General features: G+C 44.4%; 1 protein-coding gene across 2 annotated transcripts; it reads right to left on the bottom strand.

Moving 5' to 3' along the window:
- Positions 1-35,095: 35,095 nt before the first annotated feature.
- On the bottom strand, positions 35,096-69,724 carry ets1 (v-ets avian erythroblastosis virus E26 oncogene homolog 1). Of its 2 annotated transcripts, XM_080772569.1 has the most exons (8): positions 69,413-69,724; positions 53,021-53,140; positions 51,659-51,859; positions 51,016-51,093; positions 48,826-49,074; positions 46,164-46,433; positions 40,018-40,136; positions 35,096-38,553 (listed from the first exon to the last, which is right to left on the bottom strand). In XM_080772569.1, exons 1-8 carry the CDS (start codon positions 69,477-69,479, stop codon positions 38,338-38,340), a joined length of 1,320 nt encoding a protein of 439 aa, XP_080628695.1. In that variant the 5' UTR covers positions 69,480-69,724; the 3' UTR covers positions 35,096-38,337. The 2 variants fall into 2 exon arrangements, with proteins under 2 accessions (XP_080628695.1, XP_080628696.1); XM_080772570.1 differs by lacking the exon at positions 51,016-51,093.
- Between the last annotated feature and the right edge of the window lie 2,365 nt (positions 69,725-72,089).

The raw sequence follows: 72,089 nt of genomic DNA, 5'->3' as shown, positions 1-72,089 counted from the left end.
TTGCCAACTATGGTCAACAGTGTTTAGATGAGCTACTGACAAGTTGACACTGCCATTCGGACGTAAGAATGGACGATATACATGAATGACTGACCATTGATACATTTCTCGCTCCCCGTCGCCCCAGCCACAGTTCAAAACTATAGCAGGAAATTATGTACGGAATGGTGACCCGGACCCGGGAGGCGAAAACATTGTGGAAAAAAGGGCGTCCCATGAGAGTCTGGCCGACAATGGATCAAAATGAGAGCACAGACAATGGAACATGGGTTTACTGACAACATTCACAGCCTCGACCAGATGCATGCAGTCTCTCTCTGTGTGTGTGTGTGTGTGTGTGTGTGTGTGTGTGTGTGTGTGTGTGTGTGTGTGTGTGTGTGTGAGAAAAAAGAGAAATACAGTACATGTGGTTTGATTATTTGGACCTCTGAGCTGTCGGAGCCAAGGCTACGGGCCCACCTGGATGTTAAAAAAGCCCCCCATCAGACAGATATGGGAGGTTGAACTCTAACTCTGGCCCTCTTATCTCATTCCGACATCTGTTTGCACAGGGTCACCCCACCGCCACCCCCCCAGATGTTTCCTGCTTGGCCCTGCGTAGATGGACCCAGAGCCTATACACACCCACGGCTCATCGCTGGTGCACACGAGGACCTGTGGGTCCCATCAAACGTGTTTACCTTAAAGGTCTCACGCTGATAGCAACTTGGCAACCCTGGATAAACAGTACAATTCCGAATGTCATCATCTGCCATGTCGGACTGAGGAGAGTTGTTTTCTGATACAGGACAAGCATTTAGACAAGGAGCAATTTTTTTAAAATTTTAGGGCAACTTTCTTATTTAAAGTGCATTATTGCGAATGCGAACTATGAGACCCTGCAGATCATGTCTGTCTGTCTGTCTGTCTGTCTGTGTGTCTGTCTGTCTGTCCCGCTGTAACACCACCCGCCCACCACAAGAGGGCGCAGCTGTATCGCACGCATGCTCGCACGCACACACACACACACACACACAGTAGAAAACAGACTGCCACAACAGCTGCGTTCGCTTCCCGCGTTCACGCGTCTTACTTGTGTAATCATTAATTTGTATGTGTTGTATATTGAGGCTTCGCTTAAAACACGTTCCCTCCCGTTACTCTAGGCGGGATCGTGAGGCCAGAGCCAGTGAAATGCGTGAAAAAAACAAAGAAGAAGAAGAGCCCCCTAGCCCCTCCCTGCAGGCCAACCAGGAAGTGTAGCCCTCCATAGCTGTAGTGTAGCCTCGCTCTAGGCTGTGGACGACGGTCGCCCAGGGGATTAATGTTTTATAAACTCCCAAACATCGCACTTTGTCCCATTTTGAGCAGACTAATAACCTGTGTGTGCGGCCGCGTGCACGGACGATTCGGATGTAGACTACCATATCAGTACCAAAAAAAATAATTAGGATTAAAAAATGAGGATTAATGCTAATTAATCAAATCTCGTAAACCTCGTGGATGGCATAGATTAAATATCTATTCACGAGATTATCTTGTTTTTGGCACAGATTGGGTATGAAATAAGGTCAAGTGAATGTGATCATCGTTCAGCTGCATGAGGTCCGGCTTCGTGAGCCTACGTGACTCCATACACTGCTCGTTGCTCTGAATAATAGCCTTTGTGTTTCATACAATCGACACAGTTTGGCCAGAGGCCACATTCACCTTTCCACTACTAAGTACTCCCCCAGACTGAAATGTGTACGATATATAACTCAATCATATCTTGTTATCCGAAAAGAAAATCAACATTATCATCCTCGTGGGTCGGGGTATATTAGGATTCTAGACACGTATGCACACGGTGAGGCCCCCGTGAGGATGAGTCATTGTGGCATCATGTCTTTTGATCTTTTAAAGTGAGGCGAGGTGTGGGTTTATAGAGATCAACTCTGACTGTGGACAGAAACCCATTTGTGTACCGTGTTGTAAGACAAGTATAACGATAGTAATATGATTATAAGGCTCTCAGTGTTTCTTATATAGGGGAATAATCTTTAACCATAAATGCACCAAGTCTCTGTATATATGTCTACGTCTGCACGTTAACTCCAGAACCGTTCGCCCCAGTATAGTGCCCGCAACGGGCACCGCTGTAGAGGCTCCAACGGGCACCGCTCTAGTGTAATCAAATTACAGGAAGTAAAGATTTACCTACAATTAGACAGAATTGTTAAATTAGCCCGCATAGTCATTGGGTCCAGTCATTATTGGGTCCCAAAATTACAGCAATATTACACCAGCTTGAATCACACTACACACATGCTGTAGTTGCGAACGCAGTGAGCACTTACTATGAGACCTAGCAGATCATGTCTGTCTGTCTGTCTGTCTGTCTCGCTTTTGTGCCCATATATGGAGCTGAGTGATTTGTGTCACCATGACTCAGCCATAACCATATAAGGAGTCCCCAAAGCAGCTATACGTCCAAAACCCAAATATGTACGAGCTGCGTTTGCTTCCCGCGTTTGCGTGTCTTACTCGTGTATTGTATGCAGCAAAGAAGCAAAAAGAAAAATTACTACCATGAGCCCACACACACACACACACACACACACACACACACTTGCTAATGCTGCACAAATAAGCATTCGGTCACGCACCAAGTTATTTGTACTGCTATAAGGGTGATTTAGCATAGATATAATTTGCACTGAAACGGGATACTCCACACACAAACAACCTCATAGCACAGTGTGGTTGCATTGTCCCACGCACACAACCAAACCAAACACAACCACACGTCACCCTGTGAGACTTTCCCATTGCTAATTACTCTGGCCCACAGCATGTTTGTTTGCCCCGTTGCCTGCATGTTAAACAGCATGCACTTGCTCGCATGTTCCCCCTTTTTCACATCTGGCAAAATCCACAGCACAGAGAGGTGGCTGTCACGCTATATGTAGGACGGCCCTGCGACGGCACGGCAAGGTCTGAACACAAGAATCCATTAACATGCGTGACATCATGATGAGGTGATGATCGTCTGAAGCAGGTGTGTAACAACAGTAACAATAATAGTAACTGCAATCGAAAAATCGTTTTTTATTTATTTATTTTTTAAGTATATCGAAATGGATCAACTCAACATACAAAGTCAAACGTGTACCTTGACTTTGTATCGTGTCGTTTTGAAATGCAAATAATCTATTGTATCAATACTAAAGTACTTGTGAGTGAGTTGTATTTAGCAATTTTAGGAAGAAAAATAAAAAGAGGCGTTTAATTACTTTTCCAGTTATATAGCTACACTTGGTCAATCGATAAATGTGTGTATTCTTTGTATGTATCAAGGTGCGGGTTTGTCCATACGTGTTCAAATATAATGTCTATGTATTTGCCAGAGAATCACTGCGTTTACTTTATCTCCATAATAATAAATGTTTCCCTTATAAAAAACCTGCTCTAGTACGTTTCACACAGATTTCATGTTTTTGCTAAATAGTTACTGTATCGATTTGAACTCAATGTCTGCCAAGGACTTAATCAACTGCTTTTTTTATCAAATCATTTAATCGTATCATATCGTCAGAATTAACCAATATCATCATATGTATCGTATCGTCAACCATGTATCGCGATACGTATCGTATTGCTGTGAAAATGTATCGTTAACACCCCTAGTCTGACGTCTTGCAGACAAGAGAGACGAGGCGGTTAAGTCGCTCGCTTCACCCGCGAGCACGAGGCAACAGAAAAGCCAAGGCTCCAACCATGTAGCCTGGCTAATAAGCCAGACCAACGGCTGATTCTGCCTGGCTTATTGGCCAGGCTACCAACCATATATACTCTCAAACAGAGGAGGGTGCATGCATGATGTTTGTTCTCCCTCTGTTGATCACGAATGCTGAGAAAAATGTCGATATAAAAAAGGAGAATGGCTGTGATACCCGGAACATAGACAACACGCTCTAAATGGCAGCTTCTATATCCTCTCCCATGGTGTAACAATGACTGCTAGTTTTTGGGCTTCAAATTCATTCGTTTTGTGTTTTTCACCTGACAGCATTTCTAAGAAAGGGCTTCAATGTGCAGTGATGCAAACAGCCTGCATCCTGCGTCCTTAGACTCACTAAATTTAAGTTAATGTATACTTAAAATACATATATTCCTCAGCCTATAGTAGGAAAGTCTGTGAAAGATTTCACGTATTTGCACGCTGCAAATGTGCTATAACAGGCCATTGTGAAAAGGGTGGGAACGCTACAGAATCTGGAGGCGTAATATAACAAAATGCACACGGACGGACGGAGTGCAAAACATACTCTCTCCCCATGCCTTACAACAGTGGTCTTTGAGGGTGGTTCCATGATGGTTCCCAGCTAAATCTTTAACTCTAACAAGTACTGTACTTTTGGACAGACATAGCAGAATAGAGAACGCAATGACTTACTTGACTTAATCCTCTTTACCCCGTCGAGGGGCATAGGGCGTCCACCAGAGCGCTCCATCTCACTCTCTTCTGGGCCTGCGCTTTTGCTTCCTGCCAGCTCATTCCAATGTCCTTTAGGTCCTGGAGAGTGGAACGTCTCCAGGTGTTTCTTGGCCTAGAGAACGCAATAGATATATGGAAATGGTACAGTCAACAATAACATGCATAAGGTCATTTCAACAACAATGGAGGAATGGAGGGCTATATGGAAATGGTACAACAACAACAACATGCATCAGGTGATGCATGGTATGGTAATTGGCTATCCATGGCTATCCAGAATGGAATTTCCAGAACAATGGAGGATGGGGATGAGCCCCCATGCATCAGTTGACCAACAACAACAACCAACAACAAACTGGTTCTAAATGTTCCAATATGAGAAATAAGGTAATAATAAACACGGAGTGCAGGTTCTAAATGTTCTAATATAAAGAAATAAACACGGTGGCGAGATATCCACACTTCCGGGGCGAGATATCCATGGCTTTGGGGGGAGACCGTTCTTCACTTTTCGCGGGGGCGCGTTGGAATAGTACTGCAATAGTGTACTCGGTGCTGTTCTCGAACGTTGTTGAAGTATAGGACTCATAAAATGTCCCTGGGAGCCCATCTAAAAGACCACCCTAGGCGGGTCCCGAGACCCATTACATTGAAAACGTATTTGCATCACTGAACGTGGGTAACATGATCATGAACATGAGTAGAATAGAAGTAAAGACACTTGCCCTGATCTGGAACTACATACTGTAGTAGTTTTGCTGATCTGGCATTAGGTCATTTCTCCCACTCACCTTTAGCTATCATCTTCATCTCAATGAATAAAAGACTAAACTAAAAAGGAAAGGAAATACAGTATATCTGCCGATCAAATGTCCGACCTCTATCCCATTCTGACCTGAGATCAGATTCATACGAGGTTTCCACTGGACACACACTGGTCTGATGAACCCATTCTGACCTGAGATCAGATTCTAAAAATGTCAGTCGCTCTTCGATTTTTCAAAAATAGCAGACCTACAAGCTCGTAGCGCGCCACTCGGTGGCGCGCTATGAGCTTGTAGATCTGCTATTTTTCAATAGCTAAAGCATAACATGATGCTAACACCAAAACGGGTTCCCGGTCAGAATGGGCTATACCCAACATCCTATACTGCTGATATGCGGACAATTACACTTCAACTACGCTACTGGTTTTTTGCGAAGAAGGTTTCAATAAAAAAAAATATATATGAGGAAATTGGTTGCACGTGTCAGTCACAGTCCCTCCGTGGCCACTCACTCTCTGTAGTATTATTTAAACGGCAAAGGAAATCGTAAGCCCATATTTTGAAGCTTTACATATAAATCTGCGATGAATTTCTGAGTTATTTCGAGCAGAGCATATCTATTCCTGGCGAGTTACTGTACCTACGCCGTTGGCACTGCTGCGCATGCAGGGGCTTTCAGGCAAACGGGATCTATTTAACCCATTTTGGACTGAAAAATGGTCTTCTAAATCCTAACCTTTTTCTGAAAAAACCCATGTTTCTATGTCAGTGGGGCTCAACCTTTTTCATGTCAAGGACCCCCAGAATTATCTGTATTGGGCCACGGACCCCCCCATCTCAAAATATATAGTTCCAGGGACCCCCCCCCCCCCCAGAAGCCAATATTTTAGTTCAAAATGTTTCGCTCTGAAATATATATTCAAAGATTTGTGACACATTTTCACGATAAAAAAGAAATAGCAGACCTACAAGCTCGTAGCGCGCTATGAGCTTGTATAGATCTTCTATTTTTCCCAATAGCTAAATTATAACATGTTTAAAAAAAACACCAAAACGGGTTCCCGCCGGCTAAAATGGGTTAATATCCTCTCCTACGTTTCATTTGAATTATAAAGATCAGAGAATATTTATAGCCTGTGCTGCCAAGCCGTGTGATTCTTTCCAGACCTTTTGGCAAAACGCTTCAGTACAGGGAGTACCCCGCAGATGGTTCTCTTATTCACCTTATCTGTCTTTTTCCCTCTTTCCTTGGCTCTACCCCCCCCCCCCCCACCCCCGTTTTTTCTTTCATAAAACACTAAAGCTGATTTTTTGATTTTTTTTTCCCCATTTTTTTTTTTTTTGTAGAATGAAAGAGGAAATCCATCAGATGTGTGCAATACTTGGCTCTACCTCTGGGCTCATAAATCCAAGTAAGCAGGAAGTGCGGGCCTAATAAGGTGTATCCTGCAGGTTTCCTGTTAGGTTAACCGTTATAGGCCTGGGGGGTGCTCTTATACCGTGGCCCATTAGATCGTAACCCCCGCGACCCCTTCTGCTATACTCACGTGGGCCCTGACATCTTCCGTTTTAACCTCGATTAGAATTATTGTGTCACACCACGGTGCATGTGTGTGTGTGTGTGTGTGGCACGCTGAAAATATCAGACCTATACAAGCTCGACGCAGCGCGTCGCGGATTGTCGCCGTGCTGCTGCGAGCTTGTAGGTCTGCTATTTTCAGCACGCCACAAATTCCACTGTGTGTCATGCAGAGGAGCTTTTGTCCTTTTTTGGGTCTGCAGTTTAATGTCAAGATGTAAATTCACCACTCAACAGGTCAGTGGTTTCTGTCAAACTGCTGCTGTCAGGTGGTTCCGTCGTACACAGCAGAACCCCGAGAGCTCATTTAATTATGAAAAGTGGGGAAAATTGACGATTATCACAAGCTTTTGCTGCGCAGTGTTTCAGTCGCCACCAGAGAGCCACGGTGTCACCGTGAGAAACATGGCATTTGTTGAATAATGATTGGATTTCCAACTGTGCACTCCAACACGCAGATACAGATGCATATACAGGAGTCAGGACCCCCATGTGTCCCATCCCTCACACACAAATATGCACGCACGTCTGTGTGAGCACGCACGCACACACACACACACACACACACACACACACACACACACACACACACACAGGTTCTGTGTTCCCACCAGACTAGGGTGGAGCAGAGAAAGACAGAGAAGAGAGGAGAGGAGAGGAGATCAGGTGCCCCATCTGGATCCAATCCCACCTGGGCACCAGATAAAAATAGAGGCAGGGAGGGTGTCACGACGAGGCCATAGCTAAGTCACACCAGGCCCACTTCAGCCCCACGCTGGTGCAGGATGGAACGGAGAGAGACGGGGGGGGGGCGTTATTTGGGGATTGCTGCATGCGGCCTGCCGCCTGAAGATATCACGTTTAACCTAAACATATGCTTGCTCTTTTTATTCATCGTCTCCACACCAGCCAAAGGCATATGGGGAGAGTATGTTTTGCACCCCGTCCGTGTGTGTGTGTGTGTGTGTGTGTGTGTGTGTGTGTGTGTGTGTGTGTGTGTGTGTGACTGTGTGTGTCCCTCTGTGTGTCCGTCTGTCCGTATTGGGTTGTGCTTGAAATGTACTGTAATTCTGTAAACTGTTAATAAGTACTTCAATCAATCAATCAAAAACCGTCCGTCCATCTGCGTATAAGCACCGTTGGCCCGGTCGATAGCAAACTGCACACACACACTCCCTGGATGCCAACGACGAACCTCTGCCCCAATTCCTCCACAACGGCCTGTTATAGCGCCACCATGAGGCAGATTTTCTTTATATTACTCGTACACATTTTATCCATGCATCACGCATCATAAATTCTGAACAGAACCAGTATCTTTTACTCTTCAATTACAGTACTTTTCTAACAAACAGAAAGCAATTGATAAAATATTAAATATTAAATAAACTGTTAACTGGTTAATAATGTGTACCGTCACTTTAAAAGCGTAATATTGTTTCCTTCTAGATGTGCGCCGATCAGGTTCTTTTGGGACCGATCCCGATCACCGATATTTTCTCTCATAATCAGCCGATACCGATCTTGTACGCAAGGGGGAAATTTGAATATTTACAAAATGATTATGTCAAAACCAACGTCAAAACTGTTCCTGTGTGTGTGGGGACGAAGGGAGAATGTTTGACAATGATGCATAACTATTATATTATACTGTCTATACTGTATATCTGGTTGACTTTCATACCACTTAAATAGTATGAAAGATCGGTTTCCTCCAGATCAAGTAAATTGCCGATCACCGATCGACTCATTTGGAGTGAAAATTGGAATTGGATCGGTCACCGTTCGGTGATTCGATCGACCGGAAGCACCTACAATTCCTTCCTTCACCACTCCCTCTGTCTTCCTCTGGCCTGTCTATGCCGTGGAGAATGGAATGCAGGTGGTCAGTAGTCGTGTATAATATGGCTGGATTTATACTCCATGGCTGATCTACAAGCTCACAGTGCAGTTTTATAGTGCCTTACATAGATTGTGCATTATATTCACACAGCGATGGCTGAAGGAAACCATGCGAGGCACCAACCTGCACATCAGGAGCTCATCAGTGGCTCAGAGTCTTCGACACTTTGACACCAACTCAGGGGGAGCCCAGGATCGAACTGGGAACCCATCCGGCTGCTCTACCGGCCACTCTACCCCATGAGCCACTGCCTGCCGCCCCCATTATAAATCCAGGCATTATGTCTATTTGTGTCCACACTCATCCTCAGCTGTGCCAGCTGATGGAGGAGAGGTGTCTGCTGTGGTTTTTATGACCGTAGCGGGGACGGCTGGGGGAGTGCACAACTTTGAACCGCAGGGGTCAGTACCCCATCCCGCCTGTGCGCTCCTCTCATAGATAAGATGTGCAGATTAGGACATGTTGAAAGGATATGTTTCCAATTTGACTCTTACCACCATCCCCCCCCCCCCCCCCCTTCCCCTCTCTCCTCATGCGCATCTCTTTCCCCTCGCCTCTCCCCTCCCCTCTCCCTCTCCGTCTGTCTGTCTGCCTCTGTGTCTGCCTGGCGCATGTGCCAGACACCTGATTAATTCTCCAGAGGGGAGCCAGGGAGCAAGTTGGAGGAGGGGGGGGGGGGGGCTTGGGGTGGTGGGGTGGGGCCGCGCAGCGGACGAGATGGTAGGATCGATAAATCATGTCCTTATTCGTCCACAGGTAAATCAAAAAACATGGCCATGGTTAAAAATACATGGATCTGCCTCCTTGACGCCCCGCAGATGCTCCGCATTAGTGTCTTCCTGGCCTCGGAGTAGCACAGTAATTTATAAACGGCATGTACATGCAAGACCCCAGGGACATGCTCTTATCTTGGGTTCTCCCTCTCTCTCTCTCTCTGTGTGTGTGCGCATGCATGCGCTTGCGTGCATTTGTGTGTGCACGTGCGTGAACAGGCTAGCATTTGGGTATATGGTGTGCAAATATCATCTATAGTTTGACTGAATACTTTGATAAAAAATATGAAATTCTCAGTCACAATGTAACACAATTAAAGATGTCCATGCAGGCACACATTACCAGACGAGTCAACTTTAAGATAATTAATCTAGCACCTAGGCTAAAGTATTCAATAAGGCTTAGTCGGCATTCTTTCGCAGCAGTTATAGCAAAAATGTACTGCATAGGTATACGTACGTATAGGCCTATACGTAAATGGTCCATTTAAAACAGTAGCTTTTTCCAGAGCACTATCATCATTATATTCACACACTGACAGAGGAGGAAACCACGCATGCAAGGCACCAACCTGCTCATCGGAAAGCAGTTAAGACTGAGGTTAACTTAATTCAGTGACTTGCTCAAGAACAATTCCACATTAACCCAGGTGGGAGCCCGGGATCCAACGAGGAATCTTTAAGTTTCCGAAACGGCCAATCTACCTCCTGAGCCACTTCTGCCCATGGAAACAAAGAGGTATACAGACTTTTCAGCCAAAGGCCTTCCTCAAGTGTATAGTCCATACAGTGGAAATCAAGTATTTTGTTTTGCATACCTCTTTATTTCTTAGTACTCTTAGTACTAGTTCTTGAGGAGGAGAGTTAAACAGCACTTGATACAGCGAGAGAGTTTGTGTGTGTGTGTGTGTGAGAGAGAGAGAGAGAAAGAGAGAAAAAGAGAGAGAGAGAGAAAGAGATAGAGAGAGAGAGGTGAGGGTTTAGAGGGAGAGAGATCACTGACCTCCATCTAGGCTTGGGGAGTATAGTTTTTAGACCCCAGTGAGCATGAGGGATTCTGTGCTTCACACCTCCTTCTCCTCCTCATCATCGTCCTAAAAAAAAAAACACAGAAAAATCCTCAATGTTAATTTAACTCGAGACTAGTGCAAACTTTGGTGAATTAACACTCACAGTCTTACATGAATGACCTTTAGAATGATCATTTTTACACTCTTTTTTTATCCACAAAACAAACTACAGTACTTTATCTCAGTCCCGATCTGGACTAAACTGTACATTTTTTGTACCCGTGACGGTTTCCTTTCAACACCAAAGCACTTCAGTGCAGTCTCGATATTAATTGCTCTTTTGTAAACAATAGTCTCGTGCAGTCAAGTAACGAATGCCTTTTCGTGCAGCCTTATATTCCTGTAAACCTTTTCCTAATTATTTTTAACGAGGTCTAGAATATGCAACAGTGTGAAAATTGTGTTATGTCAGTTCATTGAGAAAGCCCTAGAGTAGCGCGTATTGAATTTTCCTTTTTTTGCCAGGTGCTTGAAAAGCGCCTGGACTACATGTGGTACTACCTCTAGTAGCACTTTTTCATGATTGGCTGCCTCGTCGTCTCTAGGCTGCCTCTAAGCCAATGGGAGACTTACCCATAAAAGCCATAACCCCCACCCCCACAGCCCAAATCACATTATAATAATATGAGTCTAGTCCAACTGTTGTACAGTGACCCGACAGAGCTTCAGGCCTGTCTGACTTACTTTATGCTGAAAGTAATCACTAACAGTAAGTTAACCCATTCTGAACGGGAACCCGTTTTGGTGTTAGCATCATGTTATGCTTTAGCTATTGAAAAATAGCAGATCTACAAGCTCATAGCGCGCCACCGAGTGGCGCGCTACGAGCTTGTAGGTCTGCTATTTTTGAAAAATCGAAGAACGACTGACATTTTTAGAATCTGATCTCACGTCTGAATGGGGTTAATCAGACCAGTGTGTGTCCAGTGGAAACCTCGTATGAATCTGATCTCAGGTCAGAATGGGTTAAGTTAATGAATGCACTCACGGCCCAGCCTCGCCGGCGCGCCTTGAGGCTGGAGGAGCTCGCTGTCAGGGCGGCTGCCATCACTTCACTATACTGTTGTTGTTCTCACTGTTATAAACCACCTTCTACTTCTGGGAGGAAGGGAAGTCTGGGTTATACTTGGGACGCCGTGTTTACACAACCAATGTACCGTGCTATTGAACTTGAAGCATAATGAATATGCAGCCCTTTGTGAACGTTTTCTTCAATTGTGAAAAAGATAATTGTCTTTGAAAGACTATAAGCTGTGCATAGCGGCGTGGGATTCTTTTGCGTCGGTCAAATAGCATTTGACCCGTGCCTTCAAGTCCTTTGAAGTGTTTCATTCCAGAAATGATATATCTACAAAACTACTGTTACGGGATTACTATTAAAGTTCTAATCTTTAAAACATTTTATTGTTTCTGCGCTATTGATTTACTAAACCGGTGAATTCTAGAAACTACAAAAAACCTCCTTCGCCCCCCAAAGATGTAGCATGACATTTGAAAAAAACTGCATTCATGTTTGTATATGCCAACCCTTGGGGGACAAATGTGGTTTGGTTAAAAGAAAGCAGTTCTGTGTCGATTAGCGCTTTCTTTGTCCCGAACAAGAGTTGAGAAGAGCATTGTGAGAGCCACAGCCGCTGTTGTTGTTTCACTACACATTTTGGTGACAGAGCTTTGTCTTTGCGGGCGCAGCACAAAATGACTTCTGGGGTGGAGTTTTAGACGAAGGTGGTTTCCTGTATCTGCTCCAGATTGAGCGATGGAGACAATGAGAGAAATGAGAGAGAGCAAGAGAGAGATAACAAAGAGAGGTAGAGATAAAGAGAGGTAGAGAGAGTGAAAAAGAGGCAGTGAGATGGCAATCATATACTGTAACTAAATGGAAGGTGCAGGAGGCAGCTGGACAAATCAAGTCTCTGTCTTCCTTAAATTGTGTGTGTGTGTGTGTGTGTGTGTGTGTGTGTGTGTGTGTGTGTGTGTGTGTGTGTGTGTGTGTGTGTGTGGTGTGACCTTCACTGCTACCCAGCTACATCCGTCAGTGTTGGGTCCATATACACTCTTTGAGCTGAATTAACACTCTGGTTTTGACCCTGTTTACAACTACAGTGCTTTGCTAATGGTTGCCTGGTCAACGACCCTGTAAACAGAGCCCTCTATTCCCTCCCTGCACATCTTGCTCTCTCTCTCTCTCTCTCTCTCTCTCTCTCTCTCATCTTATCTGTGCCGTCTCTGCCACCCACTCACTCTCGTCTGCTAGAAGGACAGAGGCTGAACCAAGTGAACTGAAAAAGAAGACAGAGAATGCATTTGAGTTTTTTTTTTTAGTTTATAACGTCAAACCTTTTTACAATGTGTATGGGGCAAGGGGTGTCTACAAATGGATCTGTCTGGACCCCGTCAGGAGATTTCTGCATTCACAGTAGATTCATTATAGGGAACATGAATATGGCCTATTCTCATTCATACTGTACAAGTTATTTTCTGAGGGGTGTGGTGACCTGCCTTGTGCACTGTAATACCCCATAGTGTATTTAATTTGGATACAAATGTGCGTGTAAATTGTGGGAAAAGGGTGTGTACATTTGACTGCGTGTGGGTTGCATGACAAGAACTACTGGTATATGACGCAGGGTGCCGTTTTACCAACGTCGGTTTGCAGATGGACATGCTCATGTCTTTGCCCACCGTCGTGTCAGTCATGTATGTCATGCAGGCTTATCGAGTCGCATGACTCGATAACAGCAAATGGGTCTCATAAATGCTCACTTCTCCATTTCTCTCCCATATAAGCTCTCAAATTCAAGTTCACAGAGGGCGGGTTTGGTCCATCCCTGCACTGGGCTCTGTTTCATATCAAGCCCCTTATCTCCTGACACTAAGTCCCCTCTCGGTTTGACTCCGTTGTATACTGCTCACAGCTCTGGGCTCAAACCCAGCCACACATCTGCACCGTTTAGCCGGACTTATACTTAGTTGTGTGTCGGTGTCACCCACCCGGAAATAGCAGATCTAGTAGTCCACGACGAGCCGCTACTGTGCGTCGTGGGCTTGTAGATCTAGCTATTTCCGACACGTGGACAGTCCTCGAGTCTTTATCTCAATGTCTTTGTTGCACTCTCACTCTGCTCCCCTCTCTTCTTCTCATTCTGTATTGCTCTCTCTATCACTTTCTCTCTGTCAGTCTCTCTCTCTCTCTCTCTCTCTGTGTGTCTCTGCTGGGTTAGTAGCTGTGAAGGAGGGGGGGGGGGGGGGGGGGGGGGGGGGTGAGAACAGTGGGCCCTTGCTGTTCCCAGCCCCAGCCCAAGAGATTGCTTGCTGCTGCTCCGGATCATGGAGCCCACCTCTATATAACTTTGGCCAAACCTACCCCCGTCCCCCCCGTCCCCCCGTCCCCAGGCTGGTCTGTCCCCCACCATGTGAGAATTGCCTGGGAGGAGTTCCTCACAAGAGCACACATCGGTCCAGGCCGCCATCCTCGGTCTCACCCAAGGGGCCAGCTATGCACTCCAATGTTGAAGCGCTGGGCCCTAGTGGTAAGAGGAAGGACTGCAGGCGGACCCGTGGATTCTTGACGAGGAAACCCCGGTGCAACCGAGCGCCCAATGTTAAAGCCCAGCTGCACTTCCGCATTTGGACACCAAAATTTGGTGTCCAAATGCTGAATCAGCGAAAAAATGCGGAAATAGACGGTCCTTCCGGCAGCCTTCCGGGTGCTTCAAAACGCACTGAGCAACTTCCACTGACATGAATAGCGGAGGGGGCGGAGCTTCGCGCCAGTACAGTCTCTATTCTTTTAATACTCTATGGTCTCACCCCCCCGATACCTCTGCACCCCTACCCCCCACCACCCCCAGTTACGGAGTCACAGCCTCCACCGCCCCGGGGACAGGCGCTTTGCTTTGCTATAAAGCACATTTCAACCTTCCTCGCCTGTTTTTCTTGGCCGTGGTTGTTTTGCCCCGTTTCAGACCTAAACACGACGCGCCACACAAGCGGGGTGTCACCGGGGGTCGACCTGGGCCGGGCCCGCCGTGACCTCTCCGTTATACACTCGTCCAAAGGGATCTGTGTATAAACATCTGTTTGCGTGGTGCCAGAACGGTCACAGGAGGGGCCCCGTTGATTGACATCACTTCATGCGCGTTTGTTTTCCGAGGCCCCCCCCCACTCTCGGGGCTTTCTGCTTTTTGTCCTTCATTGTTTCTTCGTGTGTCTCTCGTGCCACTACAAGCAAAACTGCCGCTAATTACCACTTCTATCTCAATTGCTTTCACACTGTCAATGATTGTTGCTGATGGGAACAGAAAGTAAAAAACGCAATGGACATGATGTGAGTGCGTTGCATAGAGAGGTGCAGGCTGTGTGTGCTGCCTGGTGCACTGAGTCATCTTCACATGGTCCCACCACGTTACGCTGACACACAACAGCAGTGCCTGCCCTGCATAGTATCAGGCCATAGGACAGGACACACACGCATGCACGCACACACACACACACTCACAGACGCACTCACACGAATGCTGTGTGTATATACCCGATATCCACAAAGTGTCACACTTGGAGGAGGAGAGTTAAACAGCACTTGATACAGCGAGAGAGTTTGTGTGTGTGTGTGTGTGAGAGAGAGAGAAAGAGAGAAAAAGAGAGAGAGAGAGAGAGAGAGAGAGAGAGAGAGAGAGAGATAGAGAGAGAGGTGAGGGTTTAGAGGGAGAGAGATCACTGACCTCCATCTAGGCTTGGGGAGTATAGTTTTTAGACCCCAGTGTGAGCATGAGGGATTCTGTGCTTCACACCTCCTCCTCCTCCTCCTCCTCCTCCTCCTCCTCCTCCTCATCGTCCTAAAAAAAACCCACAGAAAAATCCTCAGTGTTAATTTAACTCGAGACTAGTGCAAACTTTGGTGAATTAACACTCACAGTCTTACATGAAGGCAACCATTCATTCATGAGCACACACGTCGTATCTGGCGGGTGGAAACCTCATAAGTCCGAAACTCATGTTACTTTTCAAAGGATTTCATTCACATCAAAAGTAGCGGGTCCACCATGTGGTACTCTTGATGCTCTCGTTTGCCTGTGTCTGTAGTCATGTGATCAAGTACATACATAGTACATGCATTTATGAAAAAACACAAAAAGTGAAAATATGGAGATAAGAGGTTTCTGCCGGACCACACGCACACGCGCACGCAGACGCACACATACACACACACACACACACACACACACACACACACACACACACACACACACACACACAAATTTCCCCCTGGACGCAGTGTGCAGCTGATGTGCGACACTGAGTCGATGTCCATATGTGAGAGATGAACTTCGTATGGGAAACTCTGTGACCTGAAGTGCGCTCGTCTCCTACGCAGCGTGTGAATGTCCCCTCTTCACCCCCCCCCCCCCCCCACCCCCCCCCCCCACACACACACACACACACACTCCTTCCCCACGCTTCCCCTTTTCTGTCACTGCCTGACGGTAAGTGTATTGTATTGTGTGTGTATTTCTCTCTCTCTCTCTCGTCAAATATAGCTTTCCCTGACTCAGTGGGGCGGTGTGCAGTTGGCATCGGACCACCCCACCCGGTGGTGGCTCTGCTTTCTGTTAGCTTGGGAGTCTCAGGGAGAGCCCCTGTTCAGCCTGCCCAGGACACACGCACGCACACACACACACACAGACACAGACACGCACGCCTGGGAAGACAGCCTGGAAAAGAAAGAGAGAGAGGGAGAAAAACAGGTTTTGCCTCAATGTTCTTATGTTCAACGTTTCTTATTGGAGTCTTTGTGTGATGTTAGCTGGATCTGCTGCCACAGCAGGTCACGACGAGTGTACACTCTGAATGAGTGTATGCGTGCGTGCGTGTGTGCCTGCGTGCGTGCGCGTGCGTGCGTGTGTGTGTGTGTGTGTGTGTGTGTGTGCCTGCGTGCGTGTGCCTGCGTGCGTGACGGCTGTGGTTTGTGGTCGATGTGAGAGAAAGTCTCTTGGCATGTCATCATGCGACTTGGTTCCTTCTTCTCACACGGTCAAAACCCGAGGATGTCCAGAGAAGTCATTTCTTTTCTTTTATTGTGGAAAAATATCACTGCTGCATCGGTCACAGTACACAGCACATGATTTCATAGCAACCGCAGTGTTTATCGAAGTGTAAACGTCAACACATTCGAGGTGCTATTGACTTTGGGTTTGTGTGTAAGCTGGTCAACATGCATTTTAAACAGGGGCAGAGAAAGTGATGATTTTGTAGAGCGGTGTATGATTAAGCGAAAAGGGATTCTGCTGACTAACGTGGCTCGATGTGGAGGTCAGAAGGGTCCTCTCATCGTGAATGTGTAAAATCTACTTTTCCAAAATTAGACTGTTGACCTTTGGCTCCCCGATGAAGACAGCACCGGGTTTCCAAACCGAAAAACCTTAACTGTCCATTGCTTATAGTTCACTCGCCCACTCATTCACAATTTATAAAAGATAAGCAGCAGAAGACATGAAACGTCAGGAATGTTAAAGTAAACAAGAATGTTGCCTCCAGAGTTGCACAAGCCACTGAGCAGAGAGTTCTTTGGACCTATACTGATCCAGGAATACATGTTTTACACTCTCAGGGTTGAAATAATACTCAGATTTTGTTTGTTTGTTTGTTTGTTTGTATGCTTGTTTGTTTTTGCAGTGGGCTCTATGGCCCTCATTTATCAACCGTGCGTACGCCAAAATATGGGTGCACGCCGAAATTGCCGACATTTTTGACATTTACCATTTCCGCCAAAGCTTGAAATTGAACGTGACAACGTTGAAAATCCACGGTTGCTCCTCACCTGGCGTACGCATTTTTTTCTGTCTTCGAGCTGCGGAGCAGCATTGTCTGAACTGCTGACACGCTGTCACAGGCATCTAAACATATGTTTTCTCTCCTAAAATGTTAATATAAAACGGTATGTGTATGTAAAAAAAAAGGGAGAGATTTCCAACTTTACAAGTAATTAAAATCGCGCAATTAAAAACAATATAACATGTTTACAATGTATTAGTTTGTGCTTAATCAAACAGTGATTTACTGGCCTTGTTATGCAAGCAACTTTTTGGAGCGCATGCGGTGATGCGGCTTATGATTGTGTTAGCTTATTTTATTAAAAAAAGGCATAAATGGACTGCACGCCTTTATTTCCAAGTGACAATGACAAGCATACAGCTGCCTATTTGTAGTAAGTACTAGCAGGCTATAGGCGTAAGGGACTTAATCATTCACCATTTAAATAAGTGCTTAGACAGGTTTTGACAGTTTTGACAGTTCAGATAAAAGCGAGATCATTTTCGGGGCTCGGGAGGACGGGACCGCGCGGCGTGCGTCGCCAACACATACCAGCACACATGCAAGCGGCAAGCCTTCATCCATATGTTTATGATTCGTTCATCAATGATCAAATCAGAAATCACATAAACGTTGATTATGACTGCCTTGACGACATGATAGCCTCTCTCATGCTGCATGTATGTCCATGCGGCATACATGCGGATTTGGGCTGTCTGTGCTGGAATATTTCCATGACGTTGGAAAGTAGCCTATAGTGCAATGCAGCTGCGGAGAGTCCCAACATGCATGGGTAGCCTATATACTGTAATCTACAGCAGGCCAACAGCACTTGTCTTTCTGGAGTTACGGTATATGCAATCTCCTCCTCGTTTAATAAACCTGACGTGTCACTGGAATGTCAAATGTGCCGTGCCAGCCCAGCGCAAGTGCATGGGAACCGCATCGGCGATAGGTATATGCTAACCCAGCCAGTCAGCCCACCACCACCAGTAGGCTACCATATATTTTGGCTGCACATTAATATAATTGACAGTTGACAGTCCTGCAGCCACTGCAGCGACTGCGAGGCAATCTAATTAGACTGTCGAACGTGCATGCAGTTGGTCACGGACGGACCACAGTGATAGAGAGAGACAGACAGACAGGACAGGAGGAGCACCTGCAAAACAGCAGCGTGTCACCGTTCGTGTGTGTGCCTATTTGTTATTTAATTATGGTTCAGGTTCAGGTTTTCGTTCACTAATATATCTTGTTGTATATTAAATTAAAAATACTTTAATAATTTAATATACAACTAACAACACACAGTGAAAGTTGCTTGCAAATTGCGATATGTGCGTGCGTGCGTGGCGTGCGGGGGTGAGGACCGTGAGGCGGGCAGCAATAAGGGAAGCGAGAGGAGAAACAGACAGGGTAGGCCTACAACTTTATTTAATTCATGCAGGTGTTCGTTTTTTATTTATTTAACAACACACCAGTTAGTTGGGCAGCTTGCAAGTTGCGTGTGCGTGCTGTGCGTCTGTGCGTGTGTATGAGAGAGTGAGGCGCAGCAAGGCACGGGAGAAACCTATTTTTTAATGTTGCCATGGTTTCAGTAAACGTATTGCCGTTTTCAGGTCGCAAAAACGAGGGCGAGGCTTGATTTCATAGGGCGTGCCAGATAGATTTCAGCCGTCACATTTATTAACGTGAGAACGAAATTAAGGAAGGATCAGCTGTTTGCGATCACTTTATAAATGCCGTGGCGACGTGGGTGTACTACGAAACCTGCACTCGAATCTGTGGCAGATTTTACACTCGATTGATAAATGAGGGCCTATGTCTGTCCATAAAGCTACAGCTGTGTGCCAGAGCTGAGAACTATAATTTCACAAGAATCCGAAGTTCTTTGTTTTAAGAATGTATGACGATGAGGAACCAGTCCGGGGTTTATTGTGTTACAAATGTTATTTCTTATACAGCAGGCTTATTGTTATACACTGTAGGTGTTGAAATATGGGTCTCAAATAGTACTGTTCAGAAACGTGCTTCTCAGTGGGGTCCATACAGGGATCCTTGAGGGGGGTTCCAAATGGACCCTCACAGGTCTGGAACTCTGAGAGGTTCCAAATGGACCCTCACAGGTCTGGAACTCTGAGAGGTTCCAAATGGACCCTCACAGGTCTGTAATTCTGAGAGTGTACAAACCAAATTAATTTGTTTCCATTTGTACTCTAACCACTGGTCTAGAAAATAAAGTCAATACAAATCCCCCTGTACATTTCAGAGAAAAGATTATACAAATAAAAATAAACAAACATTTATGTTGATATTGCGATTGTTGAAAATCCTTATTTTTCAATGGAGGTAAGTAGAGTATGTAGTCTAAATATCACTCAGGAGCAAGCATCTCCATAGAGTGCTATGAGCTAAGGTGTATAGGGCACATTCACTGCATAGGAATAAGTGCCAGGGGTACAGTGATCGGTTCCCAGTTCGAACCCGTACAATAAGTTTTCCCCAGACACTGGAACAACTGTCCTTATATTTCTGGCAAAGGGCAGCATTTAGCAGGCCAATACATAAGGATTGTAATATTCTGTTGTATGGTTTATGTTTGCATGGTTTATGGACAACAGGCAGACTGAGGACATTTACTATGTTATTCCAGCAAAAAAATTACTTCGTTCAAGTCACAGGCTACTTGTTTTTTCACACAAACCATGGGTGTCTCTGTCCTTTCCCACAACACTTTAACCTCTGAAATGCCAAAGGTTGTCACATGGATTACTTTACTCATGCTGGTCACTGGAGGAGAGGGCAAGGACTTAAGGACTTTCTCTCAGGGACAAAACATTTCAGAATTCTCTGTTTTTCCTATTTTCCCCATTTATTTATTTTCTTAAAAAAAAAAAAACACACTTAAAGGAGTTCCAAGGACTGTATATCAAGTCTTTCTTTTAAAGCTGCAATCCGGAACTTAACACACAACCAATGTGTAAGATTAGGTGTGGGCGATATGGTGATAAATATTGTCGAGACGATAAAATGTCTCATATTCAGAGATATCATATACTGTATATATATATATATATATATATATATATATATATCGTGTGAATTTGCCGTACTATACGTTAATTGTTGACTGTTTCGTTCGGCAAAAATAAGAAGTATTTTGGTCAAAATGGTCTGTTGCTCCTATTTCTTTTAGTATTTTTGAGTGGTGCAACCACACCCTTAAGGAGCTACGTATGTAGCTTGCAGATCTACAAGCTATTGAACTTGTAGATCGCCGTGAAAGAAAATGTGAAAAAAGAAATTTAATCTGTTTTAAATTCATGAAAAGTTTAGCTTTTTTGGGAACGTTTTTTGAAAATGTTTTGAAATTATAATATATTTTTTTTAAATGTAGGAAACATTAACTAAGGCCCATAACAATTTGTCCGCGACCAACAAATGGGTTTGGGAAACGGTGGGTTGGGAAAAGAACCAGTGATATGCAAAAAAAATAATAACAAAAGACAGCTCCAGAATAAAATAAATGAATAATAAAATGCATTCACGAGGTCACGCCCCCTGGTAAGCCCTACACCTTACATACCTGATGGTTCCGCTGAAGAGGACTGGCTCCTGCGGGATGATTGACAGCTTGCTGCGGAGGTCGGCCAGGCCGATGTCACAGTTGTTGATGCCGTCGATCTTTATGGAACCTCCGCAAGGCTCGACCAGACGAAACAGCACCACGCCCAGAGACGATTTACCTAGAGAGAGAGAGAGAGTGAGAGACATGGTTTATCAATCAAATCAAATCAAATCAAAATTTATTTATAGAGCACATTTTCAAAGACCAGGAGGCCAACCAAAGTGCTGTACAGGAAACATGACACAAGTAACATAGTAAAACAAAATCAAAGCAACACAAAAAGTACACAGGTTAATTAGGTCAAACATTGAAAGCCAGGTAGAAGAAATAGTAAAGACTTAAAGGCCTCTAAGGAGGGAGCAGTCTTAATATGAGGGGGTAGACAGTTCCAGAGTTTGGGGCCAGCCACCGAAAAGGCACGGTCACCTCTGGACCTGAGATTGGAATTGGGCAGTCAGGAGCCGCTGGTCAGCTGACCTCAGGGCCCTGGATGGGGTGTAAGGGACCATGAGTGACGATAAATACAGGGGAGCCAAACCGTTAAGAGATTTAAAAACAAATAATAAGATCTTAAAATCAATTCTAAATTTAACAGGAAGCCAGTGGAGGGAGGCAAGAACGGGAGTGATATGATCACGCTTCCTCGTACCAGTGAGTAGGCGCGCGGCGGCATTTTGGACAAGCTGCAGACGTCTGAGGGTGGACTGGTCCATGCCTACATATAGCGCATTGCAATAACCGAGCCGCGATGAGATAAAGGCAATGATCATTGATAAAGGCAATGATCAATGACCACTTGACCCATTTTTGAGGGGCGCTAGCCCCTCCTATATCCAGCTTTTGGTGTCTGTCCGCAAACTTTGTCCGACACAGACATTATATTCCCTTTCTACTTCCTATCTACTTGGTGCAAAACAGAGTGTGAACCTGAAAGAAATGTGTGAGGTAAGATAAACCATATGTGTTAATTGTCCGAAGTGTGTTACAGTAATTAGCATCACAACTATCTCATAGAGAGAGAGAGAGAGAGAGAGAGAGAGAGAGAGAGAGAGAGAGAGAGAGAGAGAGAGAGAGAGAGAGAGAGAGAGAGAGAGAGAGCATGCAGGAAATGTTCTGTCTGGGAATCAAACCGGGGACTTACAGTCACAGTCAGGTATTTAAGAAAATGTGGCAAACACCATAACCACTCAGCTACCAGGTCTCCCTTCCACAACCTCTTGAAGACATACTAAACAAGAACCCTATAGCTTCAGTTAACAGTAACTTCAACTCTGTGGTGACCTTCCCTTTGGTGCGTTGGGGGTACAGATTTATTAGGCTCGTCTGACCCAGGATTACCCAGGAAGGCCAGTCAGCACTACTGGGCTGTAAATCAGGCCTTACCCCGCCAGGAGCTGGACCAGAGAGCTGACTGTGTTCGGGATCAAAGGTCAGCGGGAAGTGAAGCTCGGCATCAGGCAGCCATGATCCTTATCTCTATCTGTTCTGGAGATTACGGCAACAATGGTTATCTGTAGTGTACAGGTAAAATACACCTGTTTTTCGAGGTTATTTGTTCAGGAACGTGGTCTCCGGAACATAATAACGTTCTGACATTAGCTTAGACTCTAAGGGCCGATTCATACTCCTATATTTTACTGCTGTTTCGGCGCTGTAGTGCCGAAATGATTTCGGCTCGTCAGAAATTTTCAGTAGCACCGAAGAGACGACTTTAGGACGGTACCCGCCCCCCCCCCCCCCGAACCTCAAATGACGTCACATTGTAGGCTCTACAGCGCCGAACCGACTTTTATTCGGCTCTAAAACAGGAGTATGAATCGGCCCTAAGCCTTGGAGAATCCTCACTGTACATGCTTTCGACAAACAGCGTTGAAAGATGTAATGAGAATGAATAGTAATGTTTGCAGTCACGAGTGGTATACCGGACGTTTATGTTAAAGTATGCTTTGTTTGAGTTTAGCCATGTCTCTGGCAAACCACTCTTCAAAGACTTGACGATGGGCAACTACGGTATTTTGTTCATTGAGTGCGTTATGCGAATGTCTTAACTGGTCTCGTAAAAGATAGAGCAGAGTAAAGAGACAGGACTTGTGGATCATGATGAGGGAGCTACATGAGTGTGAGACAGGAAACCGAGGGCAGAGACAGAGGGGAGACACGCCAGACATAGCCTGATTATCAGACTGTAGCTTTCTTGAAGCTTCAGTCTGACATAGTCTCCTTTCAAGGGGGAGGGGATTAGAATTTCCCCTCAACCAATAGCCATTGTTGTTGTTTTTCCCTCCTTCCTCATGTGTGTTTCGCTGTGTGACGACGCTGAAAATGGGCCTCGGCACTGATTGGTTGTTTGTTAGACCCACCCCCACCACCGATTCTCATTGGATAATACATTTTTGTACCGAAGAAATTATAGGTTCACAGTGCAACATGCAACAAGTGTGTGTGTGTGTGTGTGTGTGTGTGTGTGTGTGTGTGTGTGTGTGTGTGTGTGTGTGTGTATTTCTGCAGATCTTCAAGCTTATGCGAGCATTTGTTTTAGAATAGCTGAATTATAAAATATATGTAAGAGGTTAACAACTCTCAGGTATTTTAATGTGTTACTTCTGTAATCTGTATACATAATAGGGTTTAGCTAAAAATTAAGAAAAATAATCACACCCGTGTGAAGTGAGGGGCGCTCTTATCAGCATACACATTCATACATCATCTCATTTGCTACCAGTCACAATTTTCATCCTCACATTTCCGTCTTCACTTTTCTGTCCTCACTATTTATCCTCCATACATACTTTGCTCAGCCAATCAAATCATCGCTATGGGGTGCTCAGCCAATCAAATCACACACACTAACATTCAAAGCTGGGCATAGGAGGAGGGGCTTGCGCCCCGGCCCTCCTCCCAAAAAAAAGAGGCATTCTTGCTCTGCAGACGTTGCTGAATATATAAAGTTAGATTTTTTTTTTTTAGACCTGTTGATGGACAGTTTATTTTGGACAGTTCTGTTCATATTATGAGTCGTAAGATCTAACCTAACTTACCCCGCTGACCAACCTCATGCATCAAAGTTATTCCTCCCCAGATTGTTTAGCTGTGGGGGCTCCCAAGCCTCACACTGGAGCCAGAAACAACGCAAGTCAGCCTTGCTGATAATAGCTTTGCTGCTGCCAAGAATTGGAGCAGCAGCAAAGCTTACTTTGTGTGTTTTCGTTTGCCTACAGTGATTCGACGTGCTTATTTCTGAATATGTGCGGAAAGTACCTGCTATTATAAACTTGCTCAGCTCAGATATAGTTTGTTGACTTGTAAGTTGAAAGTCATGCGAGAGGAGCCATGCAATAGTGACCACACAGGAGCGAGAAACTGTGAATCAGGGATGGAGAGGGAAGGTTGAAATAAATCGAAGAAAGAAAGAAAGAAAGAAAGAGGGGTTTGAAACTATTGAAAGTAATACTTATAGTCCTGTTTTTTCTAGGAAATGGGTGCTGAAGGCAGTAGTTTCACAACCAGGCCTGTACTGTGTGAGAATGTGTTTGTGTGCGCGCTCATCTGCGTGCATGTGTGCACACTGCACACACACACACACACACACACGCATGTATGTTTGTTTTGTTTGTGTGTGCAAGGCATGCGTGCATGTGTGCTCAGTGCTCTACTAACTAACTTCATCAAAATCTTAATCACCTCCCTCCATCTCTGTTGCCCCACCCACGCTACTCCCATTCAGATCAGTCAAAAGGAAAGTCTGAATGAACAAATCAACCTTCAAATATTATTTTAATTGAAATGTGCTCATAAGATTTATAGGGGAAGGAAAGCAAAACATATACAGTATCTTTCACTCAAATGTATACGATTACATCCATAAAAGCCTGTAATTTAATGTCTTATAAAGCCAAACAAAACCCCAAAAGGTAGTGCCATCGGTTATGCATGATGAGACAAGGTATACTGTATTATATTCAATACTGAAGGTCCATTTAAGTCTTCACTTTAAGGAGTTGAAAGGTCAGTTACAAGAGAAAAGCTATAAGGAAAATGGTAAGGCTGGAGGCTTGTGAGGAGTAGTGTGTGTGTGTGTGTGTGTGTGTGTGTGTGTGTGTGTGTGTGTGTGTGTGTGTGTGTTTGCGCGTGCGTGCGTGCGTGTAAACCCCAGACAGAGGGGAGAAGGGGGTCTGTTTGCTAACATTGATTGGAAGCAGATGTTAGTGAGAGCCAAGACAGAGAAGAAAATGTTTCGGAAAATTCTCAGGCTTCAGCCTTCCCTTTCTGGGCCCTGGCCCTGGCAGCCAATCGTCGCACAGCACACACTGGTCTGAGGGGCGACCGGGCCCTTCCCATTGGCTGAAGATTCAAACGTGGGCGTCGGGAGCAGATGTCCTGGGAAAGTTGCTGAATCCCATTCGACTCACAGTAAAAGAGAAGTGAAAACATTTGCTCGTACAACTGGACAGTGACCAAAACCTGTTTGAATCCAGCTGCACTGACACTGACGCTCACACACACACACACACTCTCTCTCTCTCTCTCTCTCTCTTATTGTCTTTCTTACTCCATTTGTAGTAGATCGTTCACAAAGAACTGCTCCTGGGTCATACAAGTGTATCGTTTCCTTGCAGGAAAATTGCCGTTATATTTGTGGCCATCCTCCTGCTCTCTCCTCTGAAGACATTTGAATTGAATGCAGAGCTGAGAGTGCATCCACATCTCCCCACCTGTCACCCCTCTCTCTCATCCACCTCCCCTAAACCCTTTTACACCCACCTAACCTTCTCTTTCCCCTTTTTTTTTTACAATCTCCTTTTCCTCTCACCTCTCAATCCTCCACCGTCACCCCGCACAGCACCTCTTCTGGCTCCATTGTCACCTGCCATTCTGATCCAGCCACACTCTAGTTCACAGACATCTTCACCCCCTAAGACAATGCCTCCCATCTCTCTCCTTCAGTGTATTGCCTATTTTGCTGTGGCGCTGCAGCACAAATCAATCATCTTTCCTAATGTAAACTCCACATTAACATGAGAGGGCAACCCCCCGCTTCACACCACTCCACCCACTTCCGTCCCTGAATGAATGCCAGGTCAAACGCTACCTGGGTTCCAAGGCGAGGAGCGGCCCGGCCCTCAAGCAGCCCACTCTCATTTCAGGTGGGATAGCAGGGTGACGCCGTCAGGTCCACGAGTGGCTCTGGAAGTCAATGGCGTATTAACTGGGGAGGCGACAACTCCAATAAAAATGCAAATTACAGTCAATGCGGGGGTCTGGCCCAGGTCTGCCCTTCATAAGCCTGGATAATATAGTCACCACGCCTGCCTAGACATGAGGGTCAACACATCTCAGACAGCTACAACAATACAGTGGATGAGAAAAAGAGAAGGTAGAAAGGGTATGACTGAGTGATGAGACTGTGTGGACAGGTTTTAGATACTTCCTTGCTGTGTCAATCAGGTTTGCTTGATTTGGTCCGTGTTCAATTGCCTTTGTGCAGTGCTAGGCTTGTTGTTTTTTTGAAGCAATCATAATACAACATTATAATCAGCGATTCAAGGATTACACAAGTCCAAAGACTTATTTCCACTGGGGTCCTCTCACACTGAACAATACTTTAAAATACATCACAAATACATAACAGTACACATTACATACACAACACAACAAGTACATCCCTATCCATCCCTCTAAGATGACCCTTTATAGGGGAACCTTTTCCAGTAGCCATTTTTTTGTCTTCTGTTTAAATGTCCTCAAATTGGAGGTCAGTTTAACACTGGATTCCAGGCTATTCCACTGTGTGGCTCCTATATAAATGAATGAGCCTTTGCCCACTTTACTTTTAAAAGCAGGGAGCACCACATCTGCAATACTGGCTCTGGTGAAATGGTTGTGGACCTCGTTTACCTGCCTGAAACATGTTCTTAAAACTTCTGGGACCTCTCCGTATTACATTTTATGGACCATGTTTAGTCTAGCCATTGTAACCTTTGATTCTACTGGGAGCCAGTTCAGCTCTCTGAACTGGTTCCTTCCTATATGGGTTCTGGGTTCCATCCCTAGTATAACCCTGATCAGTCTATTTTGAGCTGACTGTAGCTTTGTTTTAAAAGACTTAATCAAGCCCTCGAACCACGATGTACACGCAAAATCAAAGTGGCACAGGATAAGGGAGTTGGCCACCACTCATTTTGTCTCCCTATCCATGCATCTTGCTGTTCGAGCTAGAAACTTAGTCAGTCCGGAGACCTTGTTTAGGATTTTGCTGTTATGTGTCAAATGCATGTTTAAGTATGCGAGTGCCCTTTAACAGAATTGAAAATGCTCATCATTTGGTCGTTACCCAGACAGATTTTGAAAAGCTTAACAACTTGAAAGGACTTTTAGCTGTTGGACAGATTGACGGTCGTGAAACTTTGCACACACATTCTGTGCGTGCCCGTTCTGCTCAGCGCCACCATGAGGCCGACTTTTGCTAAATTAAAAACTATACAGCTATATTCACGTTTTGGCCTATTACTCTTGAACCGTAGATCATACAATGCTATTATTCATAGCTGCTAATGCCATTATTAATAGCATAATAATAACTACAAAAATAAGGGCTGGTAACAATTTAGCTGTTGCCAATTATGATATTACTCGCATCATGACAATAACACTAACAATACCAATAGCATTATTATACACGCATCAGAACACCCCGCCATGTCTCATGTCAAACAACTATTGCCACACAATTCTGTATTTATGTTGGCAATGTTGAAGATGATGATGATCAAACACATCACTGTCCTTTGTTTCACATCTGCCCTGGTGTTTCTCCCATTCTGCAGGCTCTACTGGCCAAATCTGTGCAACAGCTTCTTTTACTACACATTCACTGTTAACATTATCATTCTTTCCTATACAAATTCACTCAGACTGCATTAAAAATACACCGAGAACTACATTTGGAAATGTTGTGACTTTGTCTACCGCGAAAGTGTAGTATTTTACAAATAATATTCCAAAACTCACACAAAAGGTACACATTATCTCTGGGGTCATGTGATCAAGATGCACCATACATTTTGCCAAGTGGCTATGACTGCCTTTCAAGGTTTGTGGGCCTTGGGTAGGCAACCCGGCCTGGCGGACCTGTGGAGTACACATTTTTTGTCAGGTGAAACCTGACCTATGTCTTACTCAAATTCAACGACGACTTTGGCTCCTAGTCGGGACCGACCTAGTCCTGATTGGCTGCCACACACTCTGCTGTCACATGACCAGGAAACAGGAGGCAGGTGACGGAAATCTTTAGAGACACAAAGTAATGTCATGATTGAGGCCGGCCGCTTGAGAGGAGCGTTCGTTACTAAATAAAGAAACCAGCGCTTCTTTCACCTGACAAATATCACTATGTGATCATTTCTTATTTTTGTTATTATTGCTGTTGTATTTTTCAGGTTTTAGGACTACAAACTGTAGCACTCTAGAAAAGGAACTACATTTCTTCCCAACTGACCGTGTCTGTCTGTCTGTCTGTCTGTCTGTGTCTCTCTGTCTGTCTGTGTCTCTCTGTCTCTCTGTCTCTGTAGGATCCATGAGAAGGGTCAGATGTGAGACGACGCTGTGGGGATGCGACCCTGTGTTTATATTACTCCCCGGACAGCACTAGTGCCTCCAGCTCATACTGACCCAAGCAGACGCAGCCGTGAAGAACAATAGCCGCCCAGAATAGATCCCCCATCCAGCCATAGCCAGTCGTCTCACTACACCAGTAGGAGCACCAGTTGGGGACACGATGAGGGATGATCTGTTGACCGTCATATTTCATGATTTCCCTGCGTAATGGAATCACTGAGATGCGCTCTCATGCGTCACTGGGATTCTCTCTTGATCTCGAGGATGAGTTGAGAAGAAGCAGCGACCAGAGTGTGCACACTGTGCAGTGGAAATAATAATAAAAAAATATGTTTATGTTTATGTCATTTGTGAAATGGGAGTTTATCTTCCTTTAAGAAGCCGATATAAATCTTGAAGACATAAATTCAATAGTACTGAGAATGGCTTGAGAGTTGAGACTGACTAAATTACATGAAGATGGGGGTGTTTACAAGACAACACAGATTTATAGTACTGTATTAATAGTAAAGGCACTTTATGTACTTTTTGTAATTGGTTGTCTGTTATAAAAACTAATAAGATACAGATCGGGAGGAAAAGTGTGGCCCAAATGTGGAGCTCAGACTTCAAATGTTGGCAAGGTTTTCAGCCTGATCACAGCCATATTGTCTTCCATTATAAAAAATAATAATAATAAAAAAGTAAATTTGTATTGACTGGCCCTGGCCTGAACAGTAAAGCTGCTCTATGCACAGGGTAACTGTCCTCCTCTATCCCGGAGTTGAACCCTGTTTGCTGATATCTTTGCCATTGAGCTAATTGAGCCTGCCTGACAGATCCTGTGGCTAGTGACCTTTGACATCTATCTATAAATGCACCAAGTCTCTGTACGAGTGTACAGTGTGAGTGTGAGTGTGAGTGTGAGTGTGAGTGTGAGTGTGAGCGTGTGCGTGTACGGTACGTCTGTAATGCACTCGAAAACCGTTCGCCCCAGGGCCACAGACTTAATTTGACACACGCGTTCCACACCACCACAGGGAGTGCAGTACCCGGTGTCGAGTCCGTTGGATCGCCTGTTGTCCAGAACCAGCACAAAAGCCCCTGCCTAGGCTCTGGACTGATCACACCTGATCACCCCTAGATCTCCATATATGGAGCTGGCCTGTTGTGACATCACAATGATGTCCTGACATCTATTCTGCATATAGACTCCATATTTGGGCATGCCTGACAAAGAACTGCATATATGGGCATAATATCTGGGTGGGGCATTCATTTCCAACTTGCATCGTTCCAAGTAGTACAGTGCCCCAACGGCCACCGCTCTAGTGATCGAAACTACAGTCTGCCATCTGTCTGTACTACTGCAACTACTACAGTAGCATAGTGATGGTCACAGTGACCAGCAAATTCTAAACCTTGAGTCAAAGTAGATGTTGATGCAAAGTGTGTAGAATTTCGATGGCATTGCATTCACAAGGTGGAGATGTACAGGCAGACAAACGAACGAACGGACATACTTCCATATTTCCCCCACCTCCCTGTAGTTCTTAGTCCAGGGGTTATGGGATATTATTGTATTGTTTGCGATTGTGTTGAATCATGTGTTGTGTTTCATTGTATTGAATCATGTGTTGATGTGTCCTTACTGTGTATTGTTCATGGATTATTGTATCTTTGGCTCTACTCTGGGTGGTTGTTGATATCAGAGCTGTGTCTTGGTGGACAGATATCAAATGTGATATCAGACCTGTGTCTCGGTACGCAGATCATCTGATATCACATGAGCAGAGCCACACCACCATGCTAACATGCAATAGCTTTGCAATAAATGGTCTATGGTCAATCTGAGCCGAAGTGTCTCAATGAATTCTGGACAACCTGCAGTGAAGCAAGGTGTTATATAAGACACTCTTTACAATACATGTTCCCAAAGTCCTGGGTTCAAATCTCAGAAAATGTGGCCTATAGTCTTTTCTGCCAGTCATATCTTAACATCAGACAGACGTAACATCCATAACACTGCATGTGGCTCACTGTGTTAACATGCTTTCTGCATGTTCCTGCAGGGTCCTGGGTTCAAATCTGAGTTCATATAAATGCCAAAGTAGGACACTGCAGGGGATTGATCCCCATCCTAATACCCAATTCCCATGTCAGCAGTCAGCACCATGGTCATTAACCATAGTGAGCAGCACCATAGTCAGCACCATATTCATTAAACCATAATCAGTACCATTAACATGATACTGACCATGATACTAACACGATACTAGTATGATACTGACTGGTTGCTAAGTGGAAAAAGATGTCACGGAGCCTACTGGTTCAGCCTGTGAGGTTAAATAAAAAATGAACACTATATTCATGACAAAACCCTATAATATGCCAGGCAGGTCATTAAAAAAAATAAGTATAAACAAAAAGTAATATACATTTTAAAACAACGTTTTGGCAAAAGTACTGTATGTAGCATGACTTTTATTTCCACTACATACTACCATAGTAGTGCATTGTTTTGAGGACCTATAGTGTAGTAATGGTCTTGTGACAAATTACAGTAGGCTACAGTATTTCTTGCAACAAGCAATCGCTGAACGTCTCTACAGTGCAATGACCCAATGCTGCCGATTGCGTCAAGGATATTAGGACTCATGGGAAGGACTGATCAGAATGTACTTATTACAAGCTCTCCCTCATGTGATTTGGCTTGGATTTTGCCCAGAACGGCGCCCCATAGTTAAGACTACATGGAGGGGAGACAGATGTAGCTTGGTTAAGACCTCTTTATATAAATATTTAGGTTTGAAGTTTGACAAACGAGTCTCTCTTCACTGTGTCGGAGAGCTGTACACACCACAGACGACAGGGGGTTCTTACTTGCTATCAGGAGAGGCAGTCTCTCTCTCTCTCTCTCTCTCTCTGGAAGGTGAAGGTAACGATTATCATTTTCCAAACCATGGCCTCTATCTCCACTCGTATCTTTCTCTGCACACTCTCACCCTATACCTTTCTTACATTTACAGACTGCTCAAAATAAGCAATTTATAACTGCCCTAAGAATTAAGACAGAAAGAAAAGGATACAAAATCACACCGTGTGAAGTGAGGGGCAATGTTAACATAGTACATCATCATGACGTAACATGTCTATTTGTTCAGACACACATGACGTAAATTCTCCATTCATTGTCAACGGGAAAATGTCATCTTTGTGTAAGATGAAAATCTACACTAATAGCTGAATATAGAAGGGGCTAGCGCCCCTCAAAAATCCTGTGGAACTCTCTCTCTCTCTCTCTCTCTCCCGATGTGACACCACAGCAGGTACAAGTATTAAGTATACAGTATCATAACGATCTGGCTTTCATTCCCGGGTTTTGTTGGAAGTCTGAGTGTCCCGCGTCCCGTATAAAGTGTTTAAATACTCTGTTGCCATGGTGACGGTGTCTGGTCTGGCATGCGTCACGGACGAGGCCCAGTAGTGTGAGGGAGAGGGGGAGGTGGGGCGAGAGAACAACCACCTGGGTAACCTCCGGCTGCCCCCGTCCCCGTCCAACAACCCACAGCCTGTAGGGTACGTATAGTGGTTCTGGGCTTACACTTTCTAACCACCTGCCTACTATACCGAGATATCAGAGACACATACTTCCCACAGTTTACACACGCCCAAAGTGAGTTTGAAAACATGACACGAAAAACTCCCATACGTATTGGGAGAAATACAACAACGTGTGTACACAGCAGCGAGAGTTGTTGAAGGACTATTGCCTGTATCGAGTAGACCTTTAGACCTACTGTAAATGTAAAAATCACACCCGTGTGAAGTGAGGGGAGCTTTAAGAATCGAGGTCCCTTATTGGCAGAGGTTTTCCTCTGACATGCAGTTACACTCAGCAAATGCACTTTACAATACCATGTCAGATAACTCTTGTGTATTCACAATTATAATGCCTTAAATAACCTTTAAACACAACTATCTAAGCCGGCATGTAAACAAAATAAAATTAGTACTCAAAACCCCCATTGCAGGCCTGTGTCTTCACTCATGAGTCAAAGGGCAACTTACAGTTCAGGAGAATGGTGGTGGTGGTGGTGGTGTTGTTGTTGTGAGGGCAGAGTCTGTCAGAAGAGATGAGGGGCAGGTACCACGTTGCCAGAGGAAGGTTAGAGCATTGCCTGGTAGCTCAACCCGCTATCTTGCTTCAGGCGACGTCTTCAGGAAGGTTTAGTAGCTTAGGAGTTGACTGCTTTAGCTAAACAGGCTACCTCCTCCTCCCACTATCATGATACACGTTGTACAACTAGCTTAGCCAACTAGCATGCTAACAGTGCTGTCACAGTGAAGCTGGAAAACGTCCTTGTAACTCCTTGTTGAAATCACTGTCCATCAACCAGTCCAACACTTGCAACTCAAACCAACAGATTACTTTTTCTCTAATCTGGTCAATTTATAAAACAACGTGTGTTACATTAACTTCTCTTCACAAACATTTATCCTCTCTTCACTCTGCCCCCTCTGTGCTGCTCTGCTCTCCCTCTCCTAATTACTCCATGCCCCACCCACACCTGGGCCCATCTACTCACTCAATCATACTCACACTCACACACACACACACACACACACGCACACACAATTCCTTCAATTAAGTAAAATAAAACCCCTTTACAATAACAGGTAAAACAAAACATTACAGATAAATACAAGGTAGGTATACATTTATTTTTTCTTTATTTTTTAAACAGTAAACATGAAACCAAAACATATTATATACCCAACCGGGTATGTGGTTGTATGAATATCTCTGCTATAATGTTTATATGAAGTATATTTCTGAAATCACATCACTCCAAGTGCAGCTGATCTGGGCTAAATTAGTTTGGGGTTTAAAGTAAAACTCACCAGTATACCTTAATTCCTAGCCCTTGCCTTTAAAAATCCCCCTGAATCGTTTCAACACGCAATAATATTTTCCCCCCAAATGGATGAAACCTGTTGAAACCTGGTGCATGTTGATGTGTTAATCTCTTGAGACGTCTATTATTTATAGAAGACGCAGGGTACTGTATGACACAGAAAATCTGTATTCATCTTTACTTAAACCACATTGAAGTACAGGATTATTTCCCGCTCCATCATCTCACACGCCTGTCAGTCACTGTCAGTTTCACATAAAAGATTACTTTTTACATGGAGGGAGCAGACTGCAGAGACATGCACCCAACACAGAATTGTCACAGCAGCACTCAGGTGCAACTGGAGCGCACAGTATGCAAGAGTTCTCTTTTAGTTGCTTGACTAATAATAATAGAACGTAATACATGTTGGTGTGAATAAAGATTACAGATCTGTAAAGATACAGATTCAATATACACTATGCCTAACCTAAAGCCAAATTTAGGCTCCTCTGGATGACATATATGCAGCCGAGGCGAGGCAGCAGTGGCTCAGGGGTATAGAGTGGCTGATAGAGCAGCTGATCGTAAACGTGAGGTTCCCAGTTCGATCCCAGGCTCACCCAGAGTTAGTGTCGAAGTATCCTTGAGCAAGATGCTTCGGCTAAACCCCAAATTTCTCCCGATATGCATGGTTTCCTCTGCCATCAGTGTGTGAATGGTTAAATGTAATGCACAGTCTATGTGCGTATGTGCCTTGGATAAAAATCGCTATATAAATGCACCATTTATCTAACAAACCAAAAGCATAATTGGATTACACTATGTGTGTTATGGTGACTAAAATGCTCCAGTACAGAATGATCTCTTGGCAGTCTGAAGTTGAAAGCAATGAATGAAAACAGTGGTCTGTGTTGGACCGTAGAACGTCCTGGACTCGAGTCCAGACTGCTGCTGCACTGGGGCCAAACAGCTGTTTCTGTGTAGAGGCAGCGGGCCATAGCTCTGTATGTTTTCTATCTACAGTGGAATTTATATGAGCCTGGGGTTACAAGTACATGAATGGGCCCCAGTGTGCTGGTTCGGCTTTGACATTGCACCGAGCAAAGGGACATGCTCATAAAAAAGGAGGGATACATACATACACCGTCCCTGCAGAAAAGAGAGGGACATTTTGGCCCAGGCCGGCCTAGCGGTCCGGGCACCTAGGCTGCTAATCAAGCCTGACAGCGTGTCGCAGGTTTGTCTCCCGATCCCGACGACCTTTGCTGCGTGTCACTCCCCATTTCTCCTGTCAGCTTACTGTACACTAATAAAGGCAGAAAAAGCCCCAAAAATATCTTTTTAAAAAAAAGGGAAAAAAGAAAAAGAAAGAGAGAGAGGGATTTTGAAACTAATTCAAAATCAGAAAATCAAAGAAATTCCATGAATTACAACAAAATGTTTACATAGTAGTGAAAACAGCACCTACTGCCATTTTCACTAGTTTGGATCAGGCTGAAATGGTTTTGGAACCACTGCTGTAGAGTAGACTACTTTTATGAATTATGACGCACTGCTCATGAACATCAATCACAACAATAACACATCACACAAGGATTATGAAAGCTTTGTTCACATATATTTTTATATAACATAACATTTTGAAGTACATTAAGTAGATTTTAGAAATAGAAGCTACAGTTTATAAAACTTTCCAGCAGAAGTCATTGATGGGCCAGCATCAGCCTTTTTTTTCCTCTAGCAGACAGTCTATTTTCTATATATATATATATATATATAAAATAAAAAAACGCTACATTTTTTTTATCTTGCGCTACCTTTTTAATTCCCATGAAAGCACCAGCTGTCTGCGTCTCTTGTCTTTTATAAAATATAAATTATTGAAAAATATTCAAATGTTTGTGAACTAAATACATAAAAAATGATCTCAATAAAAAAAACAATACAGACACTATAAAATATTTAAAAAGAAAATCTGAAAACAAGGTTGTCCTATTAAAGGAATTCAATCTGAGATATGCATATAAGTATTGGTATGTATATTCTTGCCAAAGTAAAGATCATAATTAAGACGTGTGCAACAAACTGACATTTACCAAGTCTTTTTCCTGACATCTGAACTTAATTTAACAGTACAGGATACAAAATGTTTCACCTTTAACACAAAAAGCCAACAGTAATAACAATTTAATGTTTAAACATGGAACCGGCTTTGAGGACGTTATATTGATGAAAACAGCAAAATCCTCATTGTTCATTTAGCACAACGTAAAAAGTATCAGAGGATTTTGCTGTGCAGGAATATGCTTTAATGTGTTAAAAGAAATAAAATAAAAATGTGGAGGAAAAAGAAAACCTGAACATTGCATAAAACAAACAAAGGAAGCAAAGAAAGAAATGTGCATAAAAGATTGAAATGATGAAATCACAGAGAACAAAGCACACCTTCAGGCGAACCTTTTAATCTCTACGCAGAGTATCCAGTATGAGTGTTTGTGGGACGATGCTAACTGAGAATGGACAAGCCATGCTCATTGCCAACTAAACACGTTGAGCATGCAGCAATCCTACAATCTCAAAAAGAAGACAGCAAAAGCATTTTGCCTGGTCCTAAAGCCAAGTAATGTCCAATGTTTCACTAAAAGATAAGTAAACATTTATTTTTTTGTCTTCTTTTTTTTTTTTTACCGGTAAGTGAGAGAATCCTGGTCTCTGTCTTCCAACAATGTGGATTGTAACCAGAGTGCTATGGCTGAAGACCTCACATGGGGGTTTGGTTATTATTCCTTCTTTGTCTCGTGCTTATTTGTTTAATCTGGTTCTCAATAAAAGCATTATGAAATACAATCTGTACAAACACACACATTTCAAAAGCTATTCCCATCCATATGGGTAACATTCAGCTACTGTAAACAATAACATTTGTATTCTAAGAAGATGATATTTCTTGACTTTGGCTTTTCCCAGAAGGCCAGTGTATACTGTATAGCCACTGTTCCCACTGATCATTTGGAGTCAAATGCTGCCCTTCTTCTGCTTAAGCTAGAACCAGTGAAATCTACTTTATATCCTGTATTTTGAGCAAGTTGCACAAATACAAGTTGAGTCATGAGAGAGACTTTCAGTTCCCCATTGCACTCTGAGTGCTATCATAGTCGATGGATAAGTAATGCACGTTCTTTGGGAAGTTAATTCAGTTCCCTACAATTAGTCCTGTACGCCTGTCGCCTGCTTCTTATCTTTTGGGATACTGTTGCAGGCCAATTGCCATAGGCAATATTGATTGCAGTGGTAAATAAAACCCTATATATACACAGTACAGCTCGCATAGCACAGACCTCCATCCAAGCAGGCAATGCACGACAGAACCACAATCAAGTCCTTCATTCCTTTCGTTAATCATTCTGCTAAACCCGACATCACCAGAAACCCTTTTACCTACATATCCATAGCTTCTTCTTCTTCTTCTTCTTCCAGTTAACCTATCCTGCACACAGCTTCTGTTGCCATCTAAATTCCGTTTAACTACTTTCTGCTTGTCATGTTATCCAAAACTGCACCTAAAGCCCTTGCTCAACGGTAGCCATTAACGGACAGCATGGACTAGTGACTACAGACAAAACATTCTTAGGCTTTCTTACATAAAAAATAAAAGAAAAATAAATCAGTCTCTTGACTACTTGTGTGATTTGATAGCATGAACATACATACATACATCTCACTGCTCTGTTGGAAAAGTCAAATTGGGAAATGATGTGCGGAATGAATTGTGCTTATTCGCTACCAAGTTGGACAACTCATTCCCAAACACGTATACAGATTGTCTATAGCTAATACTGGCGGTAAGCAACGTATGCATAAAAATACAGAAGTGTCAGTCACAATACGTTTTCTCTAGACGCGTACACAACATGTGAATGCGTCAGTTTCAAAAGCAACAGCTACTTTCAGTTGCCTGTCTTTCAGACACTCCTGCTATGAGTAAGAGAGCGGTCCTCGAACCCTGCAAGTATCAGGGCCAGTGTCTAGTGTCGTCTGAGAACCAAATCAGCACATTTCAAGGTTTCTGAAGAGAGGAGAGGCAGGACGAACTTAAAGCGCCTGGTTTCAACGTTTGCTTTCACTGCAATACCTTCATCGGAAAACAAAACAAATATGACATTTTCCAACATAAGACTGAATGATAGGCTCACATTAGGAGTTTTCAACAATAATATAATACTGGCACAAGGATATGCTTCTAAAAAAGTTCAACAAAACAATAACAAAACACTTTTTGGTCCAAACTGAGAACTCTAACCTTTGCCTACTGTGTGCGGCGAGGCAGAGAAACAGTGAGCATGTAAATATGACATTGCTTTCTCCTCAGTTACATTTTGGAGTTTTCATAGAAACCTTTCCAACTCATGCTCTGCTCATCCAACAAATAAATTGTTCTCTCTCTCCTCACTTGATTTTCTTTGTGTTCTCCCACCGTCCAACTCTGCCCTCCTTTTCACCGCCTCCCTCCCTCACTGTCTGTGTGTGTTTGTGCTACCTGGGCAGAATGAAAGCGCTACGTTGACTCAGACAGCTCACTGTCTGCCTTGAGCTTCTAAGTAATACCTGTATACTGTATATAACACAGACACGTGTCCAATGCGAGACAGTATGAATTTGCACGTTTGCCTATGTGCTTCCTTTTTAAAACAGCGTCTGACAGACAAGAGCTCAAAAAATAACAAAGACCACAATAAGTCGTTATTAAAAAGGTTTTGGTCCCCCCCAAAAAACGGTTACCCACTCTACCGAACAGTTAAGACCACTTTCTGAGCCCAGAGTCCTCCATCATGGCTCCTTGTTCCTTCCTTTAATTCACTCGTCTGAATCAGGCTTAACGTCCAACATGGCGTGCAGCTCTTCTGGGGTATATCCCAGCAGGCTTTTTAAGTCACAGACAAAGCGGTAGACGTAGCGTTTCCCTGACGTCTTATGGATGATGTTCTTGTCATAGTAGTAGCGCAGGCCGCGCGACAGCTTCTCGTAGTTCATCTTGGGCTTGTTTTTCCTCTTCCCCCACCTCCGTGCAACCTGATACCACACACAGACACACACACATATCAATGGTAAACCTGTCAATATACAATTAGCAGTGCAATGCACAATGAACATTTACATTTCAAAAGCTCTATATTGTCACTCTGGTGGGTATGTCCAAAACCGAAAATGTAAAAAAGAAACTGTGCTCCAATAGATTCAAAGTAGTTATTTTGTTACAAGCTCTTGATAATGAATTTCACTGGTTGAACATTTATGAAACCCACAGACAGACCTAACCACTTTCAATCTGGTGTCCCTAGTTTGGGTATGACATTATTATAGGTATTATGTCTTGGAGATGGAGATGCTTGTAGATTTCACTACATTTGAGCAACATTTATTTACCAACATTAAAGATTAATATTTAAAACAAGGTTTCTGCCTGACAGTAAGGATATTCATATGGATTGCATTTAGGAAAGCGTACTTGTGTAACTCCCTTGGAACTAAGCTCTGCCACCCACACTTAGACTCAAATAGACCCAAGAAGAACAAAAGAAGGCTAGTCGCAGCTAGCACTGTCTGGGTCCTGTGTGGGAGTTTTCTATGGTGTAGTACAGTGATATTCAACAAATTCGGCACCTGGAGAGTTTTCTTGTGAACACTATCCATAAATGTCCCATGGCATAATGCTGTCCAGTGTCCATTGTTGTGAGCCAATTGTACACATTTATGGCCATTGTTATGACCATAAATGTGTACAAGACCATCATGGTAACTTACTGCATTTACTTATGTATTTATTTGAGGTATTTCAATGTGTCCATGGCACACGCGTCTGTGGGAACAGTATTGGGGGCAGGCTGACATGGTGAATTGTTTCTATGTTTGAATGAATTAATGAAACATCACAGGGTCTTATGACGTGTTTCATGAAACATTAGTTGAGAGTAAAGGGGGGCATCGTGACATTTAGTGTGTAAAAGCTATGGATGAGATGGAGAATTATTTCTTTGGTGTGATGGAAAGAATCCCCTCAAAAAAATATTATTGTTTTTATCGACAATATCTTGGTTACATAAAGAAATGGTATCTCACAACACCTAAAAAACCTTAATCTTGATAACAAAACTGCAGTGGTGAAGGGGTTTAATACACTAAGAGGTGCTGGATAAAAAAAAAGATGGATGAGGTCGGAGGAGGTGAGGAACAGAACATGACTTGAATGTTTTACGTAATTGTTAAGTTTGCAAATTATTGCTGCGTTCTTCTGAACACCTTCACAATGTATTCTCCGTGACAAATGATCAAATATCTATGTATTAAGTTGTCAGTCATGCCAGTGCGGTTCCAGTTCATAATTCCTCCAGTCTGCCACTCTAAATAAATAAACACATAAATAAATACTGCTGGAGTAAATAGACATGTAGCTCATCTGCCCAACTACTTAGAAGCTCATAGCACACACACATGTGTGGCTTATGGTGGTCTATGGGGGGGGCCATGACTTCTCACCTCATCGGGGTCAGAGAGCTTGAACTCCCAGCCGTCGCCTGTCCAGCTGATGAAGGACTGGCAGGATTTGTCAGTCAGGAGCTCCAGGAGGAACTGCCACAGCTGGATGGGACCGCTCCCTGCAGCACACAACAAGAGAGAGAGGAGGAAGGGACAATTAGACACTCTTCTCATATGTGTGTTCATGTTTCAGACTTCATATACCGGCGTAGTGCTACAAACCAGGAAAGAACATGGGCTACAAATACAATGTGTCGCATGGTCACTTAAAACAAAACGGTCCTGAATAAATTAGCAACGGAGAGGGCAGAAAGTGACAACAGAAAGTGCAGACAATGAGCTGGAGGGTGTTTGAATTAACTTTGCATGAAAGCGAAATTCAGTCTGAATAACTTTTAACTTGCCCCGTGGGAGTTGCTACTTTTAGTCACTTTTTTGGTCATTCTACGATTGTCTGAGCTTTGTGAGGGATTTGTTTTCAAATGAGTCAGCTGGAATAGAAGCATTTTATAGTTTCTTGTCCAGCGATGCGTTCAGAGCACACTTGACTGTTGATGGACGTACTGCTGTTGCGGGGGATCGAATTGGTGACCTTAAGGTTAAACGACAGGGTTTCTGACAATGGGGCCACCCAGTTGCTCAAGATGGAGCAGGTAGGTGATAGGTGATAGGTTACACAGGTGACAGGCCCTCTGGCTATTACACAGAGTAGAATAGAATAATCCCCACTCCTTTGGGGTGTTTTTTGTCATGAATGTCACTTATGTTATGCTGCCTATTCAACTTATTTGTCCTGTGCATTTACCCGTCCTATAACAACAAGGAGCAGTGAGAAACCATTCTACGGCGCTCAGGGGGTTAAGAGTCTTGCTCAGGGACTCTTAAAGGACCACTTCACCACTTTTCAACCCATCTTCATATAATAGGTCCTCACTAATAATCATGAAAAAATAATTCTACTCTGTCTGTGTCTCATAGGAGGGCTGTGGGCAGTTCAGAAACAGTCTTCCAGTGACATCATCGATGGGGAATACAAGCTAATAGAAACGGCAGGCTTTCTAGTCCTGAGAAGTTGCAATGCGAAAATGGAAGCCATCGTTCTCACGATAGTGAAAATCTAAATATTTTTGTAAAGAAATCTTGTTTAAAAAAATATCTGCCTCATGATGATGTCACTGGAAGACGGTTTCTAAACTGCCCACAGCCATCCTATGAGACACAGACTGAGTAGAAAGAAATCGGGCCAATTTTTCATGATTATTAGTGAGGAGTCGAGACCTATTATATGAAGATAGGTTGAAAAGTGGTGAAGTGGTCCTTTAAGTGTAATGCTTAATTGGGTGGTCCACTCACAGTTAACAGTCTTTGTATTGAGTTTGTGCTTGAAATGTACTGTAATTCTGCAAACTGTTAATAAATATTTCAATCAATCAAAATAGATCGATCCGACACATTGCTGGCCTGGCTTGGCATCGTACCTGGGACAACCAGGGGCTCTGGCTCCCCAGGCGGGCTCACTAACCACTCAGCTATGGCTGCCTCAGGGAGAGTAGATGACAAGAGAGGGAAGAGGTTGGATGAATAAGTAGGGCCAATACGACACGTAGAATAACAAATAGTACAATATTGTAATGTATATTTAGCAAGTTAAAAGAGGCTGACTAAGTTCTGCTAAATACATTATGGAAAAAGGAGGAGAAGGCTAGGTCTAAGATCAGGAGAAGGCTATTAACATTTAGGTCTAAAAGCAAAACATTGCTGTCTACAACATCTTTAGAGTGAGGAGGAAATCTTTATTTCTGAAGAGAGACAAATTTAACTTTCTAATCTGGGTCAGTCTAAAGGCATAGCAATGGAACCATAAATGTCCTCCCGAATACAAGAGTTCCATTCATCATGTATTCTTTTGTCTGCCAGTTGCCCTAGACAGTGTGGAGGTCTACTACGGTCAACAGAATATTTCTGTCTGTATGAATTCTATTCCGATGAAATCATTAGTTTAAAATAAGAAGGGTCGTCTTCTTACTTCAGCAACAGAGTTGGGGGATCTGAATGTGTGTGTGTGTGTGTGTGTGTGTTAAATGGTGCATTTATATAGCGCCTTTATCCAAGGCGCTTTACGCTTTACATAGATCGTGCATTACATTCGCACTACATTCACACACACACACACACACACACACACACACACACACACACACACACACACACACACACACACACACACACACACACACACACACACACACACACATACACAGATGAAAGAGGAAACCAACCTGTACATCGGGGTTCAGCGTCTTGCTCAAGGACACTTCGACACTGTGTGTGTGTGTGTGTGTGTGTGTGTGTGTGTGTGTGTGCGTATGTCAATGCCCTCGCACAGTCCATCCACAATGCATAAACTAAAACCTATTATGCACCTTGCAGTTGAAACCTTGAAAAAAAGTGATTTTAATCACTCAGAGTGAGACAAAACAGTAAGCCATTTATAATGTTCAGGAATGCCTTTAACCATGAAGAGTAATTGGATTTCTTTTGCAGACTAAGCAAATTGACTAAATGTGGTGAATTGAACTTCAAGGTTATTGCATTCATTGCACATTAGAAGCACTTAGTGGAAACTGGAGGGAAAGCAGAGCAGAAAGTGAGAGAAAGAAGTTGGGTTTTTGTCTGCTCTAGATACAACGTGGTACGCTTTGATCTTGTGGCTTTCAGTACTAACTAACCACCAGACATTTTTCAGGTTGTGTGGAAATCTCACCTGCTTAAGTGCAGCATGGCGTCTGAGCAAAACCGAAGCGGGGGCGCAAGAAGTTGCCTCGCCTCCCCTTAAAGCGTAACGCAACACTTATAGAACATCCAAAAAAAGAAAGAAAATAAATCTACAAAAAACAAACGGTCGGTTAAGAAGTAAAGAAAGTCATCTCCGAGCTCACTTTACTCTAGCTAAAAGGATGGGAGGTGTGTGGCAACAAATGTCATACTCGTACTGTAACATTGGCAATTTGCCTTTCACCAAAGCTAGTAGTGCTGCACGAATCTTGCTGAAAATGTGAATCTCGATTTTCCTCCGCAAGAATTGAGATCACAATTTTCACACGATTCTCGTTTTTTCTATGAAAATATTTATTGTCTTACTGTAGTTGCTGAACGTTACTACATTTCAAATGTGGCACCTGGAGGCTGGAGCCAACTACTTTATTACTGTTAACAGACAACATCAAAGTGCTTGACTTAAACTTCTCTTAAAGTCACTCTCTTGTAGCACAAACATAAGGGTAACAAAAATGTATCGCACAGCCAACTAGTGCTGCACGATTCTTAGAAATGAGATCGCATAGGTGTCTGAATCTACATCTCGACCTTTTTTCGATGAATTGTGCAGCCCTACCAAGAAGTGCACTGTTGAAATAGTATAGCCTGTCCTGCTCACCACCACCACCTCTCAATAGTGTGAATAAAAATAAACCGCAGAAGCAGTTGAGAACATTTCAAGCACATTATTGGATTATATGTTATACTGTATACAAAATGATCCGCGCAAAGTGACTCTCAAGCATTAGTCTCAACATTCCATAATATCATGTCTTCTGCTGTAACAGTGGGCCCACATGAATGACCATTTACCAGCCTACTGAGCTGGTACTCAAAAAAATAAGGATTTAAATAAATGTCAAGAGACCCTCATGCACAATGGTCCCCATTCAAACGTGTATAGTATAGTAGTGTGGTGAAAGGGTGGAGAGCTTGCATTCATAGCACTGTTATAGATCTGCCCCAAGGCTGGCTATAGAGGACAGTTCTGCATACAGTTGCATAGAGTTGTAGTAGTATGAAAAAGGTCAGAAGGAATATAAAATGCGTTTGTCGTCATATTATGCATATATTAAATGGACTATGAGTCCAAAACTAAAATCCGCTGTCAAACTCAACACTGCTCCCCCAACACTATCAGCTTCTGGCTAGGGGGAAACACTGGAGAAAGCTATGATGACAGCAACGGATGACCACAGCATAACATCATGCATGTTAACTTGAACAGCTGCCTTGTATATAGCGCTCCAGTCCAGACAGAGGTTTTAGGATGGCGGGCGGAGAGAGGCTCATGAAAAAAACACGGTATCAAACTTCAAGAGACCACAGCGGGAACCTCACTTTTTCTCCCAGCACTATAGTCCCCTATCAGGCTCCTGTCCTCGACTCCTCGCTACAATTGGCTGCCTGTCACCCCCATGCCTGGGACAGGAAACGGAGCTATACACCGGCTTGTCAAGCCGCTTGTCTCTCTGTCAAACATCCATGTGGGACGTTGTTATATAAACCTGTTTTTCTCTTCAGAGGTTTGATTCCATTTTTCTGGGGTGAGGGGGCGGTGTTCCCCCTACCCTTTCAGTCTCTCTCTGTCCTTGAGAATATGCATTTTACTGTATCCTGAAGCATATGACTAAGGGTATCTTTTTGACGTACATTCCCACCAGTGGGAACGGTGATCCTTCAGACATATTTGCTGTTTCTTTTCTCTCCCATTTCTTTGGTTCAGTAAAAGGCTAAAAGCTCAGAGAAAATGTACCCTCTCTGGTGAAAATACACATTAGGCACATCAGGCTTTGAAATGGGAGCTCTTAGACGGCTCTCTCTATTTTTCCAGTTGTGGTTTCAGAGTATCAGAACAATAATTTATGTTGTTTATCTGTAAATTGTCCACCCAGAAGAGCTTTGCTAAAGGCAAATGGATGAAACAAAATGTTCTCAAGAGAGATAAGTTAATTACATAAGTAACATTTTTAACTGCATAAATGTACGTTAAGTACTAAGAAAGGCTGCACGACTTTGTGCCTTACAAGTCAAATAACTTTCCATTTGTAAATAGAAAATGACAAATGACTTTCACATGGTGTGATTTATTACATTCTGTCGGAATTCTTATTTTTTAATATATCTGATTACATGTAAACGCAACATAGTGAATGGCCAACTGTTCAATAGGCATCGTTTGAACTGATAACCTTGGAGATGAGCAATTAAGCTTAACTGTGGGATTCTCTGTAATGAGATCTGAGGTATGCATTCTGCGTCTGACCTTGAATGATTTGCTCGGAATTCCCCCCATGTCCAAGCGAACAACCTTGCAGCCTTGTGACAGCAATTTAACCCGGGTTGAAAAGTCCCAAAAGACCTCATCGTTTAAGTCGCAATACAGTGTCTACACACTATCAAATTCCATTCCTCTGTGTCCGAATTTAACCAAGCCACGACTGGCACATAGTTCATGTTTAGCACTGGATATTCTGAACCACAAAAGCTCCATGGAATTGCACTGAGCCTCCACTGACCAGGTGCATACAGTATATAGGCCTACTGTCTTCTTCATGTCGGCCAGCTGGAATTGATTCAAAATAGCAGATGTATTTCAGTACGCTGAATAAATCTATCGCAATGTGCATCTTGCAAATAATGCAAATTTTGCTGCGATACTTCATTTATATGGTCATACCGCTTAAGGGTCAAAATCAACACACTGCGAACCAAACCAGAAGCATCTAAAACAGCAACAGTTTCTCATGTGCCATTGTCAAGACAAAAGCCACGAGAGACTAAAAATAGCTTGGAGAGTTTGTTTGCTTTAACTTTGTACAGTAGATGCCATCTCATTGAACACAGAGAACACACTACATAAACATGCTCTTTCAGCATATGCACAAGCAGAAAAAAGGCCATGTGAGATTTAACAGATCATTTGACTGTGCAAAGTGCAAAGGCAGACATCATGTCAGTGTTGCACCAGTGTTGCTAAGACAACCTGGGGAGGAAAAACGGGTTGAGATGTGGCCTGCAGATAAGTGGGGGTTTGATGGGAAATGAAGACGTTCAAGGTAGAACAAAGAGAGGTGAGAGAAAAGAAGCTACCAACCAAATCTATGTTTGTTTCCTGTAATGTGCACAGCTGTGGACGGATGGGTTGAATTTGTGTTATGTGCGCGTTAGGTCGTACACTGGATTGAAGCACCCTGCACAACCACCTCGCCAGAGCAACAAGAGGTGCCAGATCGTTTTGTAAAACTGGTGCTGTGAACATCACTGCGCTATTAGCATGTCACGGTGTGGCTATAGGCGCTAGACTAACTAACCCAAGGCCAACTCACCCGTGTATCCCGCGAGAGCGGCGGCCGGAATGACAGGCTTGTCCTTGCAGAGGTCCGAGCGCTCCCTGACGTAGTCCTTGAAGGTGCCCTTGGGCTTGTGTCCGTGCAGGCCGCCGGCGGCGGCAGGGTAGTCCTCCGAGTCGAAGCTGTCGTAGGACGGGACCCGCTGCAGGCTGCTGAACGACGACTGGCTGCTCCACGACTGGGTCAGGCGGTCGCAGCTCTCGAAGCTCTCGATGCTCTCGAAGGAGTCCTGGCCGCCCAGCTTACCTGGGGGGGGCAGAGGGAGCAAAGGAGGGAGGGAGGGAGAAAGAGAGGGAGGATAAATCAGTTTATGACAATGACTGCAGTGCTGGCATATACCCAATACCGGTACCTAATACAGTAATCTAAAAAAGAATAAAGTCAAACAGACTGATACAGTTGTATATGTCTCCATTCAAAGAAATGTGTTTCATAGTGTAAGTTCCTGACTGTAGTCATATTCCTAATACAACTTTTTGCAGTCTGTAAACAGACTATGAGCTGTAATTTAATTTAATCTGTAACTGTAGTTTTCGAGAAATGGGACACTAAATTATGATAGCAGCTTTCACAGTTCAAAGTGATAAATTACGCGCCCTCTGACTGGGCTTTTATTGTGTCGTATGATGCAACGTATTTTTCTATTTCACACTCCATTTCTCGTAAACAGCTGCCATTTGGTTTTGCTTCTTAATTGGACACCGATTGCACAAATTGCCGTAGCTATTTTTGGGCCTTGGCAAAGATAAGATAGAGTCGTTCAATTGAGAAGTCATAAATGAATGAAGATAATGCAATGCCTCAATTGATGCCGAGATCTTCAATTGCTGCAAATTGAAGCCACATGTCGGTATCGCCGGTGCCACAAATACTTTCCCACGTCAGGGGGGGGGGGGGGGGGGGGGGGGGAGTGCAACACGATGCCAGAAAGCATGGAATTTATGATGTACAACGGATTGGACCTCATTTACCTTGCAGGCGACTGCTCAAGGCGCATTTGGAAGGAGGCCCGCGTGTTGGAGCTCTGTGATGCCCCTGCTATTCATTTGTACAGCTGGGGGGATTGGGAGACGGAATCCCAGCTTTATGGGGCCTAGATGTAAAACCGCACTGCTAATTCGTCTCTAAACTATCAGTGGGAAAGCAAACAACCATGTGCATTTGGCAGAGCAAACACAAGAGTTTCATGAGAATTAGGGCCCACGCTAGAGCTGGCTGGGTGTTGACACCTCCTCGGCTGTCCTTACCGAGAACCTCAACGCCAAGACGAGAAAAGAGACTCAGAAATAATGCTGCTTGATCAGTTTCACATAGAACCAAGGGGTGTGGCTTAGTTCATGTTTCACTCTGACAATAATTGGGGGTTTTTTTCTCCCCCTATTAAAACCAAGCCTGAGATGCATTTGTGAAATCACTAGCCGACTATTATGGGCTGCTTTTGTTTCTTTTTACACGCACAATGATTTGGCACAAGATTTTAGAACTATTATTAGCACCTTCACTCATTCTCTCAGACACCTACCTAGACACAAAAATGTTTGTATGGCCAGGTCCTAATGTGTGATTTGTGAAACAGTGTGAAAGGAGCACATATCTTGTACCTTATCCCTAAACATAATATTTGCAATTTTTAACATTTTTAAAACATTTAAAAATAGTCCAAATAGCTTACAAGCTCTACAAGCTCACAACATGTCGATGTAGATCGGGTAGGTGAACTACCGGTACCCCTACATTTTAAAATGTAAAAAGTAAAAAATGACAAATACCTTTAGGGATAAGCCAGGGGTAAGGGGTGGCGAAAGATAGGGTCCATTATGTACAATGAATGGTGTTTTTGTAATATTGTCACTGGTGTCCTTCATACTGCCAAGTGCCAACCAGGAGAAGAAATCATAGATTGAGGCCTTAATCTTGGCTTTTATATGAAATATAATATATAGTTTGATCACTTCAAATGCTCTAATCTTAAAATAAAAACTAGACGTTTTACACGGCATTGAGAAATTGCAGATCGGCTATTTTTGCTGCGGATAAAATCAACCACGGTCCGAAATAACTTTATGCGGACCGAAATATTCGGCGGCAGTGTACAAACATGACTGAAACAAATTGAGGTTGATTTTTTTTTCCTTCTTTTAACATCCTCCGAAATCCGCTCCGACAGTCGGCCCTGAAAAACGCACCAGCGTGCAAACGCCTTTAGGGTTAACCCCATAGAGTATTAAAAGGATAGAGACTAAACTGGCGTGAAGCTCCGCCCCCTCCGCTATTCATGTCAGTGGAAGTTGCTCAGTGGCGTTTTGAAGCACCCGGAAGGCTGCCGGAAGTACCGTCTATTTGCTGATTCAGCATTTCACTTCCGCATTTGGACACCAAATTTTGGTGTCCAAATGCGGAAGTGCAGCTGGGCTTTAACATTGAGCGCTCGGTTGCACAGGGTTTCCTCGTCAAGAATCCACGGGTCCGCCTGCAGTCCTTCCTCTTACCACTAGGGACCAGCGCTTCAACATTGGAGTGCCTAGCTGGCCCCTTGGTTAACCCTAAGCCATGCTGGCTTCTGTAATGGAATCCAAAAATGACTGAAATCAGCTGTGGCGACGGAGAACCTATAAATCCACGCGTCCGTCCCCCTCACCTCTGCTGATGCGGCCCACGCACATGTTGTCGGGCGACACCACCTCCTGCTTCACGGTGAAGTAGTCCACCTGCAGGGGGTTGAGGGGCGCGTCCCGCAGGATGACGTTGGTGGGGTACTCGTTCTCATACTTGAGCGACAGCAGGTCCTCGGAGCTGATGGGGTGCAGCGTCTGGTAGGACTCCGTGATGAAGCCGGGCTCCGAGTACTCGGACGGCGGGACGCACTGGGCGTGCTCGATGCCGTAGCCTGGAGGAGAGGAAGGGGAGAAAAACAAAATGTTTTTTTTTATTACATTTTTATCCCACGATTTTGTAACCCAGTTTTTCTTTTCACCCAGTGCCAATTATCTAATGTAATCCTGGGCGCTACACTTCCTCTGCCAACCTGGGGGGGCAGCGGACTGACCTCATGCCTCCTTCTATGCATGAGGAGTCCAAGCTGCTTCTTTTCACCTGACAGAGGGGAATTTCCCCGGCCAGACGTAGCGCGTGGAAGGGACACATTATTCCGACCAGTTCCTTTCCCCTCCATCAGGCGCCCCGGCTGGCCAGGGGGAGGTAGTTTTAGAGACCAGAAAACAAAATGTTTTTGATGACTAATACATAATTATAAGAGGATGAGAGGATAAGTGGTCCATGTTGTTATTCAAAGTGTAATGTTACATTAAGAATATAAAAGAGCAAATATAATTTCGGGGTCATTATTTTCGAGTGTTTGAGTGACTACATTCATCAGAGGATGAGAGGATAGGAGGTCTAATATGTTGATAAGTTTCAAGATTTTCTTTAATGTTAGGTCAAAAGAGTACAAAAGAGTACATTTTTGTGTCGTGTCTTTGTGTTGTGTCCTCTGCAATTACAAGAAATAATCAAGGACAGTAGAGAAAGAGAAGGATAATGAAGAAATCAAAATAGCATGCATGTTACACATAAGTCATGGCACAGACACACCTTGAGGTGCTCTAAATAGTCTGTCTTTCTGTGTGTGTGTGTGTGTGTGTGTGTGTGTGTGTGTGTGTGTGTGTGTGTGTGTGTGTGTGTGTGCTATGCAGTGCATGTTTGTACGTATATATTTTCCTGTTGACTAGCTAGGTTTCATTTACTCCGCTTACTCTGATCTCACGCTTGGCATCAGTAGCAACAAGCACAAAGTAGAACTGTTGCGGGTCCATAAGTGTGCATTTGTACACGCTCAGAGTGAAATTAACTACCTCTTACTTTGACGCAGGTTTTTGCTGGTACAAACTACAAATCTGTACTCTGTTTGCTACATTTCAGAGTCATAATGCGGCCATCAGTATACATGATAAATGGATGAATAACATGGGCCAACTGATAAAGATATAGTCACAAAACTACCCCCCTCTCTACAGCTGTCCATTACAGCAGAAGATGGTGTATAACGTATTACTGACACATCGATCAATTTTATGTTCTCATTTTCTGCTGTCACCGAGGAGCCAGGGCCAAAGACATGTTTATGTGCCAAGCAATGAGAAGGACAATGCCGATGTGAACCAACAGCCAAACATTCTAAATCTGATCCAGGGTCTGCCCCCGTCCAGCCAGTTTCCATTTGAGGCATTTAGCTCTCAGTCTCTCCACTGACTCAACGATTAGCGAGTGCAGTGAGTGGACCCGAAGAGACAGAATGAATGTGCATAGACAGACAAATATACGTCTGTGTGTGTCTCTGAACTGTGCATTAACGCATCTCAGTCAGAATAAGTTTAAAATTTCAAATGTAATCAGAATAAGAAGGAAAATGTGACTGGATGAATTAACACCACATAATGATCAAAGTGGTATACTATAGAGAGGGTATGCGCGTGACATCATCGTCATACCTGGTTATGCGGGAACGCCTACTGAGTGGCAAAAAATACTCCCTGGCCTTGACAGCCCGTACATTACATCCAAACGGAAATCGGATTGCATTAAATGACGTTAAACGACTCTTGTCATACAACAGTGTCCAACGTCTGAAATACTGTGGCAGGGACTCTTGCTATTTTGGCACGGAGACACTATCCCATGACTAAGCACAAATCAGGCTTTTTAGAGGAAAGTAGTATTTCAAAAGACATTAGTAATGGGATCTAACCTGCAATATACGGAAAAAGACATTTTATTAAAATGGTATTAAAATGTGTTTGACCCCGCTGCTCTCACATCAACATCTACTTACTGACAAAGTAGTCTGAGGTATAGCGGGATTCCTGGAAGCTGGAGGTCAGGCCATTGCCAGGGAAATGCTTTGTGTCTTCTTCATGAAAAATAGATAGGAATGAATGAGCATCAGTGACCTCGTCATTGATTTCATGTATCATGTAACCGCATCCAGCGTTATCAAAAATTTATGGTCCGCGCCCGGGGCACAAAATTATGTCTTCCTCTTTGGCTCCTGTTACGATCGGAGTGGAAACGTTGGCGCACGGCCCCGCCCCGCACGTGCAACGCAACACTATCAAATATGGCGTTTTAATTTAACTCTGAAAGTGTAAAACACTGCGCTTTCACACTACTGGCTGGATTTCTACTGTGACTGTACTGTAGTTATTGTCTATTGTAAGAATAGTGCAACATAATTCCATAATCAGCATCCACAAAGGATGCCAATGGTGACTCAGTGGGATGACGCTTATACAGCTTGAATTGTCAAAATTGATCAAATTAATGTCGTTGCCTTTGTTACATTGTGCTCGCTCTCTCTCTCTCATGTTACATTGTGCTCTCTCTCTCTCTCATCTCACTTGGCCTTTTCCCTCTGTATGATACGTATATCTGATTTAAATTAAAAAATCAACACTGCATCATCACCATGACCTCACCTTTCTGAAGCATCTCTAAGTGTTCCCAGAGGATGTCCCCCACAAAGTCGGGCGCGAGGTCCAGGAAGCGCTCCTTGCCCAGCGCACACAGGCTGGCTCCGTTCAGGCAGAACTTGTGGAAGTCCACGTTCTTCAGACTGAACTCGTTCACGGTCCACGTGAGCCACTCTCCCACGTGGTTCTCCGTCCACTGTCTGGGGTCTGAAGGGGGGAAAACGGAGAAGCATAACTGAGTCAAGTGATCGAACAAACAAACAAAAAAAGTGTTGATTAATATTAATTTGTACTTATATATGCCACGTTTTAGGCTCAATTGGATCACTGTGTATTGCCTCATAACTGGAGTTTAGGATGAACTGAACAACAGAGTTACGCACCAGGGTCCATTTGGTCACGAGTTAAATGAACACTTTTCACATTTTACTGTGTAGCATCTTACGGGTGATTTATACTCGCTACGCACCAGCATACAGTATATTCAGTGTGTGACACCAAGTGCAAAATCACCACCCATGTATTTGACCCAAGGTTGAGTAATACGAAAATAACAACCTGCTATTAACAGTTTGAATCTATAGGTGACATCTCTAGAGTCTAGAGCGTCGTCGTCACCACACAACATCATCCTGAGAAAACAAATGTTCAGATATATGCAGCTACTGTTCTCGATTCACATTCACAGAGGAGCCCCCATGTGGTTTATACATCAACCAATAAAATGCTATCACAGGCAAGCACGGCGCTATAGCGGTGGGCCATGTAAACATATGGGTGGCAGCTAGAGCCCTGCTGGGTTTTCCGATAGAACACTACTACGTACACAAATAGCCAAAGCCCTGCTATTTCCGTGCAGCTCGGGGTGGCTCTGCGGTCAGCCCTCAATTTGGGGACTGTAACTCATTATTTTCACTGTCTGTCTGACTCCGCGTCTGCATTCTCTGCATCCTAGACTCAAGTCAGTCAGTCTGATGATGGGGCGTAAATGTATGTAATGTAAAGCTATTTTGGAGATTAGTGGGAGTCTCTCTCTCTCTCTCTAGAGTTTTGGGAGAATCCAAAAGGGATGCCTTTATGGAGTGAACACAGACGTGAGCTTGGGAAGCAAAATTATGCAGTTTGCGTCGAGGTAGCCTACTTTCTGTTGTGATAAACATGTAAGTTATGTATGTAATAGGAATATTACAGTAAGTACTAACGTGGTCATAGAGGATTAGGGTTAGGAGCAGCAGCAGTACTGTTCTGGAAGGGTTTTGATTTTATATACCGGTAAGACGGAATGGAGTCATTTTCACCGGACTCGTGAGACTTACTGGGACTTATATGAGAGACATATTGGGACTGGAGAGACTTTAAGCCTTTTACCTTTGGGGATGTTCAGCCGTTGCTGTTCTTTCGTGAAGCCGCTGAAGGTGGCTTTCAGGGCCTGCGACATCATCTCTTTACTCCCTGGGGTGAGCAGAGGCACATCTCCACATTCCAGATCTGTCCATCACAGAGAGAAAAAGAGACAGAATGTGTTATTTGAGGCAGGAAAAGAGGGTGTGTGCGTCTGTCTGTCTGTCTCTGTGTGTGTGTGTGTGTGTGTGTGTGTGTGTGTGAGAGAGAGAATGGATAAGAGTCGAGGGATATCAGAACAACAGAACATCCCAACCGGTAACACACTGGGGTGGGTGGGGGGGGGGACTCTTTGAGACTGGGATAAACAAGCCACACAGTTTGTATCCGAGCCTGATCAACAACTTGTCTCAACAATTACGTTCCGTCTAGACGGACGCGGTCTTGATATTGGATTCAATCTAACCGGCATGGCTGTTGCAAATACACCGATTACGCAGACCTTTTTCAGACATACACAAGCCAACACTATAGCCTCAATTGCCTGTGGAGCCTGAAGAACATAGGTTTATTGCACAAAAAAAAATTGTTACACACACACACACACACACACACACACACACACACACAATGTAATGAGACACTTCACAATGCGTTATTAGCTTTTCCAGTATTGCTTGCTTTTTGGTACATCATTAAGAGTGTTCAGGTACCGTACCTGCCATCGGCCGGGTTAACCGGTGGGTGAAATAGGCTCAATCTCTCCCTCCCTCTCCCTCTCTCACTCCCCCCCCCCCGTTCCCACCCTCTCTCTCTGTTCAATGATTAGGCTCTCTCCCTCCTCGTTCCATACTCCCACTCCAACCTTTCTCCCCTCTCTCTCTCTCTCTCTCCCCAATGCTTTGGGCATAACATAAAACATTTGCACAGATGTCGGAGAGCTGTTGCTTAGCAATGCAGAATCGAACATGGGGCATGGGGCGGCATCGCTACACTTCCATCACAGACCGACCCTGCCTGCCCATTCACCACAAATGGAACCCATAATACTAGACATGTTGGGCACCGGACGATAATGCAATACCCGTTGTGCCCATCTGTCTGTCTATCTGTCCCTCGTTTATGCTCATCTCAGATCTCTGCTGCATCCGTCTGTTCTTGTCCCCTTTATGCCCAGATTATTATGGAGATGCCTGCAGCCTGATGTCATCAGTAGTGGTGCGGTTCTTGAGATACGCCAACTCGCTAAGGACAGACGCGCACGTGTTCACACACACACACACACACACGCGCATATATTTTCATAATTAATGTATATAGAAGGATTTCTTCATGTATTTCTGGAACTGTTGCATCTGGCAAACTATGTGGTATTCAATAAGAGTGAGTGGGGTCAGCTGGTCAACAGAGACGCGGTGACCCTCAGCAGCCCTCCTGCCACGCTGAACCTATCTGCAAACAGAGGGGCCACTGTCACCCCGACCAACACAGGGTCAAACATAGGGTTCAGGGGGTCAAAGGATGAGGTGGTGATGTCACCCAGGGCTAGCTGGTGGTGGTGGTGTCGGTGTGGGTGGTGGCAGTGTATAACTGACTGAGGGTGGGCTTGTCTTGAGGAGGGGTCTCTCCAACGCGCGCACACTGGGCTCACTGTTCTCCACCTCACAGCCAGGGGGCACCCAGCGGGAGACAAACACTCTCTTTGATGGCTTTAAACAGTGCCTGATGACTTGCTGATCTAATTAGATGTGGATGGGAGTGGGCAACCCCCTCCCTCCCCTCCCTGGGCCACTGGCGACCAGAATACAGAGTACAGAATGGAGTACTCCGCGGAAAACGCTGAATTATAGGCATTATAAATAGAGACAAAGATAGCCCATGTGGAACCTCGACAAAATGCCATTCTTTCTTCATCCGTGTGGGCTCTGTGAAATGGCAGCACTGATTTACAGAACAAAAGCAAAGCGTCTAGCATCATCTATTAATAACGATGATTATTAACACTGTGACTCATCCCGTCTGTCAGCCTCTCTGCGGGTGGAAGTGATTAAAGCTGGTACTCATTGCCTGTGTCATATGCTAATTCTCTGTCCTCGTCTAGTTAGAGAGAAGTCCTGCCTCTCTCTCACCCCGTGAATACGCTGCATCATTCACTGACCGGACCATCGCTGCAGTTTTGGCTGTGTTTGGGATTTTTCGATTTTAGTGCCACCTGTAGTACCAATATTGCAAGAATTTGTTTGTGAAGCGATTTGGATTTTAAAACAAAGCAAATGTTAAAATCTTACCTTCATTAGTTAATGAAGAAAAGATGACATTTCAAAGAGTGTTTTTCATGTGTTTTCACTGCTGAAGACGTGATGATAATGTGCCTTCGACAGTTCTAATCTTTACATTTGTTCAGATTAACAAAAGGGGGGGGGGCGGTTCTGCATTTTGGAGGGACTCAATACACCAACTTTAAAACTATATATTCTGTATATATATATATATATATATATATATATATATGTATGTATGAAGAGGCTGGTCTGGGCGAGGCAGACCGATGGTGAAGCTGTGTCACCACCACTCAATCGAAGCCCAGATGTTCTGGCATCTCCACTGCGGGCCGTGCCAGTGTGAGCTGCCAGCAGCGGGGCAACGTGCACTTCTGCGGGCCGTGTCAGTGTGAGCTGCCAGCAGTGCATACAGCAGCCGGGGCAAGGCAACGTGCACTTCACTTCATGCCTCGCCGTTTCCACTGCTCTGCGGCGTCTCGACCCCGTCTGGAATGCACAGCAGCTGTCCTTCGTTCGCCATGTAACCCATGTCTAGCTGACTACAAAATTAGGCCTCTCAATGTCTCTCTCTCTCTCTCTCTCCCTCTCTCCCACTCACTGATGGAAACTGCTCCAGAGCCCCCATTAGATAGTCTGAAAAAGAGGAACATACGGTACTTTAGCTTCTCCCCGTGTGATTTGATTAGGCCTCAATACAAGCGTCTATCTCCCTCTTCCTAACACAGTCTCTTCCTTAGTTTGCTCTCAATTTTTCACCCTCTCTTCAGTCTTTTTGTGAACATCTTGATTATATGGAAATGGTTTGCTAATGGTGCATTAGCAACATGATATTATGTCACACCCTTTATATTTCAAAAGGGTAGGGGCGATCCCATTTAAGATGTCCAGTCCACACTGTACTGTACCAAGACCAAGGCAGAGAAACACATCTTATGGTTTCACTCACAATCTCAACCCATCGTTAACATGCTATCATGAACATAATATGAACTACTTCATAATGAAGAGGCAGAGGAGGCTGAAAAACAGCAAAAAGACACACATCTATGACCTTGGAAGGTCTGAGGAAGAGCTTTCGGCTCGAAACGTTACCACTTGAAGTAAAGATATATCTGTGAGCAGAAAATGGTGTGCAGACTCTTATTATTCTTGAACTACTTTATAATGAAAACTAAAACTACAGCAGGCTTCCGTTGTGTACATCTCGCCCTCTCGACAGTGGCTGTCTGGACCGTTACTCTGCTGTATAGCTCTAGTCTGTTAAGCAGCACTCAAAAGTCAATACTGCAGAACTTAAGTGTTGCAAACGGTTGCAAACTGAGATGGGGCCAGGCTCAGACAGTCTGGGCTTTGATGTCAAGGTAAAAGGCAAAGTGCGCCGGTTTATTTGAGATGGATTGGGTGGAGTTTGTCTGCACTTTCGAACTGTTTTGAGCCCCTCCCGTACTGTCTCTTTCATCAGCCCTGCCGTGGCCCGTGCTTTGCTTGCCCACACAGTCTTGAAGCTGCGCTAAATCCTCCATCAAAGACGGTTAATACCCCACGGACTCAGAGCTAGCATAAAGGCACACCAACCAGGAGCAATGTCTGCTTGCATGCCTTTTTTACTATGACTTATCCTTTGAATAGTTTTTTGTTACAGTTGAATACATATTAGTTTTTTGTTTTTAAATTCATTATTTGTGTCATTTGCCCTGTAAAAAAAAAGAACTAGTTAAATGAATTGTAATTTAATTTCAATGTGCACATAAAAGGTCTAAACATATACCAGTTCATATTTTTTGAAGAGGTAGACTATATCCCTGATTTTGTTGTGTTATTTAGAACGACAGGACTGCTTGACTGTTTCTTAAACATTCCATGCGAACCATTAACATGTGAAGTGCATGACACACTACCTATGTAACATTAAGACGGATCATAGCAGGCCTAATGGTTACAGTATATTATCGGCTGCAGTGCACAGGGAAGTCGGTGGTTTTTCCATAGAGTGGTCATTATGAAAGAAAGCTATATGTGTGAGAGAGAGAGCTAATGTACAGTGTGCCTCCATTAGCCCCATCGCTTCAATCGAGACAATCTCTGGTAAATGATGAAGTCCTGAGCAATGGTTTCTAATGCCTGCGAGTCCCATTAGCTGTAGCATGGTCGGACTCACTGCGCAGCACTAAAGCATCCGCGAGCCATGACAGTCTGCGCTACACACCCCCCGACCGTCTGTCAACAACACCATCCATTTAGTTCACGGACAGTTTTTTTTCCATCCAACGATTTTTGTAACGTCAATTAGCTAATGTAATCTTGCCTGCTATACACTCCCTCTGCCAACCTGGGGAGAGCACAACGGACTGACCTCATGCCTCCTTCAATGCATGAGGAGTCCAAGCCGCTTCTTTTCACCTGACAGGGGAGTTTCCCCCGCGGTTGAACGTAGCGCGTGGAAGGGACACGTTATTCCAACCAGTTCCTTTCCCCTCCATCAGGAACCCTGGCCAGGGGAGGCAGGTTTACTGCATGTTTTCCACACAGAATGGCCCTTATATGACTTCAATAACAAGGCTCAGATGTAAAAAAATAAATAATAATAATAATAATAACTGAACTGAAGTGCGCAATAGGAAGGGATACCGACGTCTGTTCATGATGCATAGTGGGATCAATCAACTATAATATAATCTAAGAGCCATTGATGAGACTGATGCGTGGCATACACACATACAGTAAAAGCTATTGATCAGCCACTCCCCTCTGTGTCATCGTGAAAAATAATGGACAGAAGCAGTTATGCTGAGTGCGACAATGATATCCCTCTCCTGGGAGGTCTGAGAGACTCTCAGTCTGACCCCCCCCCCCCCCCCCCCTCCCCAATCCACCATCACCTCCTCTTGACAAACACTTCTGCTCTGCACCTTGGCCAAACCGGGGTGGGGGGAGTCGTTAAAACGACACACGGAACACTCAAACGCACACATACACGCAGATGAACCAAATTAACAGCCGTCTTCGCCTGAGACTCCAGAGCGAGGGCGTGAAATTGGGATTATTATTTTTTTTTGCGGATGGGGAGACCGAGGACTAGGGCCCGTAGGAGGAGGAGCGGCAGGGGCTTGGTTAGAGAGGCAGGGATGGGGAAGGGCAGAGCAAGGGCTTGGCAGGGTAAGGGAGCAAGGGAAGTGTGTGTACGTTGGGTGAGGGGTGATTGACTATAATATGCACTCTGTGTGTGTGTGTGTGTGTGTGTGTGTGTGTGTGTGTGTGTGTGTGTGTGGTGAGTCATCGGGTTGTAATGTGAACCCATCACTGGACAAGGGAGCCATGGGAGAAAGGGAAAGGAGGAGGGGGGACGAGGGGAGGGGAAGGGGAAGGGGAGAGAAAGTGCATGAAGACTGAGGGAGGGAGGGAGAGAGAGAGAGAAGAAAGAGGAAGATGAGAGAAAAAGGGAAAGAGAGCGAAAGACAATGAAAAGAGAGAGAGAGAGAGAGAGAGAGAGAGAGAGAGAGAGAGAGAGAGAGAGAAGAATGAATGGGAGCCCTCTCTCTCTCTCTCTCTCTGTTCCTCTCCTTGTGTCTGGAGTGACATCACGATGGGATGAGTGCCATCTTTCTCCCTGCCTCTGGCAGAGGGGAGGCTGTTCATTCATAAAGACTGAACTACTGCTGCTGCCTCTCTGCTCTGAATGATGCAATGGTACTCACAGAGCAGGCAACCAGATCCACCCCAACAGGACACAATATGCTTTCTATCAGGCCCACTAGCTATAAATAGATTCTTAATAGAGTTTAGGCTGTGTGTGTGTGTGTGTGTGTGTGTGTGTGTGTGTGTGTGTGTGTGTGTGTGTGTGCGCGCGCGCGCGAGTGCGTGCGTGCATGAGAGAAGACGTGCGTGTGTGCGTGAGAGAGAGTAGGCGTGTGTGCGTCCACGCGTTGGGTAGGGGAGGGGTGTAATGATTGAGGGCCCGGCTCGGGCCATGTAGGTGTCGGGAAGAAAATCAGACCTGTCTGAACTGGGTGCTGTACTGTACTGTACTGTACTGTACTGTACTGTACTGTACTGTACTGTACTGTACTGTACTGTACTGTACTGTACTGTACTGTACTGTACTGTACTGTACTGTACTGTACTGTACAAGCTCTCCTTCCTTGCCTGTGTGTGTGTGTGTGTGTCTGCCTGCAGTGACACTTGGTCAGTGACACTTGGTATTTCCATACTCTGACATACAGACGGTACTCGGACACACATTGCCGTCTATATCACTCAATAAGTGCGTTTCTCTCGCTCCGTGCAGCAAGGGAGGGTTATATTTATCAATTCAAGTGTCCATTTCCTGTGGCTAAGCTACTGCTTCCTGCGGGGAAGTGAGGTGAGCTGTGGGTCGAGTTGTGGTTTAGGTACAGCATAGTTCTGATCCGTCCCTCTTTTTGCTCACAGGTAGTAGTAGTAGTGGGGTCATACCGAGGGTGCGTGTTGTATCCGTTAATTGCCAGGGAGTTATAATTGGCTCCAGTAAAAGTCTTTAAGCCCAGACCGGTCCACCCGCGACGGACCCCAGCCCCCCCATCGTCCAGAGGTGACGGTGGTATCTGAGAAAGCCTTTGATGGAGATCCCTATCTTGCCCCCCCCCCACACCCACACCCCCAGTCTGAGAGCGCAGGGTCATAAACCCTGGCCAACATGAAGGGAGCCCATTCAGCACAGCACAGTGTGATAAAGTGGTGGCTGGCGTGCGGGGGGCTTGCAGTAGAAGGAGGGGGCAGCAGTAGTCTGGTCTTGAAGAGAGCTGCTTGTTCAGCCCAGCAAGGCTGGGGTGTTTGGATTTCCATGTCAATGCCAAAGAACTGGGAATAGAAGCAGTGGGCGTGCTTGTTATGGACCAAACCGAACCGCCGACCATGGGGGTGAGGCCCGGCCGAGCCAAGATCAGACCCCGGCCAGCAGGTTAGATCAAAAACCAAACCTGCGCGCTTAAAAATCAGGTGGACGGTTCAAGGTACCGGCTGGGGCTATCCCACCATCTCTCCTTGTAAGCAAACGCTGTTGGAGCACTGCGTTCTATTCTTAGGGCTTCCAACCGCTGTCTTCTGGCCGCCCTCTCCAAACGCAAGCCTGTGGTGTTGTAAGAGGCTGTGTGAGGCTATAGGCTACTACTGCTGACAAACTGTCTCTGGCCATGAAAACAAAAAAAAGGGCTCTCCAGGATCAACACCACAGGCAAGCAGGCCTCTCTGAAGCAGGCAATAAGTGAGACTAATGCCCCGTAGCTGCCTTTTCCCTTTCTTTCTTCCTGCCTCTGTCTCCATCTCTGAAATCACATTAGTTTATGACGGTAAAGTGCATTATCTCTTTCATATTGTTTACGCCAAAGGTCTCAGGTGCCGTTATGACATTAGCTTGAAGTTTGAATTGATCCGAAGCCATGCTTATAAGTGAACATTGCCTAGTGTATTTATGCTGAAAGCTTGGTGGAAATTCCATCCCTTCAAGAGAAGTAACACAAATGAGAGGCAAGGTTATTTGAGGGGGATTTTTTTCCCCCCCCAAACCACTCTACAGGTTAAACAGTTTATGGGGAAAAGCTTTATTTTGGGGCATGCTTCCAGTGATGTTATAGGTACAGTAGTATATGCTTGTGTTTCTGCTGCATTCAAATCCGAAATGACACAGTAAACTCACTATCCATTTTACCCTGACAACTAATGACACGACTAAACCATTCAATGGTGTCACATACAGTAGAAGAACTATCATAATTCTGTGTGAATCGAGCACCTGTTGTGTACAGTCCCTTCCTGCCTCGTCGCCTCTCATTGAAAAATGATCAACAATCGCTCCCCGTCTGAAAAATACCTTTTAATGCAGCAAGCAGCTTACCAAAGCCTTCCGTTAAACAGCAATAGTAACATTTTATCTGATCAAAACGGTGATAGTTTGAATGGACAGGTATCAGTCAACAACAGGGAGACGTTGAAGACGAAGGATGGGTGGGGTGGATCAACATACTGTATGCAATGTCAGAACAGGTCATCTCCATATATGGAGATCTAAGGGTTTGAGGTCAACTGTAGAGTCGCTGGCCGGCTTCCATACAGTATTATGCAGATCTAGGTGAGGATCCAGTCCTCTCCATGTACGGCTATCCAGGGTTTGATTAGGTCAGTGTCGTGATCTTCATATATGGAGATAGCCATAATATACGGAGCGGGGTCACGAGGCGTGACGGACTGACGGCCATATATGGTGGCGTGACATGTCACGAGGCGTGACAGACTGGCGGCCATATATGGTGACGTGACGGACAGATTTTCATAGTACGATGCGATTATATTATAATTATAATTATATTATTCAATATAATTGCGAACGCAGTGAGCACTAACTATGAGACCTAGCAGATCATGTCTGTCTGTCTGTCTGTGTGTCTGTCCCGCTGTTAGCCAAATATGGAGTGTGTTGCATCAATCACAAACAAATCACTCAGCTCCATATATGGGCACAAAAGGGGCCAGGTCAAAAACTTAACTTAAAAAAAAATCTTAAAAAAACCCAAATATGTACGAGCTGCGTTCGCTTCCCGCGTCTTACTTGTGTACAGAGTATAGGCCAATTAAGTCGACACAATGTTGCGTCACATCACAGTGACTAGTCTATAACAATGCACAAAATAAATGTAAACTATAGTTTCTTCACAGAAAGGGGGTTGCCTAGCAGGCAAAGCACTGTGTCAGACAGTGCAGGTGGTGCTATTACGTCTCTGCGTGTGTGTGTTTCTCCAGTCTCCATCCCTGATGTAAACAGATTGGGGGAATGGGGATGCTCTGAGGAAACTGTTTAGGTGTTAACCCAAACACACAACGCATCTGACAAACAGTTTACTCTCCCCTTTCGCATTTTGTCCAGAAAAACACGGTGCCTGGCCCCATTTTTTCAGTCCAAACTGCAACATTCCACAACCATGGGTTCCGGTAAAACAAGTTTGAGTTATGCGGGGAGATGGAATACGGCCGGACAGACTTGCACATGTTCATGAGATAATCATTCATATTGCTGTTATTTTTTTTGTATGATACTGCACATATTAGCAAGCATATAGCCATGTACGCAGACTAGGTCCTGAGACCCCCTGGTTCCAATTATACATCATAGAGCTAAATGCTCACTGCTCGTTTGAAGGCGAGCTATGGGCGACAGATGGATACTCGATAAATAAATTCCCTCGAGACCGCACTGTTTTCATGTTGCATGCCTCGCATTCCACTTCTGTTTTACAATCGCTAATGTGCTTCTCACAGCTTTCTTGTGTTCCTCTAATGTGACCAAAAATGACTTGTGGCCCGAGTGGCGAAATGGTTTCAGCTCAAGAAGATGAATTATGGTTCTATTTTAAGCTCAAGTGTACTCCGCGTGTATATAGGCTCCAACATGGCTGATGGAAACATCAAACTCTCTGGCTTATCTCGCTCTCGCTCTCTGCCGTTTCATCTCAATCTCATATGCATGTTAGATTACCACGAGCGACCTTTTAGCTTTGGCTGAATGCGCTGATTGAAAAGATGTAGAGTCGAATCGATGAGAACGTGGAAAAACACAACTCGGCTATTTGGCAATAAGAGATGGAGGTGATTTCACAAACAAGTGCGTACGCACACAAATACTGTATGTATATATATATATTCACACACACTTATGCATGTGTGCTGTGTTCTCACTCACACACGTTTCAAGAGACACTCTCTCTACCCTGTCCACTCTCTCCCACACACACACACACACACACACACACACACACACAGTTGACTGGCTATGACTCACGCCATCAAAGAATGACTGGACTTCAAGGGAGAACACGGAAAACAATTTAACTTGTGACTGTTCGTGACGTAAAGAATTTAGTGTATCTTGAAAAATTCCTGCTCATTTACTAACCATTTGTCATTCTTGCCTTGTATGCTCTCATAGAACAAACACAGGTCTGAGACAGATATACAAGGGCCCGTCTAATGGACATTTATTAGACAGAGGAACACATCACATCAGCACTGTAGTGTGGGGAATGGTGTTAAAAAGTGAAGTTCTCATTAGCTGCTGGCCCTATATAGGCCCTTAGGGTCGTCTGTAGATGCCTGGAGAAAATACAGGAGTCAGCCACTTCTTAAAGTCACAAATATGCAGATATCGGTGAGGCCACAAAAGTGCAGGTATAATATACTGCAAAGCTAATATAAGGAATCCAGATGTTATCTTTTCCTTAGTTCTAGCTGCAGTGGTAGCCTTAAAAGGAATAGTATTTTTTTAAGTAGACTGTATGATTTGTCTGAGCCAGGGAGTCATTTCAGTTAATAAAAAAATGCATTTATATCAGAAATTATTTTCAAGGCTAGCGACCTATGAGTCTCATCCCACGACCTCTCCTATGGAAGCTAGAAAACATGTGCCTCCCATTTGACCGTGCGTCACAGAAGTCCTGGCTCGCCGCGAGAGCGCCACTGACTCGCGCCTGCGTCGTAAAGCCCACCTCCCGCTCATCCACAAAGGCATTCTTCCTTATTGTCGTCTGGCTTTGACTGGCAGGTCTGTGCCTTAACCCATTCTGTACGGGAACCCTTTTTGGTGTTAGCATCATGTCATGCTTTAGCTATTGAAAAATAGCAGATCTACAAGCTCATAGCACGCCACCGAGTGGCGCGCTACGAGCTTGTAGGTCTGCTATTTTTGAAAAATCGAAGAGCGACTGACATTTTTTAGAATCTGATCTCAGGTCAGAATGGGTTAATCAGACCAGTGTGTGTCCAGTGGAAACCTCGTATGAATCTGATCTCAGGTCAGAATGGGTTAATGCGATTTGGATGTAGTAGGGGTCGCCATACATGACTGTGGCTCTATGGAACATCCATTCATAGGACTGATTACAAAAGCAGCTCACCATGTTATGCTGAGTCTTAAACCAGGTGGTATGCAACAGATTCATAAAAAAACAGGGAAGAAATCTGGGCCACGCAGCGGTGAACAAAGTGACTTGTTCTGGGCAGCTGAACATCAGAGACCAAAACTGATTCCTAAGGCAGGCACAACGTTTCTAAACAAGTTTTAGAGTTTCCGTTACATAGAGGAAAACACAGCTCCCCCATAATGTGGAATCGTGAAACAGTATATAGCAACAGAGCAAGGGGACCAAAATAGATGCAGCACTCATTGGAGAAATGTTGAGGTGCTTTGGAGCCATTTTGGGGCGGCATAGCGCCCATTAGGGTTCCCAGTCAGACTGTTAATGTGGGAGTAATCGTGGGATAAGGGAGGCATGTGGCAACAGAAACCAGCCCGAACAGTCATTCAGGCAGGCAGTCAGTCAGCCAGGCATGTGGCGTGGCATGGCAGGCGCCTGGTATACTGTGACTCAATGATTACAAACGACTACGGGCTGAGGGAGGGATGTGAGGCAGGGGACGCAGCACACAGCAGAAAGACGCCACATCAAGGACACAGGTGACGTGCGAGAAGAGCTCATGTGGCCAGCAGGAAAGTTGTAATCAATTGGGAAAACTGAGGAAGAAAGGGAAAAGCAGGGAGTAGGAGGGGGAGAGGAATGGGGTGGGTGGGTGACAGAGTTTCAAAGAGCATGTGAAAAATTAAAAAAAGAAAAAAAAAGAAAATCTCAAGCTTGGTAGGTCTTTGTTCTCCCAGCCCTGGAGCCTGTTTTTCCTTTGTTTGGGTTGCCATCTTTCTGGGGAATGGTGGTGAATAGCGGAGAATTATTACAATAAAATAAATAACACAATAACAAAATAACCTTCCCATCACTACGATATCCTGAGACAGAAGAAGGAAAGAAAACCTAATGCCGAGGGCTTTCAACACCATCATATGGGCCACACCTTGGAATGCTCTCTCCCCCCACCTCTGCCTCTCTCTTCTCCATATGCTTACCATTTAGCAGACTGATGTATCTGACGCTAACACGCCTCGTTTTATGACTAAGCTTTAACGAGGCAAAATTAAGGCGTGTAGTCACAATACAGGCATCCTGATACAAACCACGCATCATAATGGTTTTCTGTTTATATCATGGGATGCCTTTTCAGACAGGGGGGGGATGAATGAAGGGAAATTTAAAAAAAAATGAATGAATGAATGAATGAAAGAAAGCCTGACTGAATGGCTTGGGGGGGGGTATGGGGGATTTCAAGTTAAAGAGTGACATCATCAAGCCATGCTATAAAGAAGACAGACAAGTTCATTGTGGACACAAACAGGCGTCCACTTGACTGGCCCCAGCTCAGTCCGTTCATGGGTATATATATATGGCCGCTGCAAGATGCGGGAATGTATGAGGAACATTCAGGACACACGACGACACCGGGCACAACCACAGCCTGGCATGTTGTAGGCATGGCCTAGTCAAACACTGCCTAATGACATACCGGCATAAGGCACTAAAACACTGCACTCACTTACCGGCAAGGTTTTGATCTGGCCCGAACCAGGTTGATGCGGTATATTATGGATGGGATGAAAAACGAACCTGTTTGAGGCAGCGCTCCCCAGACGGATCGACAAGCCACATCAAGAGGAGGGCTGGATCGCCCAAACACTGTTTGCACAGCTGCCAGGCGGCCAGGGAGGGAGCAATGCCTCCCGCGCTCAAACACTGGCATACATTACACAGCGTTATACCAAAGGACTGCTGACACTGACAAACCCACAGCAAGAAGCTTATGTAAAACCCTATATGCCCTGAAGGAAAGGAGGCCTACACCTCGCCTCCAAAATACACCGCAAACTTCTGAGAGGCCGTATACCATACAGATCCACTTTTACACTTGGAACGACACAGATTCAATGTGGACTGGACAGGACATCACGAGGAAGAACAGGGTAAAACCTAGTTTTCATAATTCTATGTGTAGGACTAGGATAGCAGTGCATGCTGTAGTATAGCCTACAGTACGTATATGTGTGTGTACGTGTGAACATGTGCGGGTGGCACAGCTCTTAAAATATCCCATATAAGGGTAGCAACACGAGGCATGCCAGTTATGACAAGCAAAGCAACTCTGTTTTAATCAGATAAGAAAAGTGAGGCTCCTCCTCACCCCCTTTCCCTCATTCCCTCCTCCTTTCAATCCGTCCATCCATCTCAGCAGGGCACGTTCACTCAGAGGCATTCCTGTCAGTCACTCATCCCTGACCTTCAAGCCTGATGAACAGAGAACTTAAAAAAAGGAGGGACAACTCACTGAGACACTGAGACAACAGACAGGGACTTGTACTGTAAAATGAGCAACATTCCCTTTAGCATCTTCTGGGCAAACGTTTTAGGTTAAACAAAAAAATTTAAATGCCAATTTTCAATAACCCTCATACGGTATGTCGGGTATGAGCTACTCCGTTACACAGAAAAGAGTATGGGGAGAAAAACAACAACTTAGAACTGTTTTCAACTACATGGAATGGAATCCAGCTCCGTCGTTCATCCAACACCTTCCATCTTGAGAAGCCATCTCTCCTTATCTGTGCAGCAGCTCCTCTCTCCTTTGAGTGCACAGCCTTGTTATGGCTACATGCTACTTTGAATAATAAGCTTCAGTTATACTGAAGTATTACCAAACCTACAGCGTGTAGAGAGAGCTGGATGGCTACTGTAATGCAACTGCGTGTTGGTGGTGCACCTCTCATCCTGATGCTGTAAACTAAGTATTTCAACAGAGCATCCCTATTTTATCATTATATCATTATTACACGTCTATGGTTTTGGTTTTTAAATAGTGGATCAGCATTTGTCTGCAGTGCAACCAAGTATAAAACAGGCTCAAGTGGTTAAAAAGAGAATTACCTCGGAACAAGAGACCTTCGGTAAACTGACACTGCAGCTCACAAAAGGAAAAACAAACAACACAATGCGATTGGTCTTCGAACCACTTGAGCCTCGTTCTGTTGTTGTTATTGTTGGTGGTCGTGTGTGTGTGTGTGTGTGTGTGTGTGTGTGTGCATGTGTGTGTGCGTGTGCGTGTGCAGTGCATCCATTTGTGCGTGCTGGGGGGCATGCCAAATACCAAAGCATCATCATCTATACTTTTCACATTGGCAAAACCCTATGGCTGTTGAAACCAGAGTAGCCTTGTCCACTGGGATAGAGAGCTACTTTCACAACCCACCGACTTGACGACAGTGTGCACTTCAAATGCATTCTCTCTGGCTTTGTACAGAGTGATTAACTGTTTTAGTGACAGACAGACAAAATAGAATCCATCATGGCTCACATCTCAAATCAATAAAATACCAACTAGGAACTCATCACTGGGACACTTATCTTGTAAAGTGGGGAATCTGCGATGCAGAAACGAGCAAATACGACTGTGCGTGGGTGTGCGTATGAGAATGTGTGGTGTGCATGTGTGTGTGTGTGTGAGAGAGAGAGAGAGATGGTCCTTCGACAGCCTCAGTTTGACCCACGAACACACGGCACAGCCAGGCAGGGTGTGCGGGAGCCAGCGTTGCGAAATGGTTTTGCAAGACATGCTACGCTTTGGCAACTCTACTGCAGCTGTCAGCACTTTTTTCCCCTTTATACAAGTTTGCGTCTGTGCTTGTGCATGTGTGCATGTCTTCAGCAAGGTACCATGTACGACTAGAAGGGCTGTAAAAACTGGTGAGTCACACAACCTTCTGCATTAGTCCGCATCGCAGGTCAGCAAGTAAAGTATGCATCATATTTCCACGACGCGCAAGCACTTTGCTACCTTTAAACAGCTGGTTCAACATTGCCCATGCTGCAATGCCAATGCCATACGCACTATGGTACATTCAGTGTGCTAAATAGGTAGCAAACCAAAAGAAAAAGGTTCATTCTGAAGAAGGGACAAGGGGGTCAACATAGAAGCAGTTCCTGAACTACAGGACCTACAGCTAACCAAGCCTTCCAGGCAGCATGGGGTCAGAGAGGCAAGCCTCAAGTCTGCACATTCATCACCTCAGCCTGTGGAAACTCGGCATAAACCACTCTCAGGAGGAGGAGGGAGGAGGGGGGGGGACACGACAGAAAGAGAGAGGGAGGGAGGGAGGGATGACTAGGCATCAGTGCCAGTCTCCCATGCCGGCTGGGCAGACTGCAGAGTGCCCTGACTCCCAACGCAACGCGGTGCGCGGGACAGAGATGGGTGCTTTACAGATCTGACAGAGCGATAGGAGCTCCAGACTAGAGTGAGCAATGCCATAATTATGATATGACAGAGATAGAGATTGAGGGAGAGAGAAAGGCCAAGGGTCCACACATAGTCCACACATACCTCAAACAATATGCAAATGAAAAAACTTTTGTCATGATTCATAATGATAATGTATAAAGAAACTGTTACACATGCACTGGAATAGCCTGTCTGAAAGACAATTATTCTCTCTCTCCTTCGATGAACACAACTGTTGTTAGTTTAGAATAGATCATGTTTGGTCACTCTTTCCAACTTGTAAATGTCAAATGTTTTGCTACAGGGCATTTGTTAGTATAGTTAATAGTTGAACAGTAATGCATTGTGAAACTTTTCATTCAACCAGCTGATGTCAACCAACCACAATGACATTTGACAGATATCACAAGATAACTAACTGATATATGCCAACATTGCAATGGATGGACGTACCATGTGCATTGCAAAAAACAATTGTTAGTCTTTAGTCTAAATGGAAAACAATTCTTTCATGTCTTTAATAATAAGTAGCATACAGGCTAGTCTCAAATAATCCACGAATGCAGTCTCCCGTGTGGGGACCCGGGGGTGCATAAATTGTATTTTTCGCAAGTGTCATGCTCATGCATGCTGTCCACTCCACTACACACCACAATGACCACACCACAGCAACTGAACTAACTAACGTGGGGGGGAAATCCCACTGTTAATGCCAGGACGTTTTGTCCCGTTCCAGTTCTAATTAAAGGGAGTCACTACCGGCACACATGTATACAGTACATGTCACGCTGTCTACGCCTGTTAAGTGTTAAGAGAACAAACATATGAGCTGAGCTGCCAGACTCGCTCACTAATGTCACCATCACTTGTACATCCGAAACGAAGCTTTTACTACGAGCTATAGCGCCAGACTCGCGAAACGACATTGTAGTGACACAACACCAAAAGTTAATTTACTCACCGTCCATTTTTTCAGCCTTTATGATCGTTAATGTCGGTTTCATATCGACAGCTGCCGTCATGATCATCAGATCAATGTATTGGAATAATCGCCGCGTCGTCCCTTATTTGCCTTTCTAATACTCCGAAACAATTTATGGGGTAATAAACGTTGTCTTCTTTTTCCAGACCGAATAATTTAACTCCCCGTTTTCTTCCCCCTTTTTTATCGCCACCAAAATAATATTTCTTTTCCTACAAACTTCTCTCCCTATCTGCCGCTCTCTCTCTCTCTCTCTCTCCCCCGGTAGGCTACACACATACACGCTCTCTCTTCTTTCCTCTCACTCACTCATTCCCTCCCTCCCTCCCTCTATCTCGGTTTGGGCGTTGCTGTTGCTGAAGCGGCTGGACTAGCACGACATTGAAGGGGCGGTGTGTACTGTGTACTACTGCCAGTGGTGATTCACAATTACAGCAGCATTCTTGCCCTGTGTGTCTCTGGGAGAATCCGTTCTCCTCCAGAGTCTCCCCCCCCACCCGCCATCCCCACCGTCATCACAATTTAACAATGATTCTCATGTTCCAGGCAAAATATGCCGGTTATGGGGGAAATATACAAAAATACATAAATACAATAAAATATAGTACACTGTAGGTAGGCTAGCCTATATACCCAGGTCAATTACTATTAATTTGGATAATAATTTGGATAATATTTTTATATATATCCTACTATGTGTTTTCCCTTTTTTCTATTTCTAATCGTGTATGTATATATGATCTATTTTTCTTTCTTTTTTCTTTTTGTGTGTTTCAAGTGTATATCTAGCTGTATGTCTTTTAATGTTTTGATGAATTAAAAAAGGAGGACCCTTATGTAAACTAGTCTCACTGTCTCAGTGCTTTTCTGGTTTTATCCTCCGCAGATTTTGTATTGACCTGTACACTGTACCCATTCTACAAACGTAACATTTTTAATCAATCATTCAATGAATCAATCAATCTATGCTCGACGAAACCTGATCATCACAATGACTATAAATAAGCTAATATGTTGTTAGAAAGCCTACTAAAACATGTAGGCTATAATAAATAATAATAATAACTAGAAAAGTGCAATTGCAAGTGTGGTTGTACCGACCACAAATAGCTGGAGTAGCCTATGATGATTATGTATGATGATGTAGTGACCCACATGACATCACAAGGGCCTACAAAGTTTATACGGAATCAACTCGGGCAATTACTCTATTGTGGTTGCACACTAATAATAATTAATAATAATTGAGAATTGAATTGGTGAACTATACAGAGAGCGTCGTGAGCTCAGTGGACTGTCAGTGTCTGTGTCCAATTCTGCTAGTCTAAGCATCCATTCACATAACTTGTAACTGGCCCTCATAAACACCTCAGAGAATTTCCTGTTCACCTTGTGCTGATCAATAAAAAATTCTGAGCGTTTCTTTTTACAGAGCTGCCTCCTGGGCCTTTGAAAGGAATAACGTTGTGGGGGTAAATGGCAGGACTCCGCTTTAGGGAATCCTCTTAAAACACTTGAATCCCAGCATTCATATTCTGGGGGGGAACATTAGCCAAAACAAAATGTAAAATCACACCCGTGTGAAGTGAGTGGTGCAACTCTGTGTGTGTGTGTGGGGGGGGGGGGGGGGGGGGGGGGGGGCGGAAGTTCCAGACCCACAGGAACGCACTCAGGGTTCCGGCGAGCCGCCTCGCGTCCGAAACGGTTGAGAAAGGACAGAGTTACTGTGTGGGGGTCCCTCTACTGTACTGTACTGTACTGTACTGTACTGTACTGTACTGTACTGTACTGGGACACCCGAAATCATCATATATACAGTTAATATGTGCGTGTGTGTTACTGTGTTTGTGTGTGTTAGGTTGCGCCGTTGCGCACAGGTGGTGAAAAACAATGCTGTTTTCGTGCTCAGACCAGCCAGATACCCAGCCAGCCACACACATCCGTAAGGGAGTAGTATAGTAGGATTTAGTAGCAGGGAGGGTGAATGAGTGACCGCCGCGTCCTCCACCTCCAGAATGTAAAGATTGACTTGTGCGCACCCACGGGAAAAGGAATAAAAAGAAAATGCCCCAAATGTGAGGCATTTTGTTCCAAAAGTCGTCCTCCTGGTGGCGCTATAACAGGCCGTTTTAGAAAATGTGGGGCAGATGTCGTTGACATCTAGGGTTGACATCTAGGGAGTGTATGTGTAAAATTTGGCATCGACCGGGTTAACGGTGCCGGAGATTAGCTGGTAACGGACGGACGGACGGACGGACGGACGGACGGACACACACACACACACACGTGCGTGGACGGACGAACGGATTGCAAAACATACTCTCTCCCCATGCCTTTGGCCTGGTGGAGACAAAAAGGCAGATCTACAAGCTCAGAACACATTGCAGTGTGACCCATTGTGAGCTGAACATCCATAAAGATGTCAAAACAAAGCCATGTTGGATCTTAATTACATTTAAACAGGGACTATTCATTTTCTCATTTTTACAGAGCACCTTTTTTGTCCCTTTTTTTTTAGATAAGCAGTTTGTTCTTTTCTAACATAATTGCTAATGTAAGTATACTGCACCTGTACCATATATATATATTTTTTTAAAACATTGGTGTTTTGTTTTTAACTGGGATACGAATGAGAAACTGAAACTGGCCTGAGTAC

The sequence above is a fragment of the Protomyctophum bolini genome (assembly GCF_963924005.1).
Source record: "Protomyctophum bolini genome assembly, chromosome: 9".
Classification (NCBI taxonomy): domain Eukaryota; kingdom Metazoa; phylum Chordata; class Actinopteri; order Myctophiformes; family Myctophidae; genus Protomyctophum; species Protomyctophum bolini.
The sequence above is the reverse complement of the archived record's forward strand: the minus strand, read 5'-3'. Positions and strand labels throughout refer to the sequence as shown.

Excerpts from the sequence above, each read along its gene's own strand:
- ets1 (XM_080772569.1), bottom strand. The coding sequence starts at position 69,479 with ATGATCATGACGGCAGCTGTCGATATGAAACCGACATTAACGATCATA. Across the intron at positions 51,094-51,658 it reads CTTAGAGATGCTTCAGAAAG|AAGACACAAAGCATTTCCCT; the intron begins GTGAGGTCATGG and ends TTTTTCATGAAG. Across the intron at positions 49,075-51,015 it reads TACCTCAGACTACTTTGTCA|GCTACGGCATCGAGCACGCC; the intron begins GTAAGTAGATGT and ends CCTCTCCTCCAG.